The following is a 72,089-nucleotide window of genomic DNA, read 5'->3' as shown; positions in this document are numbered from 1 at the left end:
AATAAAAGAGTTGATTAAATTTGGGAGTAAATTAGATTTCTGAGTATACTGAAGAAATCGAAAGTACCAGTAATGAAGCTTGCATGCCCCCATCTGCCAGACTGTTGAAGAAGGCAACAATTAAAGCCTGTGAAAATGTTTTGCTGCAACAATCTCAGTCAAATCAACATTAGAATTTCTAGTAAAAAAAAAAAAAAATTACATTAATCTTTTTTATTTATTTTAACATGAACAAAGTAAAGAAGAGGAAGATGATGTTACCTAGTTTTTAGCAAATGGGAAACTTCTGGAACTGATGGAAACTTGTTAACTTTATGAGTTTGAGTTTCAGTAACATCTTGTCTTTGTTTTAGTATTGGTTCTAGTAAATCATGATCAGGTAAACTTTCCTCCAGGAAGATTCTCATGTACACTGCTGCAACCATTGACAAAAGAGCTGCAACCTGAAGTCCAATATCAAATTTTTTATTAATTAGATAACAAATATATGCGAATCATAATATAATTTTGTAACAAAAACATAAATAAATAAATACATACTCCGACTTGAACCCACAATGACTTATAAAGAGAAAGAAGCATCAATCATTTAGTAATCAATAATAGAAAATATTAAACAATAATCATGACCTTAAATGTTAAGTCACTGGAAAGGAAACGAGCTGCCAAGGTTCCGAAGACGAAGGAACCAGAACCTACACCAGACAGAACACCAAATGCCAATGTCCTTTGTCTGTCTGAAATCTTGTCTGCCTGCACCCAACATCATGCATTATCATCTTTCTATTAAGATTGAAGTTATACAAAAATTCAGTCTCAATATGTAAAAGGAAGAACGATGAAAGGTGAATTACCAGATAAGCAAGAGCCAAGCAGTGAATGCTTCCTTCACAGACCATTGCAGTGAGAGTCTTGACCACATAGTATGCAAAGAAGTAGTTTCTCTTTCTGCTGTAACCTAATATAGCTGCAAATCAATATGGAATACAAATTAAATTATTAAGATCCTCATTGTCAGCAAAGTTCTCATTTTTTTTTTTTTTTTTCTTTTGGAGAAATTACCGAGAGGGATAATGGATAAAGCCATGGGTATTGTGAGCAAAGTCTTTCTTCCATATTCGTCAGAGAGATTCCCAATTAATGGCATCATTACCATCGTCCCCAACCCAATTATCTGCAACATTAATTAGCCAAAAAGCAAATTCAGAGCGTATTTGATCACAATACATTTGTTGTATTTATTAACCTAATTCTAGATGGTTAAAATGTTAAACTAATTAACTAAGCTAATCTTAACTTGGTACTTAATTAAAATTAACCCAGTCTTAATTTGGAATTGAAAGAATGAATTATAAATCCTATTTATTATTTCAAATTCACATTATTTTAATTATATATGAAATTTTACATTTTAAAAAGATATTAATGTTTTTTTTTTTTAAAAAAATCCATCATGTGTTTATTTGAATTGATTATAGATTTACAAATAAATTTTTTTAAAAAATTTAAATTTATTTAATAGAATAAATTTTAAATTTATGAAAAAATAATATTTTTATGATTTTTATAACAAAAAATTCTAAAATTATATTGTGTAATGAAAATCTAATATTTTCAATGAGTATAGATGTTAAATTTGTATTTCATTAATTTAATATTTTAAAGTAAAAGTACAACAATGATAATAATAATAATAATAATATTATTATTAGTAGTTTTATATTTAGAATAATTAATAATTTTGTTAAACAGATTTTAATTTAGTGTGGCATAATTTAAACAAAATATACAAAAATATGTCTTTATTATATTTATATTATTATTTTTAAATTTATTTAATATTCTCAAGTGTTTGTATAAAATCACATATTTACTTTTTCCAACCATAAATATATACGCATATGACACTTAATAATAATTAAAATAATAATCGAATTAATTATCTTTTTATTTATGTGACTTTTACTCATTACATGAGATCATAGTTACTTAAGTTTATATTTATTAATAGTTATATTATATGTGATTAATATTTAATAAAAAAAATTGATTTAATTTTATATCATTAATTACTATATATATATATATATTCATTCAAGTAATTTAAAATTATACATAAAAATTCTAATATTAACAATCCAACAATTACTAGTAGAAAAATCTAAAATGTTTTTTTAAAAGTTAACAAATCTTAGAAATATCAATATTAATTTATAAATTATTTTTATATAAAACACATGATGGATACGTCTGTGTAATATACATACATATATTCTATATCTATATATATATATATATATATATATATTGTAATGTGTGAGTACTCCATATATATTAGATGAGTACTGTTATAAATTTTTTTTTAAAAAAAAATTGTAGGTATTTAGATGGTGACTGGGTATCCATCAACACTATACGGCTCTAAATTTTGTATATACGAGTGGAAGTATTAATCGTGCAACTAAAAAAACTACCATATTTTTATATGAATTTAATATTTTTTAAAATTTTATTTGGAAATTATTAATAATGACCAATAAACAAACCTGAACCTTAATTATTTTTTAAACATACATTTTTTAATTAACTAAACCAACTACTGTAGATGATTAAAAATTTTTAACCCATTTTTAGTGTGACTGGTAGGGTTTAACCGAGCTCTTCCACAAAACAGAGAGAGTGAGAGAGGTAAAGAGTAAAAAAGAGAAGGTGAAGAAAATTTACGGCTTGTTGGAAGGCAGAGAGGTAAATAGCAAGAGAGCATTCATCTTGACCTGGGCAGACTGCACTCATGGTCACATCAACCATGGCTGGAACCACCATGAAACTTCCACACCCGCACATAAATACTGTTACAAACAGGTGCCCTGACCTTCTCAACCTCATCATCTCCATCTCTCTCTGCTTCCCTCTCTCTCTCTCTCTCTCTCTCTCTCTCTGTATGTGTATGTATATATATCTGTGTACAGAATCTCTTATAATACCATACTCTCTCTCCCTCTCTCTCTCGATATACATATATATGTTGCAAGTGGACATAAACGTTTATTTATAAGTGCGTTGGAGTAGTGGCATCGAGGAAAACTATAAACACTCCAAAGTGTGTATATACGTGTGTTACCAGATTTTAGAACGAGACACGTCAATCATCTTTTACTTCGTGTTGGTATTCACTATTTGGACTTCATACTTTATTGGTGGGGGGGTCGATTAATCTTCATATCCAACTCTAAATTCTACATACATATACATATATATATATATGTGTGTGTGTGTGTGTTGTGTAGAACTCTAAATTCTGTTCATACACGAACACAATAATTCAGAATCTAATAGAAAATGATCAGTTGATGGGTCATTTCGTATGTCTAATAAGTGATAATTAATTTTCTAATTCATCATAAATTAGCAATGGTAAATATGAAATTTCACTAAATAATATTATATTATTTAAAAAAAGTGTATAAATTAATTAAACTATTTTTTATAATTAAGTAAAAAAAAAAATCTCTTACTAACAAAGGTAAAAAAGCATGTCATAACCTTTTTATCTTGATGGAGAAACGTTTTTCAGCCGTAGTTACCAAATCTTGAAATAATATGAGGATGTCATTTTCTGTTAATGAGGTTTTCAGTCCACCTAAAACCAAGAAAACAAGCAAATTAGTTGAATTAAGTGGCCCCGTACGTAATACCTAGTTTGGGTAATTAGTGATGATTCCAGGCCAATGTAGCATAAGCATACGTATTAATAAAAATTATATGATTTAATAAAATAAAAAACATACATTTATTAGATAATATATTTTATATTATAAATTTAACTAAAAAAATTATTTAGTATTTAATATAAATAATTATAAAATATTTCGTCACTTGCAAAAAAAAAAATAAAATAAAAGTTATATATTTAATTAAAATGATTTTTGAGATTTAAATTTTTGGTTTTAAATTTATTAAACATAAATTTTGATTTTGATTGTTTATTAAAAATACTTTTTTAAAAAATAGAAAGCTGAGCCAAACATAGCCGTAGTTTACCAACTCCAGAGTTGAATAATTAAACTTTTTTTTTTTTTTTTTAGAGGAGATCACCTAATTAATTAGCTTTTACCATTTAATGGAAATATTTATAGAGAATTAAAAATAGCATATTCTTTTTTTTTTTTTGCAGTGGAGATCAGTAGAAACCCAACACAACAAAATGTTGATTTCATTCCACGTCTCCATTTGGTGGGATTTTGTACACGATGATGTACAAGTTTTCCACGTTCACTTGCCTGCCCGCCTGCCGATCTCTTGTTAAAGTAATGCTAAACCCGTACCATTCATGTTTTGAACAATATTCACATGCCAAGTGACATCTTTTATTTTGTAATTAATTACAATATTTTGAGCCATTTTCAAAGTTTGGATATCATCACGCATGACTCGCACTTTTTTTTTGTTTTCTATGAAGGGGTATTTAACATATCCTACTACCATCGATGACAATGGAACTATAAAGTAAAAGGTCAAAAAAGAAAGAAACCCCAACCTTACCAAAAGGAAAAGATACCGTGTTACCTTTTGTTTTCATGTATAGCATGGTTCATATTAATTCTATTATTAGATCCTACAAAAAATATTCACAGTATCTAACACCCACAATTTCTTTTTTCTTTTTTTTTTTGTGGGATTAATAAATATAAATTTTTATTATTTTATTTTGTATTATTGTATTTTGTTTTATTTAATTTTATTTAGAAAACAAAAATGAAATAAAATATAAAGAGGATTTAATTGAAAACAATTTTGAAAAAAATGAGTGAAAATTTAGGTTCTGGAATGTATTTTTGAAAAAAAAATAAAAAATAGGGACCCAAACGTAATTTTCAAAAATTTCGCCACTTCAGACGCTGAGTCAACAACTCTGACCAACCTCGACGAGCCAAGTGGCAGAGGCACTGACGCGGGAGGCCACACAGGGGGGGCCCATGTGGGCAATCCGCGTGTGCGCAACCGAACGGCTGAGATCCGTTCCCGCGCGCACGGACGACCTGGATGCTCTCCCTCCCGAATGCAATCGAACGACCAGATTCAAAAGCGATCGGACGGTCCAGAGTAAATCGCGATGAACAGTCCAGATTGAATCGCGATGAATGACCCAGATTCACTCTCTATTTAATCGCGATCGGACAGTTCAGATCAAATACGATAGACGGTCTAGATTAAACGTGTATGGGTATAAATAACCCCCATCCGCGCCAAACCCTAACCCTAACCGCCAGAACCCCTCGTCGGAGAAGACGACCCAGCCGCTGGGGAGCTGATCGCCGCCACCCGCCGCAGCACCGGAACCCTTTCCGACGGCCAAAAAAGGTAAAAACTTTTTATTTTGCACGAAATTCAATTTTAAGCTCACCCATGGCAAAAGCGAAGTGAAAAGACCGACCAATTGGTCGGAAAATACCAGCAAAGCCTGGCGACGCCACCGCAGAGAATTTCATAAACCGTCTCCGATGAGGTCCTTCTCGAATCTCGTTTCGTGTAATTTTTCCACTGTTGTGATCACTGTTTTCTTCTCTACAGGTTGACCGAAGCGAAACACCCAACCGCAACGTGAGTTGGAGGAGCCGCCGCACCAGAGAGCCCCGTTGCCAGTGAGTTTCGATTTTTTATATTTTTTTCGGCCGACCGATGCCCTTTAACGTGTTTGCTCGCAGGAATCGACGTAAAATTGGCCAAATTCGACTGAAAACAGCCGATCCGAGGTGAACCACTGTCGCCGGAGCATGGTGGAGCCATCGTGCTGGATTTCTGAAATTGGCCGAGTTGGCCTTGGGACTGATTTTGGGTTTATTTAGAACATTTGTAGGTACTATAAGCGTGTTTCAGTTTTCGGAGAAAATTCAGGGAACCCAGGGACCGCCCGTAGGCGCAGTAAACTATTTAGCTCTTCGACGTTAAATCAAGTAAGAATCCTTCACCCTATTCCCTATAATAGAATTGAAGTTTAAATAAATAATAATGTAATATTTTGTACGATTTTAGTAAACATGCATAATTAATTATAGGTTGCTAATGTAGCCGAAACCGAGAATTATCTACTGCTTTTATTGATTGATTTTATAGTTTATATGCATGATGATATCTAATTTATTTTATGGCCTTGAACGCATGTATGTTTAATTAATGTGTTTATTGCTGAATCGAGAAAAATAGAATGTTACACGGTAAGGAAATTGTGTGATTTAAATGAATAGATGAAACGAAAACCTTACTGGATATCTTGGGAGATGGTGGACGGATCGGGTACATATGGAACCCTACCGTGGATGCTGTCTCATACCGGATGGGGTATTGAGGTTTAATGTTTTGGCGCTCATACCGGACGGGGTATGGGGACGGCCCTGTAATTGAGATTGTTAAAGAAAAGGGTTCATGTATAGCGGGGACACCTTGCCTATTCCAGTTACTTGAGAACAGTTTCTAGTAGCCTTTCATGTAAAGTACCTTCTAGAGCATCTCCAACATCTGAAGGAGATGGAGTTTGTCCAGTTGGTCCAGGAAAACATGATTGTGTCAGAATATGCTCGCAAGTTCCTAGAGTTGGGCCGATACTCCCTTAAGACATTGTTTGATGAAGGCAGGAAGGCTAGGAGGTTCGAATGGGGCCTCCGCCTAGAGATCAGACAACATTTGTTTGTGTTGGAGCTCAGGACTTTTTTGGCCGTTCTGGTCAAGGCACAACTAGTGGAGAGGAGCTTCTGCACCCTATCTCAGGCAGCAGGGAACCTCAGACCCTTAGCTCCACCCCGCAGACCAGCACCTATTGTGCCTGTTCAACAGAACAAGAGGCCCAGATCGGTGATCTAGGCTCCCCCTCAAGCTCCAGTGGCAGGACGCGGTAAGATCTGTCAACATTGTACCAGGGATCATGGGGACCGACCCTGCTACCGTCTCAACAACACCTGTCGCATATGTAGTAGTGCCCAACATTATGCAAGAGATTGCTTAAGGAACCAGAATCAGGGCAGACCTCTTATCCAGGGCAGAGCCTACTATCTCACCTAGCAGGATGCAGAAGCCAACCCAGACATGATACAGGGTATATACACTATCTGTAAGTATCTTGCTCATATTTTGATTGATACTGGTGCATCGCATTCATTTGTTTCACCTGTTTTTGTATCAAAATTTAAGGTATTACCTGATAAACTTGATTCTTTGTTGCTTGTATCTACTGCTGGGAGTATGACACTATTGGGAGAAGTTATCTACAGGACTTGTGTCGTAGATATAGTAGATAGAAAATTGAGTGTTGACCTGATAGAATTAGACACATGGGATTTTGATGTAATCTTAGGAATGAATTGGGTAGCGGCGTATCACGCCACCATATATTGTTTTAGTAAGAAGGTTGTATTCAATCCTCCTACTGAGGAGCCATTTACAAATTAATAAAATCATTTAGCATTTATTCCTTCATGACAAATTTTCTTATTCGTCGAATACTTTGACCCTACTATTTTCTCTAACTAGGCAAACCCAAGAAAGATAATTGTATTCAAGAGATTTTGGTAGTCTGAGACTTTCTAGATGTGTTTGTAGATGAACTACCCGGATTGCCAGTGGACAGAAAAGTTGAATTCACCATAGATCTCCAGCTAGGCACCTAGCCTATTTCGGTTGCTCATTACCACATGAGCCGTGTTGAGATAGAGGAACTAAAGAAACAGATCATTAAATTCTAGGATAGTGGTTTTATTCGACATAGTGTGTCCCCTTGAGGTGCCGGAGTCACTTTTGCCAGAAAAGAAGATGAGACGTTGAGGTTATGTGTTGATTATAGAGGGTTGAACAGAGTCACAATCAAGAACAAGTATTCTCTTTCCAAGATTGATTACCTCTTTGGTAAATTGCAGGGTGCCCAGGTCTTCTCCAAAATAGACCCGCGTTCAAGTTACCATCAGGTGAAAATCAGGACAGAAGACATTCCTAAGATAGTTTTTCGAATCAGGTACGGACACTATGAGTTCCTGATCATGCCATTTGGGCTAACCAACGCCCCAGCCATCTTCATGAATCTGATGAACAGGGTCTTGAGATAATTTTTGGATCATTTTGTTATTGTGTTCATCAATGACATCTTGGTTTATTCAAAAAGTAGAGAGAAACATGTTCATCATCTAGCTCAGGTTTTGCAGGTTCTCAAAGAAAAGAAGTTGTATGCAAAGTTGAGTAAGTGTGAATTTTGCCTTGAACAGACCACCTTCCTAGGATACATCATATCAAAGGATGGAGTGTCAGTGAACCATGAAAAGGTTGAAGTAGTGCTCGGCTGGGAGAAATTGACATCAGTTAAAGAAATTCGTAGCTTTTTAGGAATGGCAGGCTATTACCGCAGGTTCGTTGAAGGATTTTCTAGTCTAGCGGCTCCCCTAACCTGACTCACAAAGAAGAATGCCAAGTTTGAGTGGAATGAGGATTATGAAAGAAGTTTTTCAGAACTAAAGAAGCGACTGACTACTGCACCTGTGCTGGCCTTACCGAGTGGATCGGGGGGATATACAATTTATAGTGATGCCTCCTACCTAGGCCTGAGTTGTGTTCTAATACAGCATGGGAAAGTCATAGCCTATGGGTCCAGACAGTTAAAGAGTCATGAAAAAAATTATATCATCCATGAGTTAGAGCTTTCCACAATCATACACGCCTTGAAGACTTGGTGCCATTATTTATATGGAGAGACCTTTCAGATCTATACCGATCACAAGAGTTTGAAACACATATTCACTCAGAAGGATCTTAACATGCGTCAGAGAAGGTGGATAGAACTTCTTAAGGACTATGATTGTGATATCTTGTACCATCTGGGTAAGGGTAATGTGGTAGCTGATGCACTCAGCAGAAAAAGTGCAGGTATCTTAGCCCATTTGATGGTCTCAGAATGCAGGCAAATTGGGGTTACACAACAGGTTCGACTTCAGGACTTGAGGAGAGTCACATATTTAGACCATTTAACTGTCCAGCCTGAGAAAAATTTGACATCAGTTAAGGAGATCCGTAGCTTTTTGGGGATGATGGGTTATTATCGCAGGTTTGTGGAAGGGTTTTCTACTCTAACTACTCCCCTGACTCGGCTCACAAAGAAGAATTTTAAGTTTGAGTGGAATGAGGACTGTGAAAGAAGTTTCTCAGAGCTAAAGAAAGGGCCGGCTACTACACCTGTGTTGCCATTGCTGAGTGGGTCATGGGGATATACAGTTTACAATGATGCCTCCTACCTAGGTCTGGTTTGTGTTTTAATGCAGCATGGGAAGGTCATAGCCTATGGGTCCAGACAGTTGAAGAGTCATGAGAAAAACTATCCCACCCATGACTTAAAGCTTGCCGCAATCATACACGCCTTGAAGATTTGACACCATTATTTATATGGAGAGACCTTTCAAATCTATACCGATCACAAGAGTTTGAAACACATATTCACTCAAAAAGATCTCAACATGCATTAGAGAATGTGGATAGAACTTTTTAAGGACTATAATTGCGACATCTTGTATCACCAGGGTAAGGGCGACGTGATAGCCGATGCACTCAACAGAAAAAGTGCATGTACACTAGCCCATTTGATGGTTTCAGAATGCAGGCAGATTGGAGCCACACAATAGGTACGGCTTCAGGACTTGAGGAGAGTCACATGTTTGGGTCACCTAACCGTTAAGCCAGAGTTAATTCAGAGAATAGAGAAAGCTTAGTCCGACAATTCCACCCTAGTAGCCCTCATGAGACGTGCAAAATAAGGAGTTAGCTCAGAATTTCGAATATCCATCGATGAGTTGCTCATATTGCAGGATAGGGTGTGTGTTCTAGGTGACAGTGAGTTAAAGAGGGATATCATGACAGAGGCCCTTAGCTCAAGGTTTGCCATGCATCCTAGAAGCATTTTAGTATGCGATCCCGATTTTGGTGGAACGAGATGAAAAGAGATATAGCTGACCTTGTTTCTAAGTATTTGATATGTCAGTAGGTCGAGACAGAGCATCAACGCCCAGGTGGGCTACTTCAGCCATTATCGATATCGTAATGGAAGTGAGAACATATCACCCTGGACTTCGTGATAAGATTACTTAAGGCATGCTCAAGACATGATGCTATCTGATTAATTGTTGACCGGCTTACCAAGTCTTCCTACTTCCTGGCCATTAGGATGACCGATCTCTTGAACAAGTTAGCAAGAATTTATATCCGAAAAATTGTCAGATTACATGGAGTGCCAGTGACAGTAGTGTCCGACATGGACCCCATATTAACTTCTCGGTTTTGGAATAACTTTCAGCAAGCCATGGGAATGAAGCTATCCCTTAGTACTGTATTCCACCCTCAGACCGATGGACAGTCAGAAATGATAATCCGTACACTTAAGGATATGCTCCGAGCTTGTGTCCTTGACTCCGGGGGCTATTAGGATGACCATCTACCCTTGATAGAGTTCACTTGTAACAACAGCTACCAAACGAGTATTTGCATGGCTCTATATGAGGCGTTATATGGGTGCCCATACCGATCACTGATTTGTTGGAAAGAAGTAGGCGATAGAAAACTATTTGACCAAGATCTGGTAGAGGAGACTACATCCAAAATAGTTAAGATCATGAAGAACATTCAGACGGCTCAGAGCAGGAAGAAGAGTTATGCGGACACTCGGAGAAGAGATTTAAAATTTAAGAAAAGCGATCAAGTGTTCCTAAAGGTCACTCCTTTCAAGGAAATCAATAGGTTCAGTAAGAGGAGGAAATTGAACTCCCGATTTATTGGACTATTTGAAGTTTTAGATAGAATTGGTACCGCAGCCTACAGACTAGCACTGCCTTTAGAATTTTCCAAGGTCCACAATGTGTTTCATGTGTCCACGCTATGCAAGTACAACCCGGACCCCTCTCATATCTTGGCCCACGAGCTTCTTCCACTCCAGGAGGATCTATCCTACGAGAAAGTACCGATCGACATTGTGGATTGAAAGAGCAGATTTTTTCGCAACTGGAAAATTTCCTTTGTAAAGGTCATATGGCAGAACCACACACCGACAGAGGCTACATGATAGCTACAATCAGACTTTAAAGTCCAATATCCCCAGTTGTTCGATTGAGAGTGAGAGACAAATTTGAGGGACCAAATTTATTTTAAGGGGGAGAGAGTTGTAACACCCACAATTTCTTTTTTTGTGGGATAAAAAAAAGATTAATAAATATAAATTTTTATTATTTTATTTTGTATTATTGTATTTAATTTAATTTAATTTAATTTTAAAAAAAGAAATAAAATGTAAGGAGGATATGATTAAAAACAATTTTGGAGAAAATGGGTGAAATTTTGGATTTTAGGGGTATTTTTGAAAGAAAAATCAGAAAATAGGGGCCAAAACGTAATTTTTAGAAATTTCACCACGTCAGACGTTGAGTCAGCAACACTGACCAACCAGGATGCGCCAAGTAGCAGAGGCGCTGATGCGGGAAGCCACGCAGGGGGCCACGTATGCGATCTGCATGCGCGTGATCGAACTGCTGAGGTCTGTTCCTGTGCGCACGGACGACCTGGATGCGCTCCCTCTTGAACGTAATCGAATGACCAGATTCAAAAGCGATCAGACAACCGAGAGTGAATCGCGATGGACAACCCAAATTGGATTACGATGAACGACCTAGATTCACTCCCTATTTAATTGCGATAGGATGGTACAGATTAAACGTGATGGATGACCCACATCAAAAGCGGATGGATATAAATAACCCTCATCTGCACCAAACCCTAACCCTAGCCGGTAAAACCCCTCGTCGGAGAAGACGACCCAGCCGTCAGAGAGCCAATCGCTGCCACCCGTCGCCGCACCAGAACTTTTCGACTGCCAAAAAAGGTGAAAACTTCCTCTTTTGTACGAAATTCTATATTAAGCTCATCCATGGCCAAATCAGAGTGAAAAGACCGACTAATTGGTCGAAAAACACTAGCGAAGCCCGATGGTGCTGCCACAGGAAATTTAACAAATTGCCTTCGATGAGATCCTTTCTGATTATTGTTTTGCATAATTTTTCCACCGTTGTGACCACCATTTTCTTCTCTACAGGTTGACTGAAGTGAAACACCAAACCGCAACGTGAGCCAGAGGAGCCGCCGCATCGGAGAGTCCCGTTGTCGGTGAGTTTTAGTTTTTCATATTTTTTTGGGCTAACCGATGCCCTTTAACGTGTTTGCTCGCAGGAATCAATGTAAATAAGCGAAATTCGACTGAAAATGATCGACCTGAGGTGAATTTCCGTTGCGTGCAGCGGCGCCGTCGCCGGATTTCTAAAATTGGCTGAGTGGGCCTTGGGATTGATTTTGAATTTTTTTAGAATATTTGTAGGTACTATAAGCATGTTTCAATTTTCGGAGAAAATTCAGAGAACCTAGGGACCGCCCGTAGGCGCAGTAAACCGTTTAGCTCTTGGGTGTTAAATCAAGTAAGGATCCCTCACCTTATTTCCTATCATAGAATTGAAGTTTAAATAAATAATAATGTGGTATTTTGTGCGATTTTAGTAAACATGCATAATTAATTAAGAGTTGCTAATGGAGCTGGAACTGAAAATTATCTATTGATGTTTGTTGATTAACTTTACAATTTATATTTATGATGGTATCTAATTTATTTTATGGCCTTGAATGCATGTATGTTTAATTGAAGTATTTACTGCTAAATCGAAAAAAAAGGAATGTTAAATAGTAAGAAAATTGTGTGATTTAAATGAATAGATGAAACGACACCCTTACTGGATATCCTGAGAGATGGTGAACGGACTGAGTACATAGGGAACCCTACCGTAAACACTGCCTCATACCGGATGGAGTATGGAGACTTGATAATTTGGCTTCCATACCAGACAGGGTATGGGGATGGCTTGCTTCACCCTCATACCGGACGAGGTATTGAGATTTAATATTTTGGCGCTCATACCGGACGGGGTATGGGGACGACCCTGTAATTGAAATTGTTAAAGAAAAGGGTTCACGTATAGCGGGAACATCCCTATGAACCCCCATGAATAGTAGTAGGCTGGTGAAAAGAGAAACAGTAATGGTTTGATTTATTGTTAATGGATATGGATTTATAATACGTTCTATATTATTGATGGTTTATGAAATTATGATCTGTATGGTATTATTATTTTTTTAAGTTGTTTTCATAAATTCTACTATGGTAAGTGAATGAGAAATGATTTTATGATTGATAAATGAATTTAGTAAAATTAATGCTCCATTAGTAGTTTTTTTTTATATCAACTTTTACTTTTGTGCCAATAATATAGTGTGATATCCTTATTGGGCTAGTGTAACTCGTCCTTTATTTAACCATTTCAGATCAAGAGGATCTGGTTTCAGAGCCTGATCCGCAAGAAGATTGCGAGTAGATGCTAGATACTTTCTATTTTTCATTGGTTTTCTTATTTCTCGTGTTTCTTTTAGAGAATTAATTCCGTAATACTGTTTAGTACTTTTAAGTTATTGTGTAAGGAATGTAAACCTTAATATTTTATTTCGTTTCTGCACTTAAATTAATATATATTTTATTTTGGATTTCCGGAGTTGTTACACAGGATGATAAACAATGTTTTCAACAACAGCTTGGAATTTTTGGAGGTTAAAAAATGTGCTCATGAGATGGAGACTGCTACCTTGAAAAGTCTTGAAATAATCGGGATCATTATGGAGTTTCAAGAAACCTATATCCATTCTAGTTTGTGAGGCCATCCAAAGAAGCTGATAGGAATCTTCTGAGTGAATTAGATTTCTCTCTACTTATAAATAAATGCAAGCTTATGTAAGTAGTACAACAATAGATGGTCTCATCAAGAATAGTTAAGAAGATTAGGTTAAATGTTTCATGTGTTGGGTTTTGGATTCCCTCCTATATGGAAAAACTCAAATATTTTTAAACCCATTATTTTTTGGCCCATTAGAGTTATTAAGATTTTTTTTGTTATACCACTTTAACCCTAAAAAATAGTATAAAAACAAGTTTTTAGCCACTAAAATAAAAAGTGAACAAAAAAGGAAATTTTTGCTGAAAAATTACATCCAACGTGTCTTCATTCTTTCTATGATCAGACAATGATCTTTATTCGGATCAGGCTGCAATTTGGTGAGTATTTAAAAGACTCATTTTTCTTCATTTTGAACAGCAAAAACCGATTTTTGACAATTGAATTTTTAGTACTTTCAGTTCGAAGTTATTGTTTACATTTTTTTTCCATGCACCGACCAGTTTTGACTTTCTTCGACGATCGGACGGTCATTTATGGTCTGATGAGGCTTTGGTGAGCATGTTCGGGTTAAGTTTTTATTTAATCTAAACGGTGGAGATCGGATTTAAACAATCAGAACGCATCTGTTTTGCATGAATAGTAGCTGCTTTGGTGATATTTCTCCATTCTCTTGTTTATTTCTTATTGTTCGGTTGATTTGTTATTGAGTATTAGTTTGAGGATTATAGTGGTTGCTTATTGTTACTATAAACATTAATTTTTAGAGTGGAACTCTTTTTACTTGGATCAGGATAAGTCCCGTAGTTTTTATCTTTTATATTGAAGGGGTTTTCCACATTAAAAATTTTGGTGTCTTTATGTAATTATTTTTGAGCATCTTAGGACATATTTTATTATATTTATTTTGGCTGAATTTTTACATAGTTTTCACTCCTTATAGATTCATTTAAGTGCTTCCCTACAAGTGGTATCAGAGCTTGGTTCACTAATTCATTAGTTGATCGTGGATTTTCGTTTGCTTGTTTGAATGATGGAGGTGAATGTGAGTAAAATGATTTATTTGGATGACACAAATTATTACAAGTGGAAAGGAAAAATGAGGGATCTTGTTGTTATGAAAAGATTGCATTTATCTGTGTTTGCTTCTCAGAAGCCTGAGTCTAAATCTGATAAAGGTTGAGAATTTACAAGTATGTGGTTTTATTTGACAATAGGTAGAAGATAATCTGTTGAATCATATTGCTAATGAAACAAATGCCAAAACTTTGTGGGAAAAGCTTGAAACCTTATATGCTTCAAAGACTGGAAACAATAAGTTATTCTTGCTTAAACAAGTTATACAGTTACAATATAAAGAAAGTAATTCTATAATTGATCATGTGAATGAATTTTAATATATTTTTTATTAACTGTTTGGCATGGGTGTCAAATTTGATGAAGAGGTTATTGGACTTTGGTTGTTGACTACATTTCCTTACTCATGGGAAAATTTTTGTGTATCTTTAACTAATTCTGCTCCTGATGGTGTTGTAACCATGCAGTATGCAAGGATTGGCGTTTTGAATAAAGAGATGAGAAGAACTCATGGAACATCTAGTTAACAGTCAGAAATCTTTGTTATTGAAAATAGGGGGAGAAGTAAAAGTAAGGGTCAATATCAAAATAGAGGCAAGAACAGGAGCAAATCAAAATCAAGGTACAAGAACCTTAAATGTCATTATTATGGTAAAATAGGGTATCAAGAAATATTATTATAAGTAGAAGAAAGAGAACAAAACAGACAAAGGAAAGCAATAAAAGAAGAAAAATGACAACAATACTAATCGTGTTGCCACTACCACTTCAGATGATGATTTGACTATAGTTTATTAAGAGAACATGATCAATGTAGCCTATGATGATACCGTTTGGGTTCTTGACAGTGGTGCATGCTTTTATGTTACATCAAATGAGGAATTCTTCACATCTTATACTCCAGGTGATTTTGGAATTTGAAGATGGGTAATGATGGAGTGTCGAAGGTGATAGGCACTGGAACTATTTATTTAGAGATTTAAAATAGAATAAAGTTAGAGTTCAAGACTATTAGACATGCTCTAGACATTAGATTGCATTTGATTTCCACTAGTAAGCTTGATGATGATGGTTATTGCAGCACTTTTAATGATGGCCAATATAAACTCAGTAAAGGTTCCTTAGTTGTAGGTAGAGTAAAGAATGCTTCGGACTTATATTGGTTGTTAATGCAGTTGAAGGTGACAACTCCTTAGAAATATGACACAAGCGACTGAGTCATATTAGTGATGTAACGCCCCGTTTTTTGTTAAGGGCGTAGTGTAAGACAATTCCGCAACCACACATGAAAGTGTCATTCCAAATCCACCACAAACATAGAAATCTTACTGCGAATCTATTACTCAAAATCACAATAAACCTACAACCCTACATAAAATATCACAGTGAAAGATAATTTCATAAACTCCCAGTAAACCCACTATCTACACTATTACTAGTTATTACACACTCAATCATGCCAAATGACGAAAACATTATTGCCCGGTTCCTCTATCTGCTAGGCTCGAAAATCAGCAACTCCGATCCCGACTCCATCTGTAAATGATACAGAGTGAGTATATACAACTCAGTACAGTAAAAATTAAGTTACAGGCATCATACACAACAATAGGAAACTCAGAGGTCCTATATGTACTCCACCTACTTAACCTAATACCTGCCCTTGGTAATTTAAAAGATAATGCATGTTAATTTGACTGCCCCTCGACATCCCCTAACCGTACAAATACACTCACTCGTCACCAGTATCGGCGATCACCAATAAACTGCCTATCTCTCGACTCCTAATAGGCCACACACACACACAGATACCATTCTCACCCGTCACCAATATCAGTGTTCACCAATAAATCGCCTATCTCTCGACCGCTAATAGGCCACACACACCTCTATCTCGATACTTCATTCCCTCGGTCTACGGACTCCCTTTTTTCCTCCTAAATCTTCTACATCCACACACACTACTTCCTCCCTTACACATATCTACCTCACTCGCCAAATCTTTTTTTCTCTCCCCCTCCACGGCCTACTCTAGATACTCCACTCTTAAATCCCGAAATCACCTCTCTCTCCTCCCGTGGTCCCCTCCGTAAACCTCATTCATACTCACACAACATCCCCTCCCTCTCACGAACCTCACTCACACACCACACATCTCCCGTTCTCTCCTCCTGCGACCCCTCCCCCCCCCCCATACGCCTCCATTCACACTCACCAACTCCTCTCCCTCACAACCCGCACTCACACACACCGCACTCCTTCCCTTCCTTCCTCCCGCGACCTAGCCTCCTCCATACGCCCCCGTTCATGCACAACATCTCCTTTCCCTCACTGACCGCACTCACACACACCGTACTCCTTCATTTCTCTCCACCCACGACCTAATCTCCCCCATGCGCCCCTGCTCACACACGACCTCACCTCTCCCTCACAGGCCTCTCTCCCACGCCACACTTCTTCTTCTTCCTTCTTTCGCGATCTCCTCCGCACACCTCCACTCACAATCATACCAACTCCTCCACCTACGACAAGTTTTTAAATCCACATCCACTAAAAGGAAACTTAAAATTACCGTACCTCCCATTTCCATCTTCCTTCCTCCTGCTGATCGCACCGTCATCGTCCTCTTTCTTCTTCTCTCTCCCTTCTTGTTCCTCTCCACTCTGGCTCATCTCTCTCTCTTTCTCGAACCTTCTTTTCTCTCCCCGCTCTCTCTCTTCTCTACTTTCTCTTTTCTTTTTCTTTTTCCTCCCTGTTCTCTCCCTTCTCGTTCCTCTCCGCTTTGACTCCTCTCTCTCTCTTTCTCGAACCTTCTTTTCCCTCCCCCGCTCTCTCTCTTCTCTACTTTCTCTTTTCTTTTTTTTCTTTTTCCTCCTCGTTCTCTCCCTTCTCTGTTTTCTTTTTTTTTCCTTTTTTTTCTTTCTTTCTTTTCCCTCCCTTTTTCTCTTATTCTTTTTTTTTCCTTTCCTTCCCGTCTCCTATTTATACCCCACCTGTCTGTCCATCTCGCCTCATCCCAACCATTCACTCCCTCTCCTCTAAACGACGTCGTTTCCTCCTCCTCATTATCACCAAATGACACCGTTTCCTCCAAATGTCGTCGTTTCCTCTTCTTCTTCTCCAAATGACGCCGTTTCCCCCTCACCTTCTCCAAATAGCATCGTTTCACTCTAACCCTCTCCATATATCCATATATACATACACACCAGGATCTTCTCTCCCTTTTTTTTCAGTTATTATATATACTTCCCAAAAAAAAAAAAATTGGTCCCTCAAATTTGGTCAACTTACCTCCAAAAGTTTCGGATAATTTCGTCTCACCTCATCCTCCCATTCCCATATTGTTTCCTCATTCGTGTGATGTCTCCATTGTATCTTCACCATAGGAATCACCCTACTCCTCAACCTCCCTCCTTATCGCTCGAAAACCCGAATCGGTTCCTCTTCATAAGACAAGTCCATTTTCCAAAGGTAACTATTCATACCTTATAATATGACTCGGATCTGAGTGATATTTCCGTAGTAGGGATACGTAGAATACATTGTGAACTCTACTATACCGAGGAGGAAGCGCTACCCTGTATACAACCACCCCCACCTTCTCCAAAACTTCAAACGGCCCTATGAAACGGGGACTTAACTTCCCTTTTTCCCAACCTCAACAAACCCTTCATGGGAGATACTCTCAGAAACACATGATCCCCTACTACAAAGCTCAAATCTCTCCTGCGATTATCTGCGTATCCCCTTTTGTCTGCTTTGGGCCGCTTGTAAATTCTGTCATATCATTAACACTTTAGTCGTAGTTTCCTCCACCATTCCCGGTCCCAACACTGTCTCTCTCCCACTTCACCCTAACACATCAGTGATCTACAAGGCCTACCATACAGAGCTTCATACGGGGCCATACCGATGCTAGTATGATAACTGTTATTGTATGTAAACTCCATGAAGGGTAATATATCCTCCCCCTCTCCCTCCATATCGATAGCACATGCTCACAACATATCCTCCAATACCTGTATCGTCCTCTCCGTCTGTCAATCTGTTTGCGGGTGAAAAGCTGTGCTGAAATTCAGTTCAGTACCCAAAGCCTATTGTAAACCTCTCCAATAGATTAATATATAAAACATTCGTATTCCATTTTAAATCAATTACACACCTACAAGAAAGTATTGTAACTAATTACTCAGTTCTTATAGAAACTCTCAACCACGAACACATCAACATAGTAGCTTATGAATTCTATAAACCCGTGTTTTTACATATGGTTTACACCCCTACCAACCACATAACTATCCTATCCTAGCAGTAGTAAATTCTGCTCCACCTCCTCTATATGCTAGGTTCAGAAACTTGCAACTTCGTTCCAGTCTTCAGTCCTACTTTATCTGCAAGTAATAGAGAACGAGTACATCTAACTCAGTACAGTAACTTTAAATTTTAATATAGTATGGAAACCTAATCGCAAACCAATTCTCTTATATTTCCTTTCCCGTTACCTTGGTCATGCTCCCTTCCTACCCCCGACCCCAATACTACTCATCTACCTCTATTGTACTACCATGTCCATGTGTGGTCACCTGTAAACTTTTCAATATCATTGACACCTTTGCGGTAGTTCCTTCCGTTAACTCCGGCTCGACCAACTGTACTTCCCTAACTCCACCCCAGCAATCCGATGACTTACATGGCTTACTATAAGGAGCTTCGAAATGGGTCATGCCAATGCTAGCATGGTAACCATTGGTATAGGCAAATTCCTCCAAGACTAACACCCCTAGGTGTTTCCCAACCCACACATCACGCTACACCCGCTACTCATGACTACGCCCAAAACCAACATTCTCTGTGCATTTACAATCACCAAATTCATCCCATATAATTTTCTCAATTCGTTTTACAATTCAATCATGTCGAGGTAGCAAATGACAAAGAACCATAAAAGTTCCTATTTGCTACAGAGGCATAGAATTAATGAACATTCGGTATGTTCCACCATACCTCCATTTTACTATTGATTCGCTTCCCCTAAGCATATTCCCACTGGTTGGGATTTTGGTTCTGCCTTCTGTCTTACTGCATTTATAACTGACATACAATGAGCACTCCCTAGCCCAGTAAAATAAATTCTAAAACTCAAATAAGGTATGACGATACATTTGAATCTCTCACTCGGTGTTAAATCCACACCTACATCCTAATGTCCCCTCTCACCCCTTTCCTTTAGCTGCAACCCTACCCTACGACTCATTGATTAAATTTATAACTCGCCCATGCCCTTGTCAAAATTCCCACCTGCCCATCCATTCCTCCAAACACTTACTAGACCCCTATTGCTCTTATTGACACCATACATCGACTTCCTCATTACTCCACACATTTATCTCCAATAACTACACCGCCACCAACTCTCAAACACTCGTCCGACACTAGTTCAACCACACCCCCTCCCAGCGACCTTAATCCTATCACCCTACCATTAGTTCACTCCATTGCATACGCTCACACAGACCCACAGTATATAACCACACACCCTTCGGTAACCCCCGTCACACCCCCACCGACCTTCACTTACCCACACACACACACCGACTATACACAGCCATGCACACACCGGCCTTCATTTGGCCACACACATACCGGCAGTACACTGCCACACACGCACACCGGCCTTCCCTTAGCCACATACACTAGCAATACACAACCACGTGCACTCACCGAAAGTACACAGCCATGTACAAACACCGACCTTCCATTGGCCACACCAACAACGGCAATACATTGCCATACACACATGCACTGGCCTACTTCTGGCCATGCACAAACACGTCAACCATATGCACACACTATGCCACTCCACTCGAACGTCACCATCAGATACGTCCTACACACAAGCCCCCTCCCCGACCTTGTTTCCTAACATACCATGCCAATAATTTAGTATCTAATTTATAATCTAATTTATGAGGAGTAGATTGGACTTACCCATATTTTCCTTAATACAGACATTTAACTGCTTCTATTTAAGATTCGGGTTTTAAGGATTAACTTTCTTTGATACCAACTGTAACACCCCATTTTTTTTAAGGGCGTAGTCTAAGACAATTCTGCAACCACACACGAAAGCATCATTCCAAATCCACCACAAATATAGAAACCTTACCGCGAATCTATTACTCAAAATCACAATAAACCTGCAACCCTACATGAAATATCATAGTGAAGGATAATTTCACAAACTCCCAGAAGACCCACTATCTACACTACTACTAGTTATTACACACTCAATCATGCCAAATGATGAAAACATTATTGCCCGGTTCCTCTATCTGCTAGGCTCGAAAATCAGCAACTCTGATCCCGACTCCATCCCTACTCCATCTGTAAATGATACGGAGTGAGTATATACAACTCAGTATAGTAAAAATTAAGTTACAAGCATCATACACAATAATAGGGAACTTAGAGGTCCTATATGTACTCCACCTACTTAACCTAATACCTACCCTTGGTAATTTAAAAGATAATGCATGTTAATTGTGACCACCCATCGATGTCCCTTAACCGTACAAATACACTCACTCGTCACCAGTATCGACGATCACCAATAAATCGCCTATCTCTCGACCCCTAATAGGCCACACACACACAGATACCATTCTCACCTGTCACCAGTATCAGCGCTCACCAATAAATCGCCTACCTCTCGACCCCTAATAGGCCACACACACACACACATATACCATTCCCACCCGTCACTAGTATCGGCGACCACCAATAAACCGACTACCTCTCGACCCCTAATAGGTCACACACACACACAGATACCATTCCCACCCGTCACTAGTATCGGCGACCACCAATAAATCGACTACCTCTCGACCCCTAATAGGTCACACACACACACAGATACCATTCCCACCCGTCACCAGTATCGACGACCACCAATAAACTACATATCTCTCGACCCCTAATAGGCCACATACACACACAAATACTATTCTTTCCTGTCACCAATATCGGCGACCAAACCCCTTCCTGTCGAATTTCCCCGACCATCACCACTATCGACGATCAACTTACTTTTTATAGGTGTCGACAACCAATATCGACGTCTCCTAATGCTACCAACTCAACATAATATCATCTTGTTCGTGCATAATACGCACTAACACTTCACACATGCACACCTGTAACGTTCCCTTGTCAACTATCACATTTACAGTAGCTATACCAACCTACAAACAGCCTATACTCTCACACCACACAGCTACACCACTCATCCCCTCTCCCTACACAGAGAACCCCCATACCTCTATCCCGACACTTCATTCCCCCGGCCTACGGCTACCCTTTTCTCCTTCTAAATCTTCTACATCCACACACACTACTTCCTCCCTTACACATATCTACCTCACTCGCCAAATCTCTTATTCTCTCCCTCTCCACGGCCTACTCTAGATACTTGTAATGACTAGAAACAAAAAGAAAAGAAAAAATATATATATATATTTATAATAGGTAGGAAACGACGCCGTTTTAAAGAGGGGAAAAACGATATCGTTTTGAAAGGGAAAAAAACGACGTCGTTTTGGGATGAAGGAAAATGACGTCGTTTTGGGTAGGCTAGAAGGGTATAAAGGGAGGTCGGGAAAGGGAGAAGGGAAAGTAAAAAAAAAAGAGAGAAAAGGAGGGAAAGAAGAGAGCGGAGAAGAAGAAGGGAAGGAAAGTTCCAGAAGGAGAGAGGAGAGGGTCGGAGCGGAGGGGAGCGAGAAGGGAGAGGGAAGGAGGCTATGGACGGACGACGCGACCGGCAGAAAGAAGGAAGATGGAAACGGGAAGTACGGTGGAAATTTGAGTTGTTTTGGTGTGGTGTGTGTGTTGTGAATTTTAGTTGCAGGTTGCGGAGTCTGTAATGGCGCGATGGAGGTAGGCAGTAAAGTGTGGGGTATTCCGCACGTTCGCAGAGGAGACCGGGGGGAGAAACAAAAGTATGGCGATGTTTGGGGGCGTACGGGGAGCCGTGGGGGGAAAATGGAGGTGGTGCGGGTAGAACAGAGTGAGGAAGAGTGAGAGGGCAATCTAGGGAGTGCGGGTGGGAGAAAAACCTGAGAGGACAGAAAGAGGTGTGTGCGTGGGTAGAGGCGTGGAGGGAGTCGCGAATAGGAGGCGACGTATTCCTGAGTGCACGGTGGTAAGGGTGTGTGGATGGAGTGAGACGGTGCAAGCCGAGAGATTTAACCGCCCTAGGTAGGCAAAAGTGTAGAGGAAACGGGAGGAGGCAGAAGGATAGGGGAAGTGGTACGTAAGGGGCGGTAGGAGAGGGAAGAGGACTGGATGGTACAGTAGAGGGGACTAGGTATAGGAATCAGGAATTGATGGGGTTCGGATGAGAGAAGAGAGGTAATATAACAGTAGGGGTTAGTAAGTTAGAGGGGGGGGAGGAGGGGGCGAATAGTGTAGAGCACTTGAGATTAGCATGGTGTAAGGGTAGATGGTAGCGTGCGGTTTAGGATGGGAGATTTGGAGCACGTTGGTGGGGTATAGTGTGAGCCGCCGATGTTGGTGGCGTGAGGAGGTGATACGTGTGTGTGTGTGGCCTAACAAGGTCGAGAGGTGGATGAGAGTGTATGAGTCACCGGTGTTGGTGACGGGAGGTGATAATGCTTGTGTGTGTGTGTGGCCCAACGAGGTCGAGAGTTGGAGGAGTGAGTATGAGTCACCGATGTTGGTGACGCGAGATGATGGTACTTGTGTGTGTGCGTGGCCTATTCAGGTCGAGAGGTGGAGGAATGGATATGAGTCGCCGATATTGGTGATGTGGAATGAAGGTGCTGGTGTGTGTGCGTCGCCTCTTTAGGTCGAGAGGTGGAGGAGTGGATGTGAGTCGCCGATATTGGTGACGTGGAATGAAGGTGCTTGTGTGTGTGTGTGGCCTCATGAGGTCGGGTGATGGGGGAGAGAGTATGAGTCGCCGATGTTGGTGACGTGAGTTAATTGATGGTTGTTGTGTGTGTGCGGTTGCTTGGCCATACTGTTTCCTTGGGGTAGGACCTTGATGATTAGTATAGGGAGGGGGGGGGGGTTATGAGTTGTTTTGGGTTGGGTAGGATAACTGCATGTAGACATTTCTGAAAATTCTTGTCACTGCATACTGCACCTACAACTTGATTTTTATCGTATTGAGTTATGTGAACTCACTTCTCATCATTCACAGGTGGAGTAAGAACGGAGTCGGGATCCGAGCGGCTGGTAACGGAGCCCCGTCGGTAGTGCCATAGGGCACAAGTTTTGTTTGTGACTTAAAGTAGTTTGAAAAAGGTGTCTTAGTTTGGGTATTGAACTTCTGGAAATGTTTGATAATGTGTTACTATGTGATGTAGAGGTGGAGATGTATGTACAATTGATTTGGAGTAATGAATGTGGACAAGTTTCTCTTATGCATGGTTAGAATGATATGGGATTTGTGTGTTGAGTCGTATGAGTGCTTGATCTTATACCATTAGAAGGAAAAAAAAAACAGGGTGTTACAATACTCCACTCTCAAATCCCGAAATCACCTCTCTCTCCTCCCGTGGTCCCCTCCGCAAACCTCCATTCATACTCACACAACATCCCCTCCCTCTCACGAACCTCACTCACACACCACACATCTCCCTTTCTCTCCTCCCGCGAACCCCCCCATACGCCTCCATTCACACTCACCAACTCCTCTCCCTCACAACCCGCACTCACACACACCATACTCCTTCCTTCCCTCCTCCTGCGACCTAGCCTCCTCCATATGTCCCCGTTCATGCACAAAATCTCCTTTCCCTCACTGACCACACTCACACACACCGTACTCCTTCATTTCTCTCCACCCGTGGCCTAATCTCCCCCATGCGCCCTCGCTCACACACGACCTCACCTCTCCCTCACAGGCCTCTCTCCCACGCCACACTTCTTCTTCTTCCTCCTTCCGCGGTCTCCTCTGCACACCTCCAATCACACTCATACCAACTCCTCCACCTACGACAAGTTTTCAAATCCACATCCACTAAAAGAAAACTTAAAATTACCGTACCTCCCATTTCCATCTTCCTTCCACCCGCTGATCGCACCGTCACCGTCCTCTTTCTTCTTCTCTCTCTCTTCTCGTTCCTCTCCGCTTCGGCTCCTCTCTGTCTCTTTATCGAACCTTCTTTTCCCTCCCCGCTCTCTCTCTTCTCTGCTTTCTTTTTTTTTCTTTTTCCTCCCTGTTCTCTTCTTTCTCGTTCCTCTCCGCTTTGACTCCTCTCTCTCTCTTTTTCGAACCTTCTTTTCCCTCCCTCGCTCTCTCTCTTCTCTACTTTCTCTTTTCTTTTTTTTCTTTTTTTTTTTTTTTTCCTCCATGTTCTCTCCCTTCTCTATTTTCTTTTTTTTTTCCCTTTTTTTTTTCTTTCTTTCCTTTCCCTTCCTTTTTCTCTTTTTCTTTTTTTTTCCCTTTCCTTCCCGTCTTCTATTTATACCCCACATGTACCCCATCCTGTCCATCCATCTCGCCTCATCTCAACCCTTCACTCCCTCTCCTCCAAACGACACTGTTTCCTCCAAACGACGTCGTTTCCTCCTCCTCTTCTCCAAACAACACCATTTCCCCCTCCCCTTCTCCAAACGGCACCATTTCACTCCAACCACCCTCTCCATATACCCATATAAACATACACGCCAGGATCTTCTCTCCTTTTTTTTTTCTAGTTATTACAAGTGAGAGGGAACTTGATTGTCTAACTAAAAAGAATTCACTTTCAGGATTAAAAGGTGCAAGGTTAGACATGTGAACTCATTGTTTAGTTGGAAAACAAAAGAGAGTTTTTTTCAAACATCATTCTTCGTCCAAGAAAGATAATTTGTTTGAGCTGGTGCATTCAGATGATTATGGTCCTTTAAATGATAAATCATTTAGTGGTGCACTTTACTTTGTGACCTTTATTGATGATCAAAATGAGACTTTGGGTTCGTACTTTAAAGTCAAAAGATTAGGTACTTAGTACATTTAAAGAATTTTAAGCTTCTGCTGAGGAAGAAACTGGAAAAAAGTTGAAATGTATTCGCACTGATAATGATTGTTAATATTATGGGCCTTTTGATGCATATTGCAGAGAACATGGTATCAGACATCAGAAGACACCTCCTAAAACTTCTCAATTGAATAGTCTGGCAGAAAAGATGAACAGAACATTGATGGAAAGAGTCATATGCGTGCTTTCAGAGGTTAAATTGTCTAACTCTTTTTAGGGTGAAGTTTTGTATACTGTCGCACATGTGATCAATTTAACTCCCACTATTGTATTGAAAAATGATATTCCTAATAGGTTCTGGTATGGTAGAGATGTTTCCTATGAACACCTACGAGTGTTTGATTATAAATGTTTTGTCATTTTCCCAAAGATAAGAGGTTCAAGTTAGATACCAAGACTAGGCAGTGTATTTTCATTGGCTATGGGCGAGACGAGTTTGGTTACAGATCCTATGATTCAATTCAAAAGAAAGTTGTCAGAAGTCATGATGTAATATTTAATCTTTATAGAAGATTAAACTATTAAAGATATTAACAAGGTGGAGAAATCTAAGTCTTAAATTGATGGTTTGGTTGACTTAAACCCATCTCTTACAACTCATATGCCTAATGCAGTTGAGGTTCAGAATCATGATGTGCAAAATGACAATCACAATACAGATGAGATTGGTGCTCCTGAATATGAAGTAGTTGATGTTCAATAAGAGACACGTGTTGAGGAACTTAAAGTTTCACTTAGGAGGTCTACTAGAGATTGAATACATTTTACTAGATATTCACCTAATGAGTACATACCTTTGACAGATGAAGAAGAACCTGAATGTTATGAAGAGATAATTGAGAGTGAGCAAAAAGTAGAATGGATTGTAGTTATGAAAGATGAAATGCAGTCTTTAATTAATAATCACATATTTGAATAGGTGAAGCTTCCTAAAGATAGAAAAACTTGAAAAATAGGTGGGTCTATAGAGTGAAGTAAGAAGAGAATTCCAAATCTCCACAATATAAAGTCAGATTAGTTGTCAAGGGCTTCGATAAGAAAAGAGGAGTTAATTTTGAAGAGATTTTCTCACCAGCGGTCAAGATGTTATCAATTCGTGCTATTTTGGGGTTAGCTGTTAGTCTTAATTTAGAGGTTGAGCAAATGGATGTTAAAATAGTCTTCCGTCATGGTGACTTAGAGAAGAAAATTTATATGGAACAACCTGAAGGTTTTGTGGTGAAAAAAAAAAGAAAATTATGTTTGCAAATTGAGAAAGAGGTGGTATACCTAAAAAAAAATTCTAATAACCATAATGGGGTAAAAATAAGTGGGCTCAAAAGTATGAGTTTTTCAAGATAGGAGGGAACCCAAAACCCAACAATTCTCCTTGTCCCGACTATGTTGAGGAGTTCGCCAAACTGGTAACCACTCGACATGCTTCAAATTTCACTCTTGGTAAAGCCTTTGTGCACATATCAGAATCGTTATCATCAGTGTGATTCTTCTCAAGTTCAAGCTACTTAGAATCCAAAACATCACGAATCCAATGATATCTCACATCAATATGTTTAGATTTACCATGAAAATTAGGATTTTTACCAAGATGAATTACACTTTGACTGTCACAAAATAAGATATATCTCATTTGTGTAAAGCCCAGCTCATTCACAAACTTCTTCATCCATAGTAACTTTTTACATATTTTAGTCGCTGCAATGAACTTAGCTTCTGTAGTAGACAATGCAATGCATTTCTGCAACTTAGATTGTCATACCACAGCTCCCCGTACAAAAGTAATCAGATACCCAGAAGTAGACTTTTTTGAATCTGTATCTCTTACCAAATTAGAATTTGTAAAACCACTGAGAATAGGTTTCTCAATCCCAAAACACAACTTTAAACTAACAGTATCACGAAGATATCTCAAAATTCACTTCACGACATTCTAATGCTCTTTTCCTAAATTAGATAGAAATCTACTAACAGTACCAACTGTATGAGCTATATTTGGTTTAGTACAAACCATAACATACATCAAGTTACCTACTACAGATGCATAAGGAATTTTCTGTATGTCTTCTTTCTCTTGCTCACTAGAAGGAGATTGTTTGACACTCAATTTGAAAGACATAACAAGAGGTGTACTTACAGGCTTAGCTCTGGCCATATTAAATCATTGCAGTACATTCTCAATGTACTTTTCTTGAGATAGTCACAACTTCTTATATTTTCTATTGCAAATGATTCTCGTGCCAAGAATGTACCTTGCTGGCCCTAAATATTTCATTACAAAAGATTTGTTCAACTTTTTCTTCAAGCTATTAATTCTAGAAGAATTAGAACCCACAATGACCATATCATCAACATATAGTAATAGGATAATAAAATCACTATTAGAAAAGCTCTACATAAAAATACAATGATCAGAAGTAGTTTTCTTGTACCCTTGTTGAACCAAAACTACTTTAATCCTAAGAAATAGTATAAAAATAAGTTTTTACCTACCAAAATAAAAAGTGAATAGAAAAAGGAATTTTTGCTGAAAAATTACATCCAACGTGTTTTTCTTTTTTTCCAAGATCAGACGGTGATCTTTGTTCCGATCATGTTAAAATTTGGTAAATATTTAAAAGACTCATTGTTCTTCATTCCGAACGGTGGAGATTGATTTTCAACGGTTAAATTTTCGGTACTTTCAGTTCGAAATTACTGTTTATGTTTTTCATCAATACACCGACTAGTTTGACTTTATCCGACGATCAGACAGTCATTGTGGTCTGATTAGGCTGAAATTTGGTGAGCATGTTCGGAATAAGGTTCTATTTAATCTGAACGATGGAGATCGAATTTGAATAATCAGTGCACATCCGTTTCGCATGAACAATAGCTGTTTTGGTGATATTTCTCTATTTTCTTATTTATTTCTTGTTGTTCGGTTGATTTGTTGTTGAATATTTGTTTGAAAATTATAGTGGTTGCTTATTGTTGCTGTAAACACTAATTTTTATAGTAGAGCTCTTTTAACTTGGATCAGGAGAGATCCCCTGATTTTTATCATTCATATTGAAGAGGTTTTCCACGTTAAAAATTTTATTGTCTTTGTGTGATTGTTTTTGAGCATCTTGCGGCAGATTTTATCATATTTATTTTAGCTGAATTTTTATTCTCATAAATTCATTCAAGTGCTTCCCTACATCATGTCTATATTATGAAGCAAGAGACCCATAATAATACAAATCCAAGGTGTTATAAAAGGAATTGCAGATTGCATTAAAACTGAGAACTAGGAGGTTAACAGTCAAAGTTGCTCTCCGATAATCAAACATATCTTTGATTGCCTGTCAAGAAATAATCAACCAATCAAAGCGCTGAAGTGCAAGTGAAGACCCTCCTTCATAGAGATTGGAAATTTCAAACCTCGTATAGTGAGTGAAATAAGAGAGAAAGTGAAAGAAATGAGAGAGAATGTACCGGAAAAAAAATATCTATATTGAATATGTCGAAGTATTTACAACAGAATAAAGAAAAGTATTTATACCTCTAGCTAATATATACACGTATACAAAAATAAACTCACAGTATTAAGTTAATTAGCTTAAGTGATTAACTTTAATACTCTTCCTCAAGATGGACTATAAACATTACGAACAGACATCTGAGACAGTAAGGAAAAAAACAGATTAGAAGGCAACGGTTTAGTGAACAAATATGCCAATTGATTCTGATAACAACTAGGAAGAAGCTTGCTGATAGTATATTGAAGATGAACATGTACAAAATGGTAGTCAATCTCTATATGATTTATTCTCTCATGAAACATTTGATTACATGTAATATGAAGCAGGCTGGTTGTCACAAAATAGTAAGGGTATAAGAAAGGAATAAGAACCAGAATCCTTCAAGAGCTGTTTGATCCATATTACTTTACTGGTGGTAGTAGTGAGAACTATGTAGTCAAACTCAACAAAAGAGCGAGGTATAGTGCTTTGCTGCTTTAACTTCCAGAAAATAGGAGAATCACTCAAGAAGATGCCATAACCTGTGAGTGACTTCCTTGAGTCAATATAAGAGGCCCAGTATTCATTTGAGAATATCTTCATGTACAAAGAAGATTGTGCAGAGAAAATAATACTTGGCTAGGTTTGGCCTTAAGATACTGCAAGAAATGATAGGCTGCTTACAAATGGGGCTGTCGTGGATTAGAAACAAATTGAGAGAGCCGATGAACAGAAAATGTGACATCTAGCTGAGAAAGAACCAGATACACTAACATTCCAACTAAGCAATATGTAATGAGTAGGATCAGTCAACAATTCTCCCTCATCAGCACTCAAGTTTGCATTAGGAACCATGGATAGATTAGTTGACTTAGACCATGAATAGATTAGTTGACTTAGTAGCCAAAAACATAGTGTCCTCAAGTAATTGGAGTGTCTAGAGTCATTGCGACAAATTGATGCCTTGTTTAGACCTTGCAATTTCCAGTCCAAGAAAAAATTTCAAAGACCAAGATTTTTCAGCTTGAATTGGCTGTACAAAAAAAAAATTTAACTGTTAGAATAACCTGCAAAGAGGGACTAGTGATAACAATATCGTTAATATATACCAAAATTGCCACAAAGGAATTATTACATCCTCCGGTGAATAAAGAATAGTTCGAGTTTGACTAATGAGAACCAAACTTAATAAAAACAGAAGAAAATTTAGTATTCCATTATCTAGAAGCCTGCTTAAGGCCATAATTGATTTATTCAGCTTACAAAGCCAATTTAAATGCATATTTGTTAGAATTCAGAAGCTCTCTCTGTTTGCCATAGCTGATAGGCAATTCTATATACACTTCCTCAAATAAATCTCCATTAAAGAAGGCATTATCCGTGTCCAATAGAGGTAAATGCCAATTTTGTGAACAGCAAGTGCTAGCAACAACTTAACAGTGACCACTTTTACAACCAATAAGAAAGTTTATAAGAAATGAGTCCCTTTCTGTTGAGTGTGTCCTTTGGCCACTAAACAAGCCTTGTAATGCATTGAACCATATGATATGTACTAAATTTTATACATCCACCGATAGCCAATAGAGTGTTTACCAGGGTTAAGCAAACAACAAACCAAGTATGGTTACTTTCTATAGCATGTAATTCCTCTTGCATGACAGCTCTCCAATGAGCAAGAGCTACAATTGATAAAATTGGGGTTCAAAGTTGGAGGGAACTGCAAGAACAAGAAATTTATGTAAGAAAGATAAAGCAGCATGTGAAATATGTGCAATCAAAGGATAAAGTATATAAGCCTTAGAGTGAGCATAATTACAATGAAAATCCCTTCACTAAGAGGGTGGCCTACTCACTCTAGAAGACCTACATACAATCTGGTTTGGAGTTGTTAGAAGAATCAAGAAATTGAGTGCCTGGTGCTTAAATGAGCTTCATTGAGAGTAGTAAAATTAGAAGCAACAATATCTTTAAATAGAGACAGATCATCTACAGGCATAGGCAGTACAAAGTCTGGAAATAAATCTGATCCAATATGTGTAGGTTGCATTTTATGAAATAGGAACCCTTGTTCATGAAATACAACATTCCTTCACATAAAGAAAATTTTAGTAGCTAGATCATATAGTTTGTAGCCTTTCATATTTGGAGGATATCCAAGAAAAATACTGGATCAAGTTAGGTATGATGTTGTACCAATATAGATGCAAATGCTAAGCATCCAAATACTTGATGTCTTCCATAGTCCACACTCTTCTTCAGAAGGAGATTTATGATTAAAAAGCATTGAAGGAATTTAATTAATTAAGTAAACAATTGTGGAGACACATTTTCCACATAAACTAAGTGGAACTCTAGACTAAAAATATAAGGAACGCGCAACATTTAACAACTATTGATGTTCTCATTCCATAACAACATTATGTTGAGGTGTCTAAATGTAAGACAATTGATGGATAACTCCTTGAGTCTTCAATCAAAAGCTTATTCTTTAGTGTCATCTGATCTCAAACATTTAATATTCAACTCCAAATTGATTATGGATCAAACGAAAAAATGAAGGAAAAACATATCAGAACATCTGATTTATTCCCTACGAGAAAAATCCATGTAAACATTGTATGATTATCTACAATAGTAAAAAAATATTGATAACTGTTGTGTGTGGACTCACAAAATGGTCCCCAAACATCACAAGGAACTAAATCAAAGAGAAAATAAGAAAAATATTGTGAGATACAAAAGAAAGCCTCTTTTGTTTTGCTAATAGACAAATGTAACAGATTTTTATTACACTACACTAAGAATATGAGATTTTCAACTGACTTCCCAAAACAGTCTAGACTCCTTCGAGATGGATGACCCAACCTATTGTGCCAATGCTGGAAAGAGACATGAGAATAAATCCAAACCAATGTTATAGTTCTTTACTTGATCTAAGTTTAGAAGATAAGGATCCTGAATTTTGTCACCCTTGCCAATCATCCTCTGCAATTGCAATTCTGAATTTTGAAACAATTAGGATAAAAATAACTCAATGGAAGAATCTTTAGTAAGAGTTGCCACATAGAATAAGTTGAACTTAAATTGTGGTACAAACAGTACATCTTTCAAGATCAACGAAACACCAAGGCAAACATCTCCACATATGCTAACATATGTATTCAGGTACTGTTTGGCAAAGTAAAATATGCATTTGAAACAGGTTTCAGAAAAGAAAAGGTATTAGCATCATAGCATATGTGCTTTCATGTACCAGAATCTACTACTCAAGTATTCAATAAAAAATTATCTAATATTTTGATAGCAGATAAGCATGTACCTGCATTGAAAGCCTTGGCAATATCTGTCAGCTTCGAAGACTATGCTGAGGACATAAGATAGCTAGATAGAATTGTTATCAAATTTTGGTTCTGAGAAGGACTAAGATTCTGCATAAAACTATCAACACTAGTGTCTTGTTTATCAATTGCATCAGTTTGAGGATGAATAGAAACTTGATTTGATTTCTCTGCTTCTGTTTGTACTGTATTATGTAGCCATGCAACTTGTAACATTTAGTAATAGTACGAGCAAATGTTTTATAGTGAGCACAAAAAGGCCTGTCTTTCCTCTGTAACTTATTGCCATAATCAATATTCATCCTCTTAGAACTATCTGACTTTACAACAAAAACTCATATGCATGTTTGAGTCCATTGCTTATTATTAATCTCTCTCTGTCTCTCTTATTGAGAAACTAGGGAAAAGACTTTATTCATAGAAGGAAAAGGATATAGTAGCATCAATTGTGCCCAAATTTGATTAGAAGAATCATCCAGTCCCATGAGGAAGAACATCACGTATTCCATTTGAAAATAAGAATTCAACTCATTCATGCCATCACAGGTACATTTACAACAAGAACATGTTAGTTCAAAATTATCCAATTTATCCCAAAAAATCTTGAGCTTTACAGAATAGGCATTTACGGAGTTCTAATTCTAGCGAAGTGTAATGAGCTGCCAGCCTAACTGAAAGATCCTCAACTCGTTGCTCCATTGAAAACGGTACCTCATATCATTCCAAATTTCATGCGGTAAGTTTGAAAATGTTATGTTGGTTGAAACTTCATTGGAAATCAAATTAAGAATGTAGGAAAAAACGGTATTGCTATTCCTGATTCGTGCACTGAGAAGATAAAGGGCTCGGATTTGGAATAGTACGAACGAACCCTACCTTATTCTTAATTGAGAAGATAATTATCTCCACTGAGTTATTGTGATACTAAAACCAATCCTGAATTATGGCTAAACGAAGTAGTAATTTCTGAATGCCCAATTTGAGATACTGAAGATGACAAAGGAAAATTTGTCATCGACTAATAGATAAAAGCATTTGTTTTCTTGAAATTAAAAAAAGAAATCAAGAAATTTCCTGTAGATCGTTCTGACGAAATCACAGAGAGAGAAAATCTGTATTGAATATGTCGAAATCTTTACAACAGAAGAGAAAAAAGTATTTTTACCATCAATTAGTATATAGACGTAAACAAAAAATAAACTACACAGTGAAGTAAGAGTATTAAGTTAACCCTGCTTAAGTGATTAAATATACTAGTCTAATTTGACCAGCACTTTTTTTTCTATTATACTAAAAAATAATATTTCAGCATTCTATTCCAACAGCATGCCAGTTTCCATGAACATTGCAGACTTGGTAATAATTCTACCCACCTCATTAATTTGAAGTTAAAGAAAGACAATAAATATTGTTACAATCAATTCTATATATACAAGAGAAGTTTAAAGAAGTAATAATTAGCTCCCTGATTTGAACTACGATATTGATGCAAGCTTTAGACACAATTCTCGTAACATGTTCCCATTAACTGAAGAGTCTATTCGTGAATGTGTACATGTACGTATATGCTCATATATAAATATGATAAAGAGCCTGTATAGTCGCCTTAATTCTCTAACCAGACTTTTGGAGGGATTGGGAACCATGGGTGACTGCAATTGGTGGTTTCGTTATTAAGTTGAAGCAGGAGAAGGTGGCCTTATCATAGTACTTACAATGAAGGCAATCATCTGCACAACATTTTATAAAATGAAGGATTATGAGTAATTACAATTTGTTTAAGTATCAAATTAATATATATATATATATGTATGTATGTACATACCATTGTGAATCCTACGCAGAGAAGACTGAAACCAGGGTAATCAAACGGCGCATCTTCAGAAAGGAACCAGGCTGCAAGCCGATGGATTAAAGCAGATAAGAAAATGGTTAATTTATGTACAGACACATGACATAATGCATACAAAAGACATGCTTTCCACCTGCATATTGTGTTAATTTTACCTGTCAGAGGGCTGAAAATTAAGGGAGAAATGATTTGGCCGAATGATTCTACACCGGAGATGCATCCTTGAGCCATTCCCTGATAAGTTTAACCAATCTTTTTACTGATGAAATGCAGTCATTAAATAATATAAAAATGTGATCAATTTTCTAAAGAACCTAAAAATTTTTAATAGAGAATGAATCAATTAATTATTATTTATTTTATATCTTAACACTACCAAGATCTCAGTTGCTGAAATATGTAATGAACGAGTTATATGCTTTTAAATTTTATAACATAAAATAGATCAAACATGAAGAAAAAGAAGAGGGTAGAAGCTGGGAAGTAGTCTGAATATTTATTTACCTGGGCATTAGGCAAAACTTGTTTGGATACAATGCTGCGAAGCTGCGAATTGGGTAACATATAATTTATGTAAGAAAATAAATAGATCTAATTAGGGGCGTGTACACGTGTGTGTGTGTGTGTGTGTGTATATATAGAAGTTAAAATAAGAGACTTACACATGGAAACGTGAAAGCACTGAAAATACCAAAAGTAGCAGAGGCATATGGAACCTACATGGACAAAACAACTTTCTTATTTAATGCTTAAGCATTCTTCAATCTAAATTTGCAGATTCCTTTAATAACGAGAAAATTCCATAGGAAAAAAACAGAGAGGAAGAAGTAATTTGTCAAAAGAAATTACCCAAGCCGACCATGATATGCTGTAAACAAAAACCTGCACATACATCAATTATGAGATTAATCATGATATGTGTGAGTAGATAGAGTGGTATAATTGAATGGTCATGTTCATGGCTAGCAATTAATAATTGGACCTACATGTACGAAACCCATGAGGAGCCCAATTGAAAGCAACCTTTCCTCTCTAATGATAGAAGCCATTGCCGGCAACAGAAGCAGCTGCACAATTACATACAACAAATCATATGTAACATCAAACATCTGATTGGGAAACAAACATTACAATTATAAGGTTAGTTGCTTGAAGAATCAAGAAACATAATGGAAGGAAAAAAGAAATGATTAAGCGAAAATCAAGGAAGATGGGAAGTCTCCCCTAAAGTAATACCTGGGAAATGATCATTGAAACGGCAAGAATTAGCATTAGATCAGCATACTGTGTTTGACTGTAGTGAAAACGGGCCTTTAAAAAGTACTGCATGCTTCAAACAAATTGCGTTAGGTCTGATGAATCTGTACTTAATTTACAAAAACAGATTGAATTTACCTTCAAATTGTTTAGGGAATTTATGAATAGTTTTTGTGAAAGCAAGTACCAGTAATGAAGCTTGTAAGCCACCGAAATCAAGACTGCAGAAAAATGCAACCACTGCTGCTTGCGCAAATGTGGTGCTGCAGAACATTTACAATACCAAACAGATTTTGATTTAATTTGCAGAGATTAATTAGATTAATTAGAAAAAAAAAAAAAAAAAAAAAAAATCCAACCTGCTCTGGAACAAGCGAAGAACACCTCCCACTGATGGAATACTATGAAGTTTTGGCAATTTTGTGATTGGTGAATCTTCGTCAGCTTTCAGAATTGGCCGTTCGACGTCGTCGGCAGTATCCGCTACGCTTTCCTTGAGAAAAATTCTCATGTACCCTGCTCCAATAATTGATGCAATTGTTGCAACCTGACCCAGTTTATTTACCGTCAATCAAATCAAATCATCAAATTAAGAACTACCCAATAAATTTTTTTAAAAAAAAAAAAAAAAAATCAAGTGGGCAGAGCCAGATTTGCAGTGATTTAATTTAGAAGAACCTGAAATGTTTTGGCAGTGGAGAGGAAACGAGCAGTTAATGTTCCACTGAGTAAGGCTGCTGAAAGTACACCTGATAGAATTCCAAACGCGGGTGCCCTTCGTTGCTCTCCTATATTATCTGCCTGTACCATCACAATAACTAGTATTATCTCAATAGATCATTATAATTAAGGTCCTACAGAAGTAAATATAAGTTGATAAATACCATATAAGCATGTCCGAGACTGATAATGCCGCCTTCAGAAACCAAACCAGTGAGAGTCTTGAGCACAAAGTAAGCATAGAAATATGGGGTGTCTCTGCTATATGCCAATATTGCTGTACATTCAACAAAATGCACCGACAAATTACTTTCATTTTGTATGAACGGGAGTAAATATAGAACTAAAAGTGAGAAGAAAATCAACAAGGAAATGAAGTTAGTGAATGGTACCTAGGGGAATTATGGGTAAAGTCACAGGAATTGTGAGCAAAGCTTTTCTTCCATATTTATCAGACAGGTTCCCTAGTACCGGCATCATCACCAATGACCCCAGTCCCATTATCTACATCAATAGATATTTATTAACTCAATTGTTATATATTCCAACGTTTTTGCCTTCTGGGTTTTGGTCATATCATTATGAATCTGTAAAAACTGCATAGATTTCATTAAGCTTTGGAAATTTTCCAATGGAAGAAATTTGATTAGAAATTTATGTTACGTATGCATGTGGGTGTGTATACGTACAGCTTGTTGGAATCCAGAGAGATAAATGGCAAGAGAGCATTGGTCTCGTCCAGGACAAAGTGCAGACATGGTGACATCGGTAATGGCCGGAGCGACGACGCAGAAAGCGAAGCTTGACAAGAAGACAGTGATGAAAAAGTGGATTAAACCTCTCAACTTCCATATCTCCATCTCTTTCTTCTCTTCCCCTGCTTCCACTTACTGACATGCGGAGAAGGTACTGCACGCTTTAAACACGTTACCCATCTATTCCTATATATGTATCTAGATACAATAATGGCCGGCACGTACCTTCTCAAAAGGAATTGTGACACGTGTGTATATATATAATATCACTACTCACACATGGGTTGATTCTGATTCTTTTTCAAACGGTACTAGTTAACCATTTTGAACATAACCATCAGATTTTTATGTGACTTTTTACATTTTTGGTGCCAGTGATTTTTCTTTAATTGGATTGAAAATTAATTTAAATTAAATATTTTTCAAATTCAATTGAAAATATTTTACCACCAAACTAAAAAGAAAAAATATAGATTTAATTATTTTCACAACAAAGCAAGTGTACGTTTGTTTTATATATATATAAGTAGTTGAAACAGTAACTATTTACTTGTAAAACGTGACACAGAACAAAAATATTTATATATTTTAATTAATTATAAAAAAATACGTGAATATTAATAATAATAATATATATTTTTTTTTAAAAAAAAAGAAATACTGATGCACAACCCACGATTTAAAAGCCAACATTCTGCTATAAAAAATAATTTATCAAATTTTATAACGAATTTCCGAAACAGAAAAGTTAAAGTATCACTTATGACACACATGTGGGTCTAGATTATTTAAATTATTGATTTGAGTGTTAGAGATAAATTATTGAAAATTTGGAATTTTTGGCGTTGGTCAGCCACACAATAAAGAGGAATAGGGAACACAAGACTTTTAGCCATATTATTGACTAAAATCACAATTTACTTGGATTATGTTAAGTTACATTATGTAATTTTGCATTCTTCCAAAATTTTCCATTAATGTATGAAAGTGTGACATTTTGGTTTTTTCTATATAATTTTCTCCTATATATATGTTAAGTTTTTTTTGGATTTTTTTCTCGCTATTAAGAAATAATTATTCTATTAAAATAATTAACACTCAATACAATTGCATATTTCATCCACCTTTTTGCTTATGTTTTTTTTTTTTCTAACAAATATATATGTAACAACCCGGAACTTAAAATGAAATAAATTATAAATTGAATGCAGAAGCGAAATAATAGAGTTACAGTTTACATTCTTTATATAATAATTTAGAATACCCAATAAAGTTACAGGAATAACCATTCTAAAACAACAAGCAAAAAATTAAGAAATAAATAAAAATAAATAATTAGATATCATAGAACGACATTCACTAGCATTTGAAAGGAATCCGGGTGGTGAACTATTCACAACCCCCTTGTTGATCGGGATCTGGATCTTACTCTTCTTGATCTGAAATGATTAATGAAATAGTAAGTTATACTAACTCAGTAAAAATATCATACTACTCACTCATACAGAAATGAAGGTTGGTAAAAATCATAAAAATAACTAATGGAGTCCTTAAATTAAATAAATTCGTTTATCATAAATAAAATCATTTATTGCATACTTACTGTAGTGAGATTTTCAAAACTGACCTATAGAGACAATAACACAAACAACATCATAATCTCATATTCAATTAGCTAGAATAATAACTTTCTCTTTTTATTTGCCTACTGGTATCCATTGGGGTCCATATAGGTCCCACTACGCGTAAACACATATCAAAACTTGTCAACTAACTGGCTGTCCTCATACCCCGTTCGATATGAACGCCAAAAATACCATCTCTCAATACATCGTCCGGTATGAGAGTGAAATGGACTATCCCCATACCCCGTCCAATATGAGCACTAAAAATATCATCCCTCAATACCCCGTCTGGTATGAGGGTGAAATGCGTCGTCCCTATACACCGTCCGATATGAGCACCAAAAATATCAATTCTCGATACTACATCCAGTATGAGACGACGTTCATAGTAGAGTTCCCTATGTATCCGGTCCGTCCACTATCTCCCAAGATATCCAGTAAAGCTATCATTTATTCATTCACTTAACCAATCAATTTTTCGTTTACATTTAATTTTCAGTTTTACAATTTAAGTATAAATCAGGTAAGACAAGCAATACATGCATCAAGAAAAATACAACTGAATCATCTTATCCATTTCCAGTGTATTATAATGTATTTAAAACTGTAAAATCAAATAATTAGTTAAAACAGTACAAACAATAATAAATAACTAGTTCTATCTCCATTAGTAACTTGTGATTAATTCTCGAAATTTTTTAAATTACGCAAAATACCGTATTATTGATAATTAAACTTTAATTCCATTACAGAGAATAAGGTAAGGAATTTTTACTCAAATCGGTGTCCGAAACACTGAACTTTTTACTGCACCTACTGGTAGTTCCCGAATTTTCTAAATTTTTCTGTGTAGATTAAAACATGTTTCACGTACCTAGAAATACCCCCAAAAATCCAAATTAGTGTTAAAAATATTTTTTAGCCAATTTCAAAATTTTGGCACGGCAACACCGCCTCCCGAAATGGTGGTTTGCCTCGGACTAGCCATTTTCGGCCAGTTTTGGCTGGTTTTGACCGGTTTTATACCAATTCATGTAAGAAAATACGTTAGAGGGACTCGGTTGGCCGAAAAAAATTGAAATATAAAAACTTACTAGCAGCGGAATTTTCTGGTGCGGTGGCTCCACCGGCTCACCTTCGCAGCTGGGCATTTTTCTTTGGTCAACATGTAGAAAATAGAATTATGAACACAATTGTGAAAAACGAAACGGGAAACGGGAAGGGGCTCATTAGATGCAATTTTTTATTTTTCCTGTGGTAATGCCCCCGAGCTTTACCCACAGTTTTCGGCTCATCCATTGTTTCTTTTGCTCCAATTTGGCCATGAGGGTGTTCAAAATCAAATTTCAAGTGAATAGGAGAATTTTTATTTTTTTTCTGCAGTCAGAGGTGACTCCAGCGCAGCGGCGGGCGGCGGTCGACTCCCTTATCTGGTAACAGATTCTTCTCTCCGGCAAGTGGCTGGTGGCTAGAGTTAGGGTTCAATGTAAAGTGAGATATTTATACATATCTCCCTTAAATCTTGATCGTTCATCGCATTTGATCTCGATCATCCAATCGTATTTAAAAAGAGAATGAATATGGATCGTTCATTGTGATTTTATCTGGACCATACGACCGCGTTTAAAGAGAGAACGAATTTGAACCATTCATCGTGTTTAATCGCGACCGTCTTATCGTGCCTGAGGAAGAAATGGATCTGGATCGTTCATGCACACGGGAACGCATCCGAGCTATCCAATCGCGGGCACACAGATTACCAGTGTGGCCTCCCGTGTGGCACCGAGTCAGCGTGCTTTGCCACGCGACATGCTCCTGTTCGTCGGGACTGCTGACTGCGCGGTCCTACGTTGCGCAATTTTTTTAATTGCATTTTTACCTATAATTTTTTATTTTTCTTTCAAAAATACTCCCCGAACTTAAATTTTCTCCCATTTTTTTCAAAATTATTTTCAATTTCATCATCCACCTATTTTTTTTCATAATTTTACATTAAATAAAAATTTATAAATTTAAAAATTATACTTTTATATTTTTATTTTTATTTTTATTTTTTTTAAATTAATCCCAAACTAAATCTCGGGTCCAGGTATTATAACTCTCTCCCTCCTTAAAAAAAATTTGGTCTCTCAAATTTTTCTCTCTCACACTTAATCAAACAATTGGGGATACTAGGGTCTAAAATATGATTTTAGCTCACATGTAGCCTCTCTCTGTGTGTGATTCTGTCATAGGACCTTAATGAAGGAAATTTTTCGGTTGCGGAGTACTCTACTCTTTCAATCCACAATACCCACCGGTACCTCCTCATAGGACAGATCCTCCTAAAGTGAAGGGGCTCGTGCGCCAAAATGTAAGAGTCGGGTTGTACTTACGTAGCATGGACACATGAAACATATTATGGACCCTAGATAATTCTGAAGGTAGTGCGAGTCTGTAGGCGACGATACCAATTCTGTCTAAGATTTCAAATTGTGTAATAAATCGGTGATTTAATTTTTTTCTCTTGCCAAACCTACTGATTTCCTTGAAATGAGTGACCTTAAAGAATACCAGATCACCTTTCTCAAATTCTAAATCCCTCCTTCGAGTATCTGCATACTCTTCTGCCTGCTCTGAGCCGTCTGGATGTTCTTCCTGATGTTAACTATTTTGGCTGTAGTCTCCTCCACAAGATCTGGACCGAATAATTTTTTATTACCCACCTCTTCCCAACAGATCAGTGATCTGTATGGGCGACCATATAACGTCTCGTACGGAGCCATGCTGATACTTGTTTGGTAGTTATTATTGTAGGCGAACTCTATTAAGGATAAATGATCATCCTAATGGCCCCCGAAGTCAAGAACACAAACTCGAAGCATATCCTACAGTGTGCAGATTGTCATTTCTAATTGTCCATCAATTTGAGGGTGGAATGCGGTACTAAGGGCTAGTTTCGTTCCCATGACTTGTTGAAAACTAAACCAGAACAGATAAGTGAACTTGGGGTCCCTGTCAGACACTACTATCACTAGCACTCCATATAACCTGACTACCTTCCATATATACATTATTACTATCTTGTCCAATGGGTCGGTCATCTTGATGGTCAATAAGTGGGAAGACTTAGTAGGTCGATCATCTTGACCTAAATGGTATCATGTCCCAAGTGTGCCCTAGAAAATCTTATCATGAAATCCATTATGATGTGTTTCCACTTCTACTCCGGAATTAATAATGGCTATTATAGCCCGCTTGGGCGTTGATACTCTACCTTGACTTACTAACATACTAAAAACTTGGAAACAAAGTCGATCACCTCTCTATTCATCCCGTTCTACCAAAATCGAGATCTCATATTTTGATACATCGTAGTGCTTCCGTAATACATGACAAATTTTGAGTTATGAGCATTTATCATGATGTCTCTTTTCAGCTCACTGTCACATAAGACACACACCTTATCCCAAAATCTAAACAACCCATCGGTGGAGACTTGAAATTCTTAATTTACTCCATGTTCTGTATCCTTCTTGAGAGCTGATAGGGTGGAATCGGCGGATTGGGCATCCTTTATTCTCTTTATTAACCCAGGTTAAACAGGGGTCAAACATGTAACTCTCTTCATATCCTAAAGTCGTACTTGTTGTGCGGCCCCACCCTACATTTTGGAACCATCAGATGAGCTAATATACCTGCACTTTTCTGCTGAGTGCGTCAGCTACCACGTTGCTCTTACCCCAGTGATACAAGATATTGCAATCATAGTTCTTGAGGAGTTCTATCCATCTTCTCTTATACATGTTAAGATCATTTTGAGTGAATATGTGTTTCAAGCTCTTATGGTCGGTATAGATCTGAAAAGTCTCCCCATACAAGTAATGGCACCAAGTCTTTAAGGCGTGGATAATCGCGACAAGTTCTAAGTTATGGATGGGGTAATTTTTCTCATGACTCTTCTACTGCCTGGACCCATAGGCTATGACATTCCCATGCTGCATCAGAACACAACTCAACCCTAAGTAGGAGGCATCACTATAGACTGTATATCCCCCTATCCCACTCACACTTGACATTTTTCTTTGTAAACCGAGTCAAAGGAGCGGGTAGGCTTGAAAATCCTTCCACGAACCTGCGATAATAACCTGTCATTCCCAGAAAGCTACAAATATCCTTGATTGATGTTAATTTTTCCCAGTCAAGCACTGCCTCAACTTTTTCGGAGTTCACTCATACTCCATCCCTTGATATGATATACCCTAGGAATGTAATTTACTCGAGGCAGAACCCACACTTACTCAACTTTGCATATAAGTTCTTTTCTCTAAGAACCTACAAAACCTGAGACAGATGGTGAACGTGGTTCTCTCTGCTTTTTGAATATACCAGGATATTATCGATAAATATAATGACGAACTAATACAGGAATTGCTTAAAAACCTTGTTCATCAAATACATGAAGATGGCTGGTGTGTTAGTTAGTCCAAATGATATGACCCAGAACTCATAGTGTCTGTACCTTGTTCGAAAAACTATTTTAAGAATGTCTTCTGCCTTGATATTTACCTGATAGTAACCTGAACGCAGATCTATTTTGGAGAAGATCTGGGCACCTTACAACTGATCAAAAGGTCATCGATCCTGGGGAGGGGGTACTTGTTCTTGATCGTGACCTGATTCAGTCCTCTGTAATTAATACATAACCTTAACGTCTCATCCCCCTTCTTTGCGAATGTGACTCCAGCACCCCAAAGAGACACATTATGTCGGTTGAATCCACTATCCTGCAATTCATTGATCTGTTTTCTCAACTCCTCTATCTCAACACGACTCATGCGGTAAGGGACAATCGAAATAGACTGGGTGCCTGGCTAAAGATCTATGGTGACTTCAACTTCTCTGTCCACTAGCAGTTCGGGTAGTTCATCCAGAAACACATCCGGAAAGTCTTGGACTACTAGAATATCTTAAATACAAATTTCTTTCTTAGGTGTGTCTAGTTGGAGAAAACAGCCGAGTTAAAGCACTTAATAATAGAAAAAATTGTCATGAGAGAATAATGTTTAAAGAATTTTATTAATTTGTAAATGACTCTTCACTAGAAGGTTGAATACAACTTTCTTATGAAAATAATCTATGGTGGCGTGATACACCACTAGCTAGTTCATTCCTAAAATTACATCAAACTCCCCCGTGTCAATCTCTATTAGTTCCACACTCAATTTTCTATATGCTATATTTATGATACAGACTCTGTATATAACCTCCCCCAGTAGTGTCCTACTCCTAGGAGTAGATACAAACAACGTAGAATCAAGTCTTTCAGGTAATATATTTAAGTTTGATGTAAACACATGTGAAACAAATGCATGTGAGACATTAGTATCAATGAAAAACATGTGTAAAATGATTACAGATAGTGTATATACCCTGTATCATGTCTGCGTTGGCTTCTGCATCTTGCTGAGTGAGGTTGTAAGTCCTACCCTAGATCGGAGGTCTGGCCTGATTCTAATTCCTCGGGTACTCCCTTGCGTAACACTGGGCACACCCACATATGCGGCAAGTATTGTTGAGGCAATACAGAGTCGATCCCCATGATCCTTACCACAATACTGGCAAGTCCTACTGCATTTTATTGTCGGAATCTAAGGGGGAGCCTGAGTTATTGGCCTAAGTGTCTTGCTTTGCTGAACATGTACAGTAGATGCTGGTCTATGGTGTGAAACCAAGGGCCTGAGGTCCCCTACTACTGGAAGAAAAGTGCGAAAGTTTATCTCCACTAGTTGTGCCTTGTCCAGAACGACCGAGTAAGTACTAAGCTCGAATACATACAACTGCGTTTAATCTAAGGACGGAGACCCCACTCAAACTTTTTTGTCTTTCTAACTTCATCCAGCATGCTCTCAGGGAAATGCCAGCCCAATTCTAGGAACTTTCGTGCATATTCAGATACAGCCATATCACCCTGAACTAGGTGTGCAAACTCCATTTTCTTCAGATGTCGAAGATGCTCTGGGAGATACTCTGCATTAAAGCCCATCAAGAACTATTCTCAAGTGACTGGAACAGGCAGGGTGGCCTGTTTAAGTTACCATCAGCGGTCTACCTCTCCCACCATCATGTAGGTTATAAGTGTGACTCTCTGTTCAGAAATAACCCCTAGAGTCGTGAAAGCCTTTTATGTCTCAGTTAACCAGTATTTAGCCTTTTTAAATGAAGATGCTCCTGCAGAAGTAGATAGGTTTAGTCATTTATACCGCTCAATATAGTTTGGGTCCATCATAAGAGGAACTGGGTCTCGTGGAAGATGGACTAGATTGTGCTGGGGATGAACCGGATGGTTTCATGGTGGTACTAAATGATACGCTGGAGGCACCAGATTGTACTGTGGTGTCGGGTGATGCAGTTGGGGCACCGGACTATACTGTGGTAGTGCTGGGTGATGCAGTTGGGGCACTGAACCATACTATGGTGATGCCGGATGGTACTGTGGAGGAGTAAGGCCGTATCGGGGTGGCTCAGGATCCTTCTACTGCAGGGGTGACTTAACCTGTGGCAGCGGAAGAGGGTCAGGTAGCTCCTTCCTTTCCTCTCAAGTCTACTGGGCAGTGATGAGTCTCTTTAGTATTTTAAATAGTCGGTCAACATCTTCTCGAAATGAACCGTCTCGAGCTTCTCGGTTTAGTGGGGGTCTCTCTCTCCTCGTCTATCTGTACCTACATTTCATAAGGAAGGATTCCAAGGAACGCTGCTCTAATACCAACTATAACGACCCAGAACTTAAAAACTAATAAATTATAAATTGAATGCGGAACTGAAATGATAGAGTTAGGGTTTATATTCTTTACACAATAATTTAGAATACCCAATAGGGTTACAGGAATGACCATTCTAAAAGAACAAGAAAAAAATCAAGAAATAAATGAAAAGTAAATAATTAAGTATCCTACGACGACGTTCACTAGTCTTTGAAGGGAGTCCGGGTGGTGAACTATTCATAACTCTCTCGTTGATCGAGATCTGGATCTTGGTCATCCTGATATGAAATGGTTAATGAAAGGTAAGTTACACTAGTCTAGTAAGAATATCACACTACTCACTGATATAGAAATGAAGGTTGGTAAAAATCATAAAAACAACTAATTGAGCCCTTAAATTAAGTAAATTCATTTATCATAAATAAAATTATTTATTGCATACTTACTGTAGCGAAATTTTCAAAACTGACATATAAAGGCAATAACACAAACAACATCATAATCTCATATTTAATTAACCAAAATAACAACTTTCCCTTTTTATTTGTCTACTAGTATCCATTGGGGTCTATAGGGATATCTCACTACGCCTGAACCCATATTAAAACTTGTCAAGTAAACGGTCGTCCCCATACCCCGTCCGATATGAGCGCCAAAAGTATCATCCCTCAATACCACGTCCGATATGAGGGTGAAACGAGTCGTCCCCATACCCCGTCCAGTATAAACGCAAAAAATATCATCTCTCAATACCCCGTATGGTATGAGGGTGAAATGGATCGTTCTCATACCCCGTCTGGTATGAGTGCAAAAAATATTATCCTTCAATACCCCGTTCGGTATGAGAGTTAAACGGGTCGTCTCCATACCCTATTCGGTATGAGGCGACATTCACGGTAGGGTTTCCTATATACCTGGTCCGTCCACCATCTCTCAGGATATCCAATAAGGCTATCATTCATTCATTCACTTAATAAATAAATTTTTTATTTATATTTAATTTTTAATTTTACAATTTAACTGTAAATCACGCAAGACAAGCAATACATACATCAAGGAAATACAACTGAATCATCTTATCTATTTTCAGTGTATTATCATGTATTTAAAACTATAAAATCGAACAATCAGTTAAAACAGGACAAACAGTAATAAATAGCCAGTTCTGACTCCATTAATAAACTGTAATTAATTCTCGAAGTTTTCTAAATTACACAAAATACCATATTATTAATAATTAAACTTCAATTCCATAACAGAAAATAGGTGAGAGATTCTTACTCGAATTGATTTCCGAAATATTAAACTTTCTGCTGTATCTACTAGCGGTCCCCGAGTTTCTTGAATTTTTCTGCAAAGATTATAACACGCTTCACATACCTAGAAATACCCCAAAAAATCTAAAATCGGTGTTAAAAACTTTTTTTGGTCGATTTTAAAATTCCAGTACGGCGACACTGTCGTGCTTCGGCGATGGCATCGTCGCCGTGTCTCGGCCAATTTTGACCGATTTCGGCCGATTTTATACCCATCCCTACGAGAAAACACGTTAAGGAGTCTCGGTTGGCCCAAAAAAATTGAAAAATAAAAATTTATCAACAGCAGAAATTTCTAGTGCGGCGGCTCCGCCGGCTCACCTTCGCGGCTGGACGTTTTTCTTTGGTCAATCTGTAGAAAATAAAATGGTTAACACAATGGTGGAAAAATAGTACGAAACTGGAAACGGGAAGGGGCACATCGAAGGTAATTTTTTATTTTTCCCATGACGACGATGACCGGTTTTACACGCGGTTTTCGGTTCATCCGTCGTTCTTTTTGCTCTGATTTGGACATGGAGGTATTCAAAATCAAATTTCGAGCGAATAAGAGAATTTTTACCATTTTTAGCGGTCGAATGTGGCTCCGGCGCGGCGACGGGCGGCGGTCGGCTCTCTTCTCCGGTGACTGGTTCTTTTCCAGCAAGGGGTTGGCGGCTAGGGTTAGGGTTCAGTGTGAGATGAGATATTTATATCCATCTCTCTCAAATCTAGACCGTTCATCGTGTTTGATCTCGACCGTCCGATCGCGTTTAAAGAAGAAATGAATCTATACCATTCATTGCGATTTGATCTGGACCATACAATCACGTTTAAAGAAGAAACAAATCTGGATCGTTCATTGCGTTTAATCGTGACCCTCCGATCGCACCTGAGGAAGGAACAAATCCGGACCGTCAACGAGTGCGGGAACGCATCCGGACTGTCTGACTGCGGGCACGCGAATTACCAGCGTGGCCTTCTGTGTGGCACTGAATTAACGTGCATTGGTACGCGACGCGCTCTGGTTCGTTGAGGCTACTGACTGGGCGGTCTTTCGTGGTGCAATTTTTTTTTAATTATATTTTGATCCCTAGTTTTCGATTTTTTTTTTAAAATATCCCATAATCTAAATTTTCACATATTTTTTTAAATATTATTTTCAATTTAACCTACCACTTATTGTTTCTTAATTTTTATTAAATAAAAATTTATAAATTATATTTTTACATTTTTATTTTTATTTTTATTTTTAAAAAAAAATTAATATCGGACTAAATCTCCAGTTCATATATTACAATATATATACAGATTTATTTATTTTTATTAGAAATATATTGATAAGTGAAAGTCAACAACGAAAATAAAGTGACAAGATATTAGCGGACAAGAAAATCGCGAATGATTGAAAATGGAAACGCATGTTTTCTGATATCGTTGCTCATTCTGTTTACAAATTTAAAGAAATTATGAATGAAAAGATTTTAGTATTTTCTTAAGCAAAAATATAAATAGGTATAAGTATATATGAATTAGGTTGGATAAAGTTATGTGGATTTATTATTTTAAATTATTTGGAGTTAATACTTATTAGAATTTTTTTCAAAGTTGTTTTTGTCACGTTGTTCATTATATTTGCAGATTTTATATATATATATATATATATATAAATGACAAAAGTTTTAATATTTTCTCTCACAAAAACATAAGGTCTTGACCATGACCATAAAGTAAAATCAACATTACTAGTTAAGATAATGTATATATGTGATTTACTTGCAGAATAAAATGTTATTTTGTCATGTTTTATTCTAAGTACATTATTTTATTTTATCTTGTTATTTAGTAATTATGTAAGAAAAATAAGTTTTTGAGGAGTTAAAAAGACATATATAATTAAAGAAAATTATTTTTCTATGTGTGTACATGGGAGGGTTTGACAATCTTGTAGTGGCTACGCTTCAACAGGAGGAGCGACCTTTATAAAAAGACTTTGAATAAATGCAACCATCTGCACAAATTTGTTTTCAATTTTGTTAGCTCTCTTAAAATTATATTAATTACATTTAAATCACATAGTAATAATAATTTAATTTTAAAATATTATTGCTCAGTCTCAAACATTATAAATACCAGGGTGAGTGACATGCACGTAAGACTGAAGCCTGGGAAATAAAACGGTGCGTTTTCGGAGAGGAACAAGGCTGCATAAAAACAGATATAAGAGAAGCCCAATGTCGGCGTATATATATATATAGATATACCTGTAAGAGGACTGAAAATTAACGGTGAAAGAATTTGTGCGAAGGACTCTATGCCTGACATGCATCCTTGAGCCATGCCCTGACAGGGGTTTAATTTCATCGAAGTGAAATTGTTACCAGGTAGGAAAACATCTAAGATTTAATCACTAGAAATAATAATAAGAGAACAAATATGTAGATTATATGTATTTAGATGTATGTATGTATGTATGTATGTGAGTTTTACGGGGATAGAAGGAATGTATGTATATACATACCTGTGAACTGGGTGAAACTTGTTTTGATGCAATGCTGCGTATCTATACAAATTGGATAAAATTTTATCAACAGCAAATATATATATGAGTTTTACAGGAGATACAAGTAAACAACTTACACATGGAGATACCAAACCTACGAAAACAGCAAATAAGATATTGGAGGCGTAAGGAACCTACACATTCAAAGTATGAATTACAGACAATAAAAACAATCCCTCACTTAAAAGGATTAAAATTTGCGTTGTAAGGAACAGATATAATCAATACTGTCTTAATCTAATCCTTTTAAATCTCGATAATTAAAAATAAAAAAAAATTATTAAATATTTTAAAAGTATAGATGAATTAATAAATTTTATAAATTCAATTGATATTTAAAAAAATTATAATTTTTAACATAAATTTAAAAAAAAAAAAAAAAACACGCTCATTTGTCCTCCTAGAATTTCTAATTATTTACTTAAAATAAGAATCATTTTAAGAGTTGAATTAATATGTGAGAAAATAAATTTATCGAAGCAAAGGAATTACCCAGACTGCCCAAGCTATGCTGCTTGATAAAACCTGTAAGATATAAGGCAAGGTTTTACAAAATCAGAAATTTCAAATCCATATAAACTGCTGATATTCATGTGTGGTAAGATATGTGTGCACCCACATGCATAAAGCTCATGAAGAGCCCGAGTGAAAGCAATTTCTCCTCTGATATAACAGATACCAGGGCAGGCATCAAAAGCAGCTGCACAAATACGAAAATTCAAAATAAACTTCACATAATAACTCATGTTATTAGATTAAATAAGCGAATGAAAAACTTATCGACAAAAATGTACCTGCGAAATGGCCATTGCAACTGCAACAATCAGCATTAGCTCGGCAAACTGAGGTTGGTTGAAGTGAAAACGAGCTCTTAAGAAGTACTGCAAGCTTCAAATATGTGACTCATAAGATTATCCGCTACAAATCCAAATGAAAATGAAAGGAGAAATTATAAGTTTTCATTTTTTTATGGTTAAAGAAAGTGTAAATTTATAAATAAATTTTGATAAAATTTTTGAACTTGTTCTGAATATAGATCTTAACATAATTAATTAAAACAATCAACAAAACGTACCAGTAACGAAGATTTTATACCACCCATTTCAAGACTCGATAAGAAATCAATAAATGCAGCCTGCGAGAAAGTTGTGCTGCACATAGAACGTTAAAAGGCAAAATACAATATGCCTTAGAATCCTTAAAGCAGAAGTGTAAAGACCCAAAAGAAGAGAAGAAATTGTGATTATGAGCACAAGAAAATGAAGAGAGAAAAGCTTACCTAATCCTCAACAAGCAAATTACATCCCTTATAGATGGAATATTCTTGAATCTTGGCACTGTCCTCGGTGAATGATCAGCGTCAGGGTCGTTTCGGATATCATCTGTTCCTGCTTTCAAGATTGGCCGCAACATATTGTCACCGGTATCACATACTTGTTCCTTAAGGGAAATTCTCATGTACGCGAGTCCAATGATTGATGCAACTGTTGCAACCTGGAAAGAGATTTAGCAAACTCACAATGAAATCAACATTGTGTTTGCTTCAAACATATTCCTCTTTAATACCTTATTCCATTTATATAATCAATACTACAATCTTGGATTTGTAGTTTGACATGTTAAAGAGGAAGTCACGAAAAATTATCTGAAAGAAACATGAAATTGATTTGGAAGTATTATGTAATTTCAACTTAAATTATTATTTGTATTTTGTTCTAATTCGTACTTTATAGAATTAAAACTCAAATCAAAATATAAATATTAGCAAGAAATTATAATAGAATTGGAGAGGTAAAACCTGAAATGTAAAGGTGGTGGAGAGGAATCGAGCTGCTAAGGTTCCACAGAGCAAGGAGGCCGAGAGTACACCAGCTAGAATTCCGAACGCAGATGCCCTCTGTTGCTCTGGTACGTTATCTGCCTGCACATAAATAAAAAGTTGATATTGATAATCTAATTTAAGGTAGATATTCGAAATTTAACTGTCATTTTAACGTAAGATTAACAATGTATTATTACCATATAAGCATGAGCCAAGGTAACCACGCTTCCTTCACAAACCAAGCCGAAGAGGGTCTTGAGCACATAGTAGGCATAAAAGTATGGCGTCTCTATACTATATGCCAAAATACCTGTAGTCATGTATTAACTAAATTAAATTAAAACCTCTTCTTACTGTAATAAATTAATATCATGTTTAATTGGTCAGATCTAATTATTTGGCCCTACAAAGTTTATTTAATTCGATATTAAACAAAATATCCATTCTAAGTAATTTTTCATGCTAAAAGCAGCCTGGGTGACAAGATTTTCAATTACAACATGCACTACTTACTACTTTTAAGATTATATATATATATATGTGTGTGTGTGTGTGTGTATCTATTGCTTTAGTTAAATAGATGAAACGAATTGAACATAAAAACATTTTTTTTATATATTTTAAAGTTTAAAGTTTTTAGTAGAACCTCGAGCAACAAGCTTAGAATAGATGCTCAAACTTGTACATGTGGGCTTTTGGCGTTTTGTTTCTATATTCAATCTATTACTTATTTAAAGCAACGAAAAAAAGCACCATTTTAATTATATATTGATTTAAATTTTGAATATTATTTAGATTCAAAATTTTTATTGTATAAAATTAAAATCTTAACAAAGTCAATATTATTTGTATTTCATTCAACTTGATAAAATAGAATATAAACTTTAACAAAGTCGGTCTTACTTTCTAAAAAGTTATATTCCAATATTGGGTACGCAATTTAGAATAATTTTCCTTTAATTAAACTATTAACATCAAAAAACCATTACTATAAGATTCTTTTTTGTTACTAAATTTATAAATTTCATACAAATAGTTATTTTAATTGTTACAAAAAATTTCAGAATACATATAAAAGATAGAAATTCATTGGTGTAAGTACAAGTTAGTAAGAGATGAATATTTTCATAACTTTTAAATGGTTTATCCATTAATAAAATTTTTTTGGACACATGTTTATATCATAAAATTTTTAAAGTGATATTTATGTTGGTAAATAAAAAATAAAATATTATGCATATAAAATTTACAAATATATAGCTAAGATATTCACTTGAATATTACAATGTAATAATTTGTAAATTGGAAGAATTTTCATTTCTTCCTAACTGAGTGCTCAACCTTAACTCATTCCATCCTAAACTGAATTCACTCTTACCTTATGCAAAATGCTCTCCTCCCCTCCTACATTATATCCTAGTTATGTAAACCACTTAAATTTTCACCTAATGAGATAGTCCAATGTTTGTCAACTAAAAAAGGTTAAAGGTTTGGAATGTGTGATATGAAACCTCAAAACCAAGCCATTGTTATAGAGCTAGGCTGAAGACTTCCATATGGACTAGAAAGGTTGTGGTTCTTGCTTTGTGTTAAGTACTTTCATAATAAGAGAGTGACCCACCTTCTGGCTCTGTTTCAATAAGGATCATTTACCTAAAGAAACATAATTAGACCTATTTGAATCCATAAGAAACGGATCTAGTGAGTTACTGTGAAGTAATAAGTAGAGTAAAATTTTGAGGATCCATGTATTACTCAAACGGATGAAGCTCACTAAACTCTTGGAAAAGCTTCAACAGCTTTTTATTGAGATCGTCCACTAATCCCAGTTTCACATTTTGAATGCAATGAGGTCTCATCAATATAATTTTAATTACCGCCTCATCAAAGTACACTAAAATTGAAATATGATGTATCAATGGTATTAGGAGTGTATTCAACTTTTAATTTTATTGACAAAGATGATAGTGGTAAGGTTATTTTTGTAGGAATGAAACAAATCTTATCCCTCATTCTTGTTAGCCTAGTTGAGGTACTTGCATTGTATTCCGAGATGGAAGTTACCATGATTTATATAATTCACACACACTTTTGTAAAAAAGAACTCACCAAAATATTTTCTATTCTCTCTTAGGATAAGCATGAGACTATGTCGCTAGGATTCTTGGTAAAGAATGCTTTGTATTACAAGTCTATATTTATTTTATTTCTTCTCTTTAGACTCCTAGAGTTTGTAATAAGATAGCAAATATATTAACTTGCGAAACAAGATTTATAATCATATAGGTTTTTCTAGTTCTCTGTGTTTATAAGATTATACTAATTGTTCGTGTTTGATGTTTTACAAGAAACTAATTTCTGTTTTTTTAAAAAATTCTAAAATCTTCCTACAACTTATTATATATTACTCTTATTATAGAATTAATTTATTGAATTCGAATTATAATTTTTACATTGTATTAGAAAATGAAAGATCAAAAGGTGTTTAATGCAGTCAGATTTGAACCAAAGTTTTTGTTTGTTTGGAACTAAGTTGTGAAGAGCCGCGTAAATCCTACACTAAAAAAAATGGGGGATGGACGATAGAGGTGGCCGATTTTCTATTTTACATCCTCACGATACAATATATATATATACATATGTTCCAATATGAGCTTCTTGTACCTCGATAGCAACCAATATATATATATATATATATATATGTAATGTATTAGCATTGATGTATGTATGTACAAGGAGCATTTATTAAGTTTAGAGTAAAATCCCGGGGACCAATGGAGAGTGATAAAAAACAAAAGACAAATGATGAGACGATACGACATTACCTTGACAGCAATCAATATATACGTGTGTACATATATATGTAGTATATAAAGCAGTAATGTATGTGTATGGAGCACTCAATTAAGCGGGACCACTTTGAGAGTGAAAAGAATCAAGAAGAAAGACAAAACACAATGATGAAATGAAATGAAATGATAACCACGTTATTATTACCTGAAGGAATTATAGACAAAGTCATCGGAACCGTCAGCAGAGCTTTCCTTCCATACTTATCGGACAGGTTTCCGATCACCGGCAACATCACCAGCGTCCCCAACCCTACCACCTACTTAATTAAATCCTTTTACTTACTAACTTCCAAAAACGACAACGTCTTACTACAAATCAAGGAAACAGGCCGCTCTGTGTCTATATATATACACACACACACACATATATATATATATATATATGACTCATTTGACATCTTAATTGGATTAAGAAAACTGAACAAAAAGACAGTTTACTAACCCTTGTATTGACTACTGTGAGAGAATTGAGACAAAGCTAGCAGATCATGAAGTGACAGACTAAATATTAATTTGTATGCACAAAGAAAATCCAAACAAATTTCTGGGTTCTAATTACGGACCAATTCTTACTAATAGCTTACTATGTATGAATATTTATTTTGTTTGTTTTTTTTAAAAAACAAAGCTCTAATATTGAATTAGTTGATAATTAAGAAAAATAAGGTTTTAAACTTGTAAGAAAATTGCAGAGAGAGAAAGGTACCGCTTGTTGAAAACCAGAGAGGTAAATAGCAAGAGGGCATTGGTCTTGACCAGGACAAACCGCCTGCATTGTTAGGTCGGTAATGGCTGGAGCCACAATCCAGTCTGCAAACCCTGATAGAAACACTGTTATGAAGAAGTGACTTAACCCTCTCAACTTATTCCCCATCTCCATCCTCGCTCTCTCCCTTCCCCCCCACTTTCTCTTATACTTATAGTCACATATGTTAACACCAATAAGTGTGTGTGTGTGTGTGTGTGTGTATATATACTTGGCAAAGTAAAAAGCAACCATTACTTTTTGAGGTTAGTGGAGTTAGCCAAATATAAAATAAAATAATAGTATGAAAATTTGTTAACTGTATGATACGTATTACTTTATATAAGATTGTGGATTAAAATTAAAGTTGTGTTTTTAATTATAAGATTATATTATAATTAATACGTATATATCAATTGATTAATAATATATATTTTTATAAAAATATATATAATTTTATTCAATAAATTAAATAATTAATAAAAATATTAATATTAGATGGATTTGAATTCATCCTACAGAATAATTTCTTAATCTGTCAATAACACTAATTAATCAACTAAACCCAAACAGTTGGTTCAATAATTTACTTGTATTCTCTCTACACAAGAGGCTGGCATTCAATTAAATTTAAATCATTTGGATTTATATATATATATATATTATATACTTTTTTCCATTTTCTAAAAAAAATGACTTATTTAATGAAAAATCATGTCATCTGTAGGGATACGCCTTTACGTTATAAGACAAATAATATTCTTCATATGTAGAGAGGCAGCCAATATAATGTTTTCTTATATGTATATACAGTAATTAAGGGACTAAAATATTGCCTTAAAATTATATATACGGGTATCCTGCATTCCATTCATCTAATTTTTTTTTGTAAACCAAGCTGGGTAAATATCATATTTTTCTTCATGTGTGCAGGTAAATGATTTACTTTTTCCCAAACTTACTGCAGTAAATTAATTCAAGAAAACTCAGTACATAGTGGTAAATATAATTGATGAGTAATGTAAGGATCTTGGAAACTCTAAATGAGATAAATTATAAATTTAGTGTAGAAGCAAAATAAATAGTCAGGGTTTACATTTCTTACACAATAACTGAAAGTACTAAATCGGACTTACGAGAATAACCCTTTTAAAAGAACAACTAGTAACCAAAGAAATAAATTAAAAGTAAACAAACTGAACATCTTACTCGCAATTCTCTTGTGGATCCTGATCTTATTGATCTGAAATGGTTAATGAAAGAGTGAGTTACACAAACTCAGTAAGAATATCACGCTACTCACCGATACAGAAATGAAGGTTGGTAAAAATCATAAAAACAACTAATGAAACTTTTAAATAAGCAAAATCGTTTATTATAAATAAAATTATTTACCGTCTACTTATCGTAGTAAGATTTACAAAAACAACCTATAGAGGTAATAACATAATACATATCATAATTTTATATGCAACTGTAACAGCCCCGGAATTTTAAAATGAATTATGTGTATTAAAAAGGTCAAATGCGGAAGTGTAATAAAAATTTTAATTAACATCCCTTACACTAAAACCAAAAACGTGCTCAAAGTATAAAAGAACAAACTAACTAAAAGAGAAACTCAAAAATAAAAGCTATAAATATAACTACGGAGTCTTCAGGCGTCCCCTTCGCCGTCTTCCTGCGGAACGGGCTCGGGAACAATGTCTTCCTGATCTGAAATGATTAAATAGGGAATGAGCTACACCAGCCTAGTAAAGACATCACACTATCTCACCGTCACGGAGGTAAAGATGGGTAAAAAACACAAAAAGACCAATTGAGCATAATTTACAACAAATTCTTTTATCAATAATAAAATCTTTTACTATTCACTTACCTCGGTGAAATTCATAAAACAATATACGAAAGCAATAACATTATCATCATCATGAAATCATATGAACTGTATAACATAATACTTATCACGCCTTTTGCAATTCAATCATTACACAACATATTTTTCCTCATTTACCAGTTTACTAGTATCCATGGGGATCCATAGGGGTCCCACTACCCGTGAACCCTTAACACTTGTAATCAGATTCCAGGGTCGTCCCCATACCCCGTCCGGTATAAGTGCCAAAACACATAAGGTCTCTATACTCCGTCTGGTATGAGAGACCACAATCCCGGTAGGGTTTCCTACGGACCCGGTCCGTCCACCATCTCTCAGGATATCTAGTCAGGCTGACCACATTATACAATTATCAATTTACATAACCTTTCATTTCCCTTTTTCTTAGTCAGTATCATCAATTCACACAAACAAACAAACCAGTAATTTATGCCAAACAAGACAACATATAACATCGGGTTCTCAGTCATTCAACCCATAATTAATAAAACAGTAATATATGCACACGAAACTATGAAATGAAAACATCAGACCTCATACTGTATTTAAAACCGTAAAATAGGCCAAACAACAGCTAACCGACAAACACACCAGACTCGGGCTCCATTAGCGACCTTAAACAATTTCACACATCTGTTGATTCATGAAATACCGTTTTATCATTTATTGAACTTTAACAGCGTGATAGGAAATAGGGTGAGGGGTCCTTACTTGTTTCGGGGTCCGAATACGGCTCTACAGTGCGCCTACAGGCTGTCCCTAATTTTCCCTGAATTTTTTTCTGAGGAACTGAAACGCACTACTGGTACCTGCACGTGTCCCAAAAAATCCCAAATTAGACCCAGGGCCCCTTTCGGCCAATATCGCAATTCCAGCACGGCGGCGATTCGCCTCGAGTTGGCTGTTTTCGGCCGTTTCTGGCCGAATTCAGCCACACTTGCATCGGTCCCTGCGATAAAACAACCCTAGAGCCCTCAGGGGCGAAAAAAATTATGAAAAACCGAAGCTTACCGGCGGCAGTGCTCTCGGGTGCGGCGGCTCTCCGGTGAGGTTCGTGTTTTGGTGATTTGGCTCCGATCAACCTGTAGAGAAAAGAATGGTGATCACTGTGATATAAAAATTGTATCAAACAGAGACCGGGAAGGGCCTCATCGGAGGTAAAAACCGAGGAGGGGCGCGGCGGCGCCGCTGGGTTTCGACCGTGTTTTCCGGCCGTTTGGCCAGGATTTTAGCTCCGATTTGACCACAGGGGAACTCAACATTGAAAAACGAGCCGGGGTATGAAATTTACCTCGATCGGCGGTTGAAAAACTCCCCGGTGCGGCGGCAGGTGGCGGCGGCCAGCTCCTCTGGCGTCTGGTTCGTCTTCTCCGGCGAGGGCAGGCGGCTAGGGTTTTTGTGGTCAGGTGTGGGGGTTTTATTTATACCCTTTTGCCTTTTAATCACAGCCGTCCATCTTGATTAAATCTGGGCCGTTCGTACTTGATTGAATCTGGGCCGTCCATGCGCGTGCATCTGGGTCGTCCGTGCGCACGCTTGATCTGGGCCGTCTGTGCGCGCGAGGACGCATCTGGGCCGTCCGATCGCGCGCACGCGGATCGCCCACGTGGCCCGTTCCTGGGTCGAGGTGGTCTTGCCACACGGCAGGTCCTGGTTGGCCAGGGCTGCTGACTGGGCCGCTGACGTGGCTGCTGACGTGGCACAATTTTTTTAAATTGTGTTTTGACCCCCGGTTTCCGATTTTCTTTTCAAAAATACTCCCAGAATCCTAATTTTCACCCCTTTTTTCCAAAATCAATTTCAATTAAATCCAAATAATATTTTTACCTAATTTTATCATTATTATTATTTTTATTTTTATTAAATTAAATTAAATTAAATTAAATAAATCAATTAAAATTCAAAAATTATAAAATAAACTAAATAAAATTAATAATAATAATTATTATTATTATAAAATTACTGGGCGTTACAATCGGTTGGAACATCAATTTTTTCTTTTAACAGTCCACTGGTATCTATGGGAGTCCATAGACATGTCCCCATAGTATGTGAACCATTTCCTTTAACATTTACAATTAACAGGCCGTCCCCATATCCCATCCGGTATGAGCATCAAATTACTAAACCTCGATACCTCATCCGGTATGAGCGCTAAATTACCAAACCTCAATACCCCATCCAGTATGAAGAAATATTCACAATAGGATTTCCTATGTACTCGATCCATCTACCGTCTCCTAAGATATCCAGTAAGGTTATTGTTTCATCCATTCACTTAATCAAATAATTTTCTAATTACCTTTAATTTGTAGTTTCTCAATTTAACCGTAATCACATAAAGCAAGCAATAAGTACATTCAAACTATAAAATCAATTAATAAGGTATTATCATGCACTCGAAAACTGTAAAATCAAGCAATCAAGTGTTATCATGCATTCAAACTGTAAAAATCAATTAACATGATCAACAGTGAATAACTTCCGGTTCTTGCTCCATTAGTAATCTGTAATTAATTATGAAAATTTTCTAAATTACACAAAATGTTGTATTATTATTAATTAAACTTCAATTCCATAACAGATAATAAGGTGAATGATTCTTATTCAAATTTATGTCTGGAATGCTAAACTTGTTGATTACGCCTACTAGCGGTCCCTAGGTTTTCTAAATTTTTCTTCGGGGATTAAAACGCGCTTTAAGTATTTAGAAATATTCCAAAAACCTCAAAATCAGTGTTAGGACCCCTTTTTGGCCAATTTCAGAATTCTGACACGGCGGCTCCGCCGTGCTCCAACGACGGCACCACTGCCCGTGGCGGTGGTTTGCCTCGAGTCGGCTATTTTCGGCCGTTTTCGACTGAATTCGGTCGGTTTTGTATCAATTCCTATAAGAAAATACGTTAAGGGGCCTTAGTTGGCCCAAAAAAAATTAAAAAATCGAAATTCACCAGCGATGGGGTTCTCTCGTGTAGCGGCTTCGCCGACTCATCTTTGCGGTTGGGTGTTTTGCTTCGGTCAACCTGCAGAGAAGGAAATGTTGATTACAATGGTAGAAGAATTACGCATAATGGGAATCGGGAAGGGCCTCATCGGAGGCTTTTTTTTGTATTTTCCCGCGGCGGTGCCGTCGGGCTTTGCTTGTGGTTTCTGGCCAATCCGCTTGTCCTTTTACTCTGATTTTTCCATGGGAGTGTTTAAAATCAAATTTCGAGTAAAGAAAATTTTTTCTACCTCTTTTGGCGGTCGGAAGTGGCTCCGGCGTGGCGGTAGTCGGTGGGCAGCTTCCTTCCCGACGGCTGGCTCTTCTTCTCCGGCGGGGGTGTCTAGCAACCAGAGTTAGGGTTTGGTGTGAAGAGAGTTATTTATATCCGTCCCCTTTTAATCTGAACTGTCTATCGTGTTCGATCTGTACCGTCCGATCGTGATTAAGTAGGGAATGAATCTGTACCATCCATCGCGATTTGATCTGGACCGTCCTATTGCGTTTAAATAGGAAGTAGGTCTGAACCATTCATCCCGTTTAATCGTGGCCGTCCGATCGCGTCTGATGAGGGAACATATCTAAACCGTCTGTGCGCGCGGGCACGTGGATCGCCCACGTGGCATCGCGTCAGCGTGCCTTGCCACGCTGCGTCCTACGGTTCGTCGGGGCTGCTGACTAGGCATCCTACGTGGTACATTTTTCGTAAATTGTGTTTCGACCCTTAATTTCTGAATTTTTTTTCAAAAATATCCTCAGAACTTAAATTTTCACTTTTTTTTTTTCAAAATTATTTTCAATTTCATCTTTCTATTTAATTTTTTTTTCATTTTTACATTAATTAGTAATTTATAAAATTAAAAATTAAATTTTATACATAAAATAAAAAAATCAAAAATTATATTTATACACTAATTTTAAACACTTCAAAATTAATTAAGAATATTACAAGTGATCTAACTGACTCTATCAATATATGAATTTTTTTTATTGGATCTTTTATAAGCTGTATTTTGTTTGTATTGATTTGTTTTCCATGCTATCAATTTTAATTTTATTTGCTAGCGTAGAGAATATTCCTACTAATAGAAAAATCCAAACATATATAAATATTTTATATGTAATGAAATTGTCGAAATATCAGTGATCAATAATATGTACACAACAAAATTAATCAATTCGGCTACCATTACTTTTTAGCGATGGGAACTGTCACTACTTGTATGTATACATATGCTGATATTTTGAGAGGAAAAATACAATTGTTTACGTCTCAAATTATTATCAAAATAATTTAATTTCATTCACCCAATTCAGGATTTAGTTGTTTTTTTTTTTTTTCAATCAGCTTAAAAGGTCAAATTAATATGATTCTGTCCATTATAAGTATGTACTTAATGTTTGTTTAATAGAAATGTTTCAAAATCTAGGATTTTCTTATGGAAATTAATATTAATATTAATATTAAAAATAAAAAATGTAAATATAAATCTCAAGTGGTGTCATGAAAATAAACAAATATGAAATTTAATTAATCAAATGTAACAAAAATAAAAAGTAGAGAGTTTTAGAAATTTGAGAAAAGGAGATAATAAGTAATAGGGGTTGGTTTTGAGATGAGATGAATCTTCGAAATTAATGTGTTTTGGAGAGGGTTAACTTATAGAAATTAAAATTAATGTCTATTTTGGATAAGTTGAAAGATACATAATATAAGTTGATGGAACAATAACATTTTACAATATAATTTTATAGTTATACTTGCAAGCCCATCTCCATACACGATAAACACATTCGTCAACTTCGCCAACAACCTTCCCACTCACTAAGTGGTTTCCTTTTTTATTCGCCATAAAAATTAGGGAATCATATTTTTTTTTTAAAAAAAAAAAAAAAAGAACATTTCTGCAGATCTTTTTTCTGTTCCATTTGATATACTTTTCAGTTAGTTTTTATTTTTATAATATGTGTACGTATTGGTATTTGGCAGGAGAGACCGTATAAACATTAAAAGTATACATATACTAATGTACAAGAAATTTTTATATTCTACGTGAGTTGAAAATAAAGTTTAAAAATTATTTAATTTAATAAAATCAATAATTTAATTTATTAATATGTTAATAAAATTATTATAATCATGTTAATTCTAATAAATTATATCCTATTTGAACAAAATAAACATTCCATTAAATTAAATTTTTTTTAATCAAAACGCAATTTGATCTGAAATTTATTATCCCTCTAAAATAAAGAATATTTTAGAGAACAATATCTCACTTTCCAAATGAAAAGTACCAACCAAGTTGCATTAATGGTTTTTTATTTTTTCTTTTCTTTTTTTTTTTTTTTTTTTTTTAACCTTTTAAGTAGGAGATAAAAGTTGGATTGGCTTCTGGACTGGCCCAAACTGCGTATTGGAACTTAAAATACTTGTGGGTTTGTCAGTTTCCCATGCAGTCTGTCTCTACTCTTTATGTTTTAGTTTAGCTCCTTGGGTTTTGTGTGTGATTTGAATTTATATATTCTGGATTTCATATGAACACCATAAAAGTTACTTTTAACAAAAGCCCAAATAATAAACGAAAAAGAAAAATTGGATTATTAAATCTTTATTTTTGTTTTCTTGCTTGTTATCTAATTCCATTAAGAAAAATCCCCAATAAATTGATACAAAACTTGTATATATATATATATACTTGATTTTCTTTTTTAAAAAATAAAGTTTTTAAAGTTTGTCCAGAGGAATTCTATGTAAAGAAACAGCCTATAACCAGCTCAGAAATGCAATTTTGCAGCTAACCGGAGGGGAGATTTTTTTTTTTAAAAAAAAGAAACTAATTAATAATGAGTTCAGGAGTTGAATGGCATTCACCTAACCCACACGGCCACCTGATTGTTCGTTCACACATACATTAATTGCTTGTAATCCAGATTGTATATTAATTATATAAAATTAAATAAAAAGGTAGATATAAAGATAATACAATTACGTGTTAAAATATAAAAACAGGTTTAGTTAATTAAATTATAAGAGTCCTGGTATTACGCGGCGATATTCCAGCATGATTGGAAGTACAGGTTGTGCATGTGAGAGAGTAGGTGAATTTAGTTAGCCTTCATCATGTATCACTGAGTTTGTTTGCTAAACTCTAAAGACTTTTTGTTTCATATATGTATTTGACTCCAATGGCGGACGTCGGTGCGCCCGTTAAATAATTCAAAATCAAATACTTTGTTATTATTATTTAATTAAAAATCATTTTTAATTATATATATACCATATATATATGTATGTATGTAAGAGAAAGGGTGTCCGTTGAAGGAATTAACAAAAATCAATACAGAAGACAGACTACGAATTGACGAAGGACGAGAGCTTATAGATCGAGAATGGAATTTATGAAGAAAAGTTACCTTGCAGAAAGCAGGGCCTCGTCACCGAAGAGATCAGAAATCTGGCGATTAAGCAGAAGTCGGAAGCAGAGAAAGCTGGTGAGAAGCAGCTTGTTGAGAGCTGAAGCAGTTGCAGAAATTGAGAATGCCGGAGAACACGATGCTGGGGATGGAGTTGTGAGGATGAAGATTTTGGTAAAGAAGAAAGATCTGAAGCAAATGTTAGAGGCGATAAGAGCCAGTGATGATCATGATCATGATCATGGCAATTCTAACATTAACAATATTTCTCGTCCTCATAATCAACCTCCATTTCCGTCATCATCAGATTCTTTGTCGAGTGTTGAACAGCGATTGAATTTTCTGCGGAAGAAGCACCTTCTGAGAGCCAGAGGGATAAAGGAGACTGCACGAACACGGCGGTGTTCTTGGATTCCCGCTCTCCAGAGCATTCCCGAAGAGTTTTGATCATCTTTTTATTTTTGTTCAGTTTTGTTATTATTAATAATCTAATTTATCAGCATATTCCACTATATATATATGTCTAATTTTTCACTTACTACAGAAAAAAATATATATATATATTCTTTTTGTTCTAAATTACAAGATTGCCACTTACGTAGCAACCAAAAAAGGAAAGAAAAAAAAAAAGAAAAAAGAATGGCCAAATGCTCAAATTCCATCTTAAAAACAGGTTTAATGGAATTTCAAGCTCAACAATTGAGAATTAAATACTAACTAACTAACTTCTATATCTCCTAATTAATAATCATTTCGCTCTTGAAACTACCCACAAATGGCTGCGACCCTACTAGTTCACGGCCATTTCTGCAACTCCGACCCGAAAGTTTCTTCCAAGCAACTCCAGAGGCCAAAGGTGAATCAGAGCCCTCAACTTGTAACCAAACCAAGAATCTCAAAACCAGCTCGCTTCCGCAGAAACACACCGAGAACCTCAAAAACTTCAGTTAAACCCCAAAACCTCACGCTTACTCGTGCTCTCTCTGCTTTTGTTGAATCTAGGTCTATGGAAAACGCCCTCTATCTGTTTCAACAAATGAACTGCCCGGATAGCTACGTATGGAATGTTATGATCAGAGGGTTTACCAATAATGGGTTATTGCAGGAAGCTTTGGATTTCTATTATAGAATGGTGTTTGAAGGAGTTTGCACCGATAACTTTACGTACCCATTCGTCATCAAGGCATGTGCTGGTCTTTTGTCATTGGTGGAAGGAGAAAAGCTTCATGCAAAATTGTTTAAGCTTGGGTTGAATTTGGATGTTTACGTTTGCAATTCTCTGATTTCTATGTACATGAAACTTGGATGTGTTGAGGATGCACAGAAGGTGTTTGAAGAAATGCCATTGAGAGACTTGGTTTCTTGGAATTCTATGATAAGTGGGTATAAAATGCTTGGTGATGGTTCAGGTTCATTGATGTATTTTAGAGAAATGCTGGATTCTGGAATTAGACCCGATAAGTTCAGTTTGATCAGCTCTCTGGGCGCTTCTTCTCTTGAGTTTTCTCTGCAAAGTGGCAAGGAAATTCATGGCCAAGCGATTAGAAATGGGCTTGAAACGGACAACATGATTCAAACATCCCTTATTGATATGTATAGTAAATGTGGCAAAATGGGTTATGCGGAGAGGATATTCAATGGAATTTTGTCAAGAAATATTGTGGCCTGGAATGCTTTGATAGCTGGTTATTGTCTGAATGGCCATATCCTTGATGCATTTTCATGTTTGAAGAGCATGTTGGATGATGATAAAGAATTGAATCCTGATACTATCACTTTGATAAATTTCCTGCCTGCTTGTGCCCAGATTGGAGTTCTGTCAATGGGAAAAGCTGTTCATGGCTATGCCATTAGAAAAGGTTTTCTGCCTCATGTTGTCTTGGAAACTGCTTTAATTGACATGTATGGACAGTGTGGGGAGTTTAGCTTGGCCGAGAGTATATTTTTTAAAATGATGGAGAAGAACTTGGTATCATGGAATGCTATGGTTGCTGCTTATGTACAGAATGGTCAGAACAAGCAAGCCTTGGCATTGTTTGAAGACCTCTGGAATAAGCTTCTCAAACCAGATGCAACTACAATTGCTACCATTGTGCCAGCCTGTGCAGAGTTAGCCTCATTGAACGAGTGTATGCAAATTCATGCTTATGTGATTAAATTGGGATTTAATTTGAACACAATAATCTCAAACTCGATCGTCTACATGTATGCCAAGTGTGGGGATCTCCAAACTGCGGTAAAACTTTTTGATGACATATTGTTTAAAGATGTTATTTCCTGGAACACGATCATTATGGCTCATGCCATCCATGGGTTTGGAAGAATCTCTATCCAGTTATTTCTTGAGATGAGGGAAAAGGGTATTCAACCCAATGGGAGTACTTTTGTTTCCCTATTATTGTCTTGTAGCATTTCTGGTTTGGTCAATGAAGGATGGGCATACTTCAATTCAATGAAAAGAGATTATGGTATTGACCCAGGAATAGAACATTATGGTTGTATGCTCGATCTCCTTGGCCGTGTTGGCGATCTTGATGATGCCAAGAGTTTCATCGAAGAAATGCCTTTGGTCCCAACAGCAAGGATATGGGGTTCTTTACTAGCTGCAAGTAGGAACAATAACGACATAGTTGTTGCTGAACTTGCTGCAAAGCACATTCTGCAACTGGAACATAATAACACTGGATGTTATGTCTTGCTTTCGTGTATGTACGCTGAAGCTGGGAGGTGGGAAGATGTTGATCAGATCAAATCTCTCATGAAGAAGGAAGGACTAGTGAAAGGGATTGCCTGTAGCATGGTTGACACGGGCTGTAGAACTTACAAGTTCATCAATGAAGATAGATCATATTCTGAAACAAACATGATCTTCGATGTCTTAGATGTCATCTATAGGAATATAGATGAGGATGTTTATGCTCACATGTTATTGAGATTTAGACCAGAGGATGTGGTGAAAAAGAAATCAAATTTACCGGAGAATCACAGCGTGAGACTGGCAATTAGTTTTGGTCTGATTTCAACAACGTCAGGGAAGCATGTTGTTGTGAGAAAAAATACTAGAATATGCAAAGATTGCCACAGTGTTGCCAAGAAGATGTCAAGATTTACAGAAAGAGAGATAATAGTGGGGGATGGTAAGTTGTTTCACCACTTCAAAAATGGTTATTGTTCTTGTGGAGATTATTGGTGAATCTGGGTGATTTGGATTCAAATCAAAGAAGATAGAAACAAGCATGATTAGGAACCCTGCTCAATCCCAGTAAAGGAGAAGAAAATGAGGTAGAGACTGTATATAGCTATACGTACCACTTAAGAAGCCCTTTGCATATCTAATCGTGTGGGAAAAAACTAGTGAAAGAAAACCTTCAGCGGTTATGAATTACTTACACGCTGCTCTTGCAGCTTTGGTATTTCACTCATGTATAGATAGTATAAGATAAAACGTAAAAATATTTGAAACGAAAGTGACTTGATTAAGATAAAGATGTTCACTTTCTGAAGAATAGATTACCAATATTTTAAGGTGAAAAAAGAAGGTAGAAAAAATTCTGAAGGAACAACTTTCACTGAGGACTTTTTGAGTTTTAATAAAATTATACTTCAAGAAAAGTGAGACCGGTTTTAAAAATTATATATTACAAATGTTCTTGAGCACAAGCAACCACAGATATCTAAAAACAATATATAAGAATTTATCTTATAAAAGGATAGAACAATGACAAGTGGCTAATTAATTTTAGCTTCCGTATACAAATAAAACACAATTTGTTCATGAAAACAGCATGAATTTAATACCAATGCTTAGTAATCTTCAGAATACCCACTGCAATAAATAAGCTTCTATTTAAACTTTTAGAAAGAAAAATATATATATGTATATGTATATGTATATAACCAAATTTTTGTTTATCAGTTCTCGTAAAACCAATTAAATAGATCTTTCAATTAGGAAAAACAGTAAATACACAGTACAATGTACAGCACTACAGTTCAAGGGTTACAATGATATCAAAGACTAAATAAAAATCTTTAGTTATATTTTCAACCCAAAAAAAAAAAAAAGGTTTGTATTGTTTTAATCATTTACAAATTATATATAAGATGATGTTAAAAAAACCCTTAAAATGAGAAAAGAAAAGTATTATGTACAATATTCGAGATAACTTATCTACCGGTCAAACTTGAAATTCCAAAATTACCCTTGGTCAGTCAACCTTCTCATCATCATCACCACCATAATCCCGTTTATCCTCCTCTTCTTCGTCGGACTCGTTCCTCCTCCCCCTGACGCTGAAAACTTCCCTAACAGTTTTCGAGACAAAGTCGCCGAACCATCTGATACAACCACATTGACCACCGCGACTACCGCCGCAAAACTTCTGTTTGAAAATACCGAAAATTCCGGCACTTTCCACCTCCGGCAAACTCGACATGGGCTGCAGATAAGAAAGCGCCGCTTGCTTGACAAGCGGATTTTTTATAGGTATTTCGTGCCAGCTTGAGTTACTTGTGGGTGACAAGATCGCCGGCGGCGACGTCGGTAATAAATCTTTGAGGCTTGTGTAGCTAACGGTCTGTAGTGTTATCATCTCTAAATCAGAGATTTGAAATTGAGGAGAAGGAAAAGCATAGGAACGTCGGGAGGGAAAACTGGGGGAGTGGTGATGAGGATGAATCTGGTGGCGAAAAGCGAATGGAATTTGGTTGTAGCGATTTTCGATGATGGGTTTTAGGATTTCCATGGAAAACAGATTTGGTAATATAATAAACTCTGATTCACTTGTTTGGGCAAATCTCATTGAGGTTAGAAAGTGTTGGAGGGCGTTTAGGTTTGTGATTAATTCAATTTTTTAAAACAATTAAAAAAAAAAATTAAATATAGAAGAAGTCTACTTGTAAGCTGACACGTAAAAAACAATATAATGTCATTTTAGTTTAGTAATTAAGAAAAAGAACAAGTTAGTGAATATATCCATTTATCAGTAATCAAAATTCAGATAACATACTAATTTGTGAGAAGGGTGAAAATGCAGAGGAGAGAGCAACTAGCCTTTGTACGTCGACGTTTTATTCTGTTGGGATGGAAAGGAGAATCAGGAGCTGATTTCGGTCGTTAAAATTGAAGGACAAGTCACGCGCGAGTCAGAGAGTGCAGTTACGCTCCCAATAATAACATTCCCACTTATACGCACAGCTGTAAACAAAATGTATCCTTGCCAACTAGGATCCAAGTCAGCATCAAAATTATTGCCATTTTATTAATATTTTAATTTAAAAATATTTCCCCCAAAGTTGGTCAGACTTCCAGATTCTTGATTTATATTAAACTATGTTAATTATAATTATAATGTTTTTTTTTTTATATATATATAACATTGCATTGAAATAATGATGGTATTCAAATTTCATATCATTTTAAGTAAGATTTTCAATTTTTAATAAATGGCATTTTTATTTTCAATTATTTGTGGGATGATAGCTAACTTAGATATTTCTATTTCTTTATACTAAGAATAATATATTATATGTGTTGCATTATGTATGTATATTATTCTAAAGATTATATTATTATCGATATGCATTTCAAATCTGATCATTAAAATAAAAATTAAAAAAATAAACAAACCAGCTTATTTATATCCAACTCGTGAAATTACAAAATAGCACCCAAAATATTCTAATTAGGTTTTCAATTTTGCGTTGGAGATTCAGGCCCAAACCCTAAAAGGAAATATGGGCTCAATTTACAAGCTCAGAAGCTGCCTGTTTATTCTGTATCTTCTTCGTCGCTCTCGCACATCCTCCAACACACAGAAACTAGAAACAAAGTTGCGGATTTTGGGCGACATGGTAACTAACATTGCTTTTCTTTTTTACCTTGCTGAATTTTCTGGGTTATTTCTTAGCTTTCATTTACTATCTTGAAATTTCTCTTGGATTTTTCTTTTTCCTTCCCTCATTTGCTTCCCATCATGGAAGCATTTCTCCTTTTTCTCATGTCTTCACCCAAAAAGTATGATTTCGCTCCGAGGGTAGTGTTTTTTTGTTAGCCTATTTGATTTTCTCCGCTAAATTTTGTGTCAAAATTTATCCGTTGGTACCTTTTCAGCTCACTATTCATGATTGTATTTTACTTGAAATAGGCTTTTAATTGTTAGACTTACATAATTTATAATGAAGAGTAATTATCCATTCTTTTTTGGTAGATAAAATTGATTAGCAACTAATATTGGTCAATGATGACGGTTTTTTCTGGCTTGCTGCCAAATTATTCAGGTTCTTTTTCTACCTCTCTAAATTTCATTTTACTGTGTGACTAATGATTTATTGCAGTTGAAAATGCATTATTTGTTTCTAGGTTATATTTTATTTCCTACTTTGAATAGGTTTAAAGCTTCATGCCAGTCATCCTGGACTAATATTCCAGACTCAAAGATGTAATGGGATCAGATTTGGTAGGTGCAATCCAGTTCAGCTATTTTCGAAGAGGGTAATTGCCATTTTTTTGTATACATATTCCTTGCAGAAATGTTGTTATCTATTTGATGTGGAATTTACTCCATGGATTATCAAAACATGTTCATGTAGATTCCTCGTATGAGAACTCGACATCTACCATTAAAGCACTGGGGTGGTGACCGTGCTGTGCACGTTGGAAGTGATCATCACCAGTTGAGCTATGATGATGACCTATCTGAAGAAGAGCCCTTTTGGCTCACTCTGGTTAAAGAAGCCATCTGGTATTCAGGCTCACAGAATTTACCATATTCTCTTTGTTGTTTGTTAGTTTGTTTAGGTACCTGTGACACATTAATATCCATTTCATTTTAGCGGTGACAGAAAGTTTCTGGATTCATGACATGATTGGTGTTTCATTTTTGTCTTCTAGGGCCTTAAGATCTCTATTTGTGTTTCTAGCTGAGCAGCCTAACCAGCTGAAGTACATAGAGTGGCCAAGCTTCCAAAGCACGGTATGTATGCCTTATCAAAAGAGATATTTAAGGTTTTTTAGTACTGCAACATTTATTTAAGTCCTATCTTGATTGAATTTTTGTTGGTGACTTGGTTTGATATCAAGTCATCATGGAACAAAAACCACCAACTCAATGGTTGCCTGCTTTCCAAGGAAGTGTTTGTTCTTTCATTGGAAACCCACATGTTGTGGTATTGGCTGGGTCACTTAAGTAAAAAATAAAAGTCACCATAGGAAACACACACCTTATTTAAAATTAACTTGCAAGTTTGTTTGATCATGATGCTTGCAGAACTCAGTACTAGCATCAAAGAATCTGTATACCTCTTTTGTGCTTGTGCAGCTATGAAGAATGCAAGCCATATATAAACCATAAGGATATGTTGTTGTACCATGCTAATTGGTCCACGTTTGACTTTTATTTTTGAGCAGTAACTTAGTTTTCATTGATATGCAGCTCAAGACAGCTGTTCTCACACTCATTCTCGTAGCAATTTTCATTGTGGCACTATCATCAGTTGACTATGCTCTCAGCTATATGTTGGCTATTCTATTGAAGAGAGCACCATGAAAGTTGGAATTATATCTCAAAGACACTGTTTATGAATAGAAAGTTTCAACCTGAAGTTGCAGATATATGTAAATACGCCGATGATACATTGTAGCAGAACTTTTCTCTAATTCAGTGGACAGGGATACCTGCTCTGCAGTTTTGCTGCTGAAAGGAGAGAAAATGGATGAATTACTTTTGAAGTTGATTGATGGATAAACATTTCTGGTTCCATTTTCCACTATTTTGCAAACTTCTTAGGATTCATGGGCAGGATGATTGAATAGTTTTCCGCCTTTTTAGCCCAGAATCCACCATTCTATGGATTTTCAAATTGGTTCATGAAGGATTCTGGGTATAAAGCATTGTTAAGAATCATGAGTACTGAAATTCGAGTATTATTGTAAGGCAGTCTGTTATGTTGAGGATTCACCATTAGAGGAAAGAGAGAGTTTGTTATTTTGACCCGGAAGAGCATGTAGCTTAAATGATTAAATTTTTGTAGTTTATTTTGTCTTGATGATAAGAAATTAAGTATGCTACTTTGATAACAAAGAACATTTAGCTTAAAGTTTTCTTTAGTACAGTTGGATGATCAGAGTTTGAGTGATGTTTTTAATTTTGTTTTTAAATATGCCAATTTTATAACCAATGTTTTTTTTTTTGTGGAATATATAACCAATGTTAATTTTATGAGGCTTAAGCAATATTTTGTACTAAAGATTCTATACTAGTCACGAATAAATATATATATATATATATACATACATACATACATACATATATGTATATTTATTAACTTCAAATAAATCATTGTTATTATTATTTACAATCGTATTTTGTTTTCTATTTTTTTATTTATTATTACTTTTTTTTTTTTTTGCTAGATGAAATTATTTTGATTGTTTATATAATTACTGAAGCATTAAAAAGATAAAATATGATAAATTAGTGTGAAAAATTGTTTGATTTCTAATTTAACGAACTCAAGTTATAGTAAACAATTTTTTAGATTATCATGAAAATAAATAAAATTATTCAACAATATAAATACATATATGTTCATGGTATTGAACTCTTACAAAATAAGATATAAAATCATTATTTAATTTTTATACTCATCTTGAATTATTGTGGAATTGGATTCTAATGCCAATCCAAGATTTAAGGTAAAAGCTGTATTTTACAGATACTCCACCCAACAACCCATTAGGATAAATATACAGAACTTTTAATATTTAAAATAGCTACAAACATTTAATTATTATTCTAACATATGTTTAAATATAAATATATGTATATATTCAACTTACAAAT

At 36.2% G+C, this 72,089-nt stretch overlaps 5 protein-coding genes across 19 annotated transcripts in view; 2 read left to right on the top strand and 3 right to left on the bottom strand.

Moving 5' to 3' along the window:
- The window catches only part of LOC110819077 (uncharacterized), a 4,602-nt gene extending 1,404 nt beyond the window's left edge, over window positions 1-3,198 (bottom strand). Inside the window, exons 1-6 of one of the 4 annotated variants that reach the window (XR_015821352.1) lie at window positions 2,725-3,197; window positions 1,063-1,174; window positions 855-967; window positions 631-753; window positions 262-443; window positions 68-143 (exon numbers count right to left, since the gene is read on the bottom strand). Coding sequence is in view for 2 of the 4 variants with exons in the window: in XM_088221971.1 (XP_088078097.1) it covers window positions 68-143; window positions 262-443; window positions 631-753; window positions 855-967; window positions 1,063-1,174; window positions 2,725-3,039 (921 nt within the window). In the remaining 2 variants the exon portion in view is untranslated. Of the gene's footprint in view, window positions 1-67; window positions 144-261; window positions 444-630; window positions 754-854; window positions 968-1,062; window positions 1,175-2,724 lie in introns of all 4 variants that reach the window. The other 3 variants (XR_015821353.1, XM_088221971.1, XM_022048159.2) reach the window with 3 other exon arrangements.
- Window positions 3,199-34,073: 30,875 nt separating this feature from the next.
- LOC110819032 (uncharacterized) lies at window positions 34,074-37,494 on the bottom strand. 2 transcript variants are annotated; one of them, XM_022048111.2, is made up of 14 exons: window positions 37,239-37,494; window positions 36,942-37,053; window positions 36,714-36,826; window positions 36,508-36,630; window positions 36,189-36,376; window positions 36,017-36,092; window positions 35,809-35,895; window positions 35,559-35,639; window positions 35,422-35,454; window positions 35,235-35,288; window positions 35,077-35,118; window positions 34,728-34,806; window positions 34,546-34,616; window positions 34,074-34,450 (listed from the first exon to the last, which is right to left on the bottom strand). In XM_022048111.2, the coding sequence occupies exons 1-14, from the start codon at window positions 37,407-37,409 to the stop codon at window positions 34,394-34,396; spliced, it is 1,287 nt and encodes a 428-aa protein (XP_021903803.2). In that variant the 5' UTR covers window positions 37,410-37,494; the 3' UTR covers window positions 34,074-34,393. The 2 variants fall into 2 exon arrangements, with proteins under 2 accessions (XP_021903803.2, XP_021903804.2); XM_022048112.2 differs by having other exon boundaries at window positions 36,942-37,145; window positions 37,239-37,379.
- Window positions 37,495-48,716: 11,222 nt separating this feature from the next.
- Window positions 48,717-55,145, bottom strand: LOC110819076 (uncharacterized). 10 transcript variants are annotated; one of them, XM_088222939.1, is made up of 14 exons: window positions 54,911-55,143; window positions 54,350-54,461; window positions 51,550-51,662; window positions 51,329-51,451; window positions 50,810-51,024; window positions 50,606-50,681; window positions 50,325-50,418; window positions 50,150-50,230; window positions 50,023-50,055; window positions 49,608-49,664; window positions 49,489-49,530; window positions 49,232-49,310; window positions 49,101-49,171; window positions 48,717-48,978 (listed from the first exon to the last, which is right to left on the bottom strand). In XM_088222939.1, exons 1-14 carry the CDS (start codon window positions 55,082-55,084, stop codon window positions 48,929-48,931), a joined length of 1,320 nt encoding a protein of 439 aa, XP_088079065.1. In that variant the 5' UTR covers window positions 55,085-55,143; the 3' UTR covers window positions 48,717-48,928. The 10 variants fall into 10 exon arrangements, with proteins under 10 accessions (XP_088079065.1, XP_088079072.1, XP_088079064.1 ...); XM_088222946.1 differs by having other exon boundaries at window positions 50,325-50,411; window positions 54,350-54,454; XM_088222938.1 differs by having other exon boundaries at window positions 50,325-50,411; window positions 54,911-55,142.
- Window positions 55,146-63,848: 8,703 nt separating this feature from the next.
- LOC110819075 (Tetratricopeptide repeat (TPR)-like superfamily protein) lies at window positions 63,849-66,659 on the top strand. Its single transcript, XM_022048157.2, has one exon. It carries the CDS (start codon window positions 64,022-64,024, stop codon window positions 66,437-66,439), a length of 2,418 nt encoding a protein of 805 aa, XP_021903849.2. The 5' UTR covers window positions 63,849-64,021; the 3' UTR covers window positions 66,440-66,659.
- Window positions 66,660-68,946: 2,287 nt separating this feature from the next.
- Window positions 68,947-71,370, top strand: LOC110818973 (uncharacterized). 2 transcript variants are annotated; one of them, XM_022048034.2, is made up of 6 exons: window positions 68,947-69,099; window positions 69,456-69,525; window positions 69,636-69,739; window positions 69,838-69,989; window positions 70,139-70,220; window positions 70,680-71,370. In XM_022048034.2, exons 2-6 carry the CDS (start codon window positions 69,486-69,488, stop codon window positions 70,791-70,793), a joined length of 492 nt encoding a protein of 163 aa, XP_021903726.1. In that variant the 5' UTR covers window positions 68,947-69,099; window positions 69,456-69,485; the 3' UTR covers window positions 70,794-71,370. The 2 variants fall into 2 exon arrangements, with proteins under 2 accessions (XP_021903726.1, XP_088077914.1); XM_088221788.1 differs by lacking the exon at window positions 68,947-69,099 and adding an exon at window positions 69,128-69,262.
- Window positions 71,371-72,089: the final 719 nt, after the last annotated feature.

The sequence above is a fragment of the Carica papaya genome, chromosome 6 (genome assembly GCF_054855325.1).
Source record: "Carica papaya isolate Zhongbai chromosome 6, ASM5485532v1, whole genome shotgun sequence".
Lineage (NCBI taxonomy): Eukaryota > Viridiplantae > Streptophyta > Magnoliopsida > Brassicales > Caricaceae > Carica > Carica papaya.
Note: the sequence above shows the minus strand (reverse complement) of the source record. Positions and strands in the feature narration are given on the sequence as shown.

Bases quoted from the DNA above. Each gene is read 5' to 3' on its own strand.
- LOC110818973 (XM_022048034.2), top strand. From the start codon at position 69,486: ATGATGACGGTTTTTTCTGGCTTGCTGCCAAATTATTCAG. The intron at 69,990-70,138 runs GTATTCAGGCTC...TTTGTCTTCTAG, and splicing joins CTGGTTAAAGAAGCCATCTG to GGCCTTAAGATCTCTATTTG. The intron at 70,221-70,679 runs GTATGTATGCCT...ATTGATATGCAG, and splicing joins GGCCAAGCTTCCAAAGCACG to CTCAAGACAGCTGTTCTCAC.
- LOC110819032 (XM_022048111.2), bottom strand. From the start codon at position 37,409: ATGGAGATATGGAAGTTGAGAGGTTTAATCCACTTTTTCATCACTGTC. The intron at 36,827-36,941 runs GTACCATTCACT...TTGAATGTACAG, and splicing joins TTTACCCATAATTCCCCTAG to CAATATTGGCATATAGCAGA. The intron at 36,631-36,713 runs GTATTTATCAAC...GTGATGGTACAG, and splicing joins GTCTCGGACATGCTTATATG to GCAGATAATATAGGAGAGCA.
- LOC110819075 (XM_022048157.2), top strand. From the start codon at position 64,022: ATGGCTGCGACCCTACTAGTTCACGGCCATTTCTGCAACTCCGACCCG.
- LOC110819076 (XM_088222939.1), bottom strand. From the start codon at position 55,084: ATGGAGATGGGGAATAAGTTGAGAGGGTTAAGTCACTTCTTCATAACA. The intron at 50,419-50,605 runs GTACGTTTTGTT...ACATATTTGAAG, and splicing joins GTATAAAATCTTCGTTACTG to CTTGCAGTACTTCTTAAGAG. The intron at 49,172-49,231 runs GTATATCTATAT...GTTTTTATGCAG, and splicing joins AATTTTCAGTCCTCTTACAG to CCTTGTTCCTCTCCGAAAAC.